Source organism: Cupressus sempervirens, chromosome 1 (assembly GCF_028749045.1).
Source record: "Cupressus sempervirens isolate cs-2001-9-10 chromosome 1, ASM2874904v1, whole genome shotgun sequence".
Lineage (NCBI taxonomy): Eukaryota > Viridiplantae > Streptophyta > Pinopsida > Cupressales > Cupressaceae > Cupressus > Cupressus sempervirens.
This window is the reverse complement of record NC_143118.1, coordinates 495,004,241-495,076,329: the sequence shown is the minus strand read 5'-3', so window position 1 is coordinate 495,076,329 and position 72,089 is coordinate 495,004,241.

The window sequence follows — 72,089 nt, the reverse complement described above, 5'->3', positions numbered from 1 at the left end:
GACACAATATAGATAGATTAGACCAATGTTAGCATTAACATTGATGATAAAAACCCATTTGAATGTTCTAAATAGAATGAACCTCATACCAGTGATATTGAAGAACAATTGAGACAAATTAAAGAGGAGAAAAGGCTACTAGAAGAAGAGAAGAGGAAAATAGAAGAGACCAAGTAGAAATTGCTTGAAGATGAGATGGAAAGAAAAGTAGAGGAAGAAAAAAAAATTATTTGAAGATCAAATGAAAAAGAAAATAAAGGAAGATAAGAAGAAACTATTAGAAGAGGAGGAAAAGAGAGAAAAAGAAAGAAATGAAAGAGAAGAGAAAGAGGAAGAAGAAAGAAGAGTCAAAGAGGTAGCTAAAAAGAAGCAAAGAGAAGATGACACTAAACCTTATAGCTCATCTTTCTCAAAACTTATTGAGAAGAACAAGATAGTGAAGAGCCTGCAGAGAACCTTGATGGAGGTTATTGATAGATTACACAGTATTCTGGCAATGCAGCACACAAAGGCAGATCCTGAATAGAGGGCACATGTAGTGCTAAAATATTTTAATGATGAATTCACAAATTTTCTGAATGTTGCAAGATCTAAAGCATAGATCTCACATGATGCTAACTTGTTTAGCACTATTTGTCTGAATATTAAGAACAATTTGATAAGTCTCGATACTTGTATCAAGTAACTTTGGAAGTATCAATAGGATGGTAAGATACTATACATCAAGTGTAATTTATGTCACAAGTTGACTAAGGAAATTGACGGTAAAATTGGAGGAAAGATAAGTGAGCTAGATGCTCTATCTAGCTAGTTACAACATCCTTCTAGTAAAATTGATGATTTTGAAGAACAAGTGGCTAGTATTCACAATGATATCAAAAACCTAGAACTTTGGAAGCAACTAATTTTGAAGAGAGTATAGGATTCTAGAGAGTCTATTGCTCTGCAAATATCTATTGTTGAGAAATAGTTGGAGGAATCTATCAAGGCCAAGGACACTTATTCTACCTTTTCATACTCTGACCTCAATGAAGTTGAGATTGTATCATATGCCCTATGTGTAATTCTCACCCCTTCTGAGTTGGCCAAAGATATATGGAAAAAATATATGAACAATCTTAAGGCAATTTTTGATGATTGTATGAAGATACAATTAGCTTAAAGGAAAAAGAACAACATTTTTGACATCTTAACCTTTGTCATTGATGTCAAAAGTGGAGAAGATACAATAGAAAATTGTAAATTAGGTAAAGAGGAGAAGATAAATTTTAAAAATTATGAATTCATATTGTAAGGGGGAGCATATGTAAGATGGACAGGTTGCAATAGATGTAATGTCAATGTGTTATTTATTTTGAGTTTTTGATACTAAGCCAATTTTCCCTATTTTGTTGCCATCAATGCTGAAGGGGGAGATTATTGACAATTGACTAATGAGGATATGTAATTGTCTTCATTTATGGCAATAGTTGATGTACATTCTTACAGGTAACCTCAAAAATAAAGATAGTTAGCTTTTGGTACTCAAAAATTGTCTAAGTATGAATTTTGTATACAACAGTGTATTGTTTTGTTTGTAACTTGTTGCTAATGTCATATTATGACTTGCAAAGTTAGATGGAGATTGTATAAATGTTGATGATGATGTTTATAACCTCAAAAGTTAGTATGGACTATAAAAAAAAGATATATTCATGTTTTACTAGTAAAATAGGACAACAAAATTAAAGGTCTTAGTTGACCTAGTAGAAATTTATGTAAAGGCATGGTATTTATGTAAAGGACATCTTGTGATGAAAGGTGTAGTAGTTGTGTTGAGCAATTGTATGTGAACTTTTGTGAAAGCAACATATCTAAAGTTTTGTAAAGATATTTTTTGATTTGAGATCAAGCTAAAGACTAGAGATAAGACAAGAAAGAAGTTACAAAATCTATATTCTAGAAGTTTGATTACTTGTTTGGGTAGTGAGCTCTTCTTATAATTGGAAGTGCATGTTTGGGAAGTGGGCTCATCTTGCATCTATTGTGCAACTCCTAATAGGATTGGGACAACTCCTAAAATGGTTAGAATCTCAGAACAAGGATTCAAAGTCTCCTAATAGAGACTCTCTTTATTGAATTTTCTCATTGACTCCTAACAAGGTCCATACTCTAATAAGGAACTTATATATTAGTATATTATCTAGTGGGTATCATCCCCACCATGGTTTTCCCTTGGCTAAGTTTTCTCTAGTTAACAAATATGGTTTTATGAGTTATCTTTGTGCATGGTTACTATTACTATTAAATATTACTTTATTACTTTGGTATGTATGGTTTAAAGTAACTAATATATCTAGTTGGTGACTAAAGTTTGTAGATTACAGATTCACCCCCCTATTAATTTCTATTTCTAGCAATTCCTAATGTTGTTCAACCTAAAAAATATTTGTGTGTGTCCCTTATTGTTATAAATGTGACATGCTATTACATTATTACTATATCTAGGTTCCAAATTACTAATATGCATTCTAAAATCTCTAGCAACATGTCCAAAGTTGTTGCACTTATGACACATGGTTCCATTTCTATGACATTATGTACCAATAGATCTACTAGCTATAGGGTTAGTACCTTGGTACATATTATTATTAAATCTAGGTCTTCTACATTCACTAGCTCTATATCCATAAACATAACAATTATACCAATAACCAATAAAATGGTTAGCATACTTAATTGTACAATCCTTCTTCATGCGACCAATTTTATTGCATTCAAAACATTTTCTATTGAATTTTCTCTCCACTTCTTTAGGTTTTTCAGATTGTTTAGGGACTTCATTGTTTAGGTCTTATTGTTGTTGTTCATTATGTTAGATCACAAGATATAAATCTTCAACAACTTTAGAATTCTTAGATGATCCACCTTCATAATAACCAATACTAGTCTTATCATAAGTAGATCTTTGTACCATGATCTTCTCATCAAGTTTTTCAGTATTGGAATACAACTTCTCAAGATGTTCCTTTGTCTATGTAAGTTCTCCTTTCACAATAGTATTTTAATTCTTGAGTTTTGTTTATTCCAATTTTTTAGTCTCAAGTTCATATGTCACCTTGGTAGGTTTGGAATATAGATTTGAATTCTTAGATCTCAAGTATGATTAACTTCTCTTCTCATCTTCCATTAATTTCATCCTTAGATTGGTAATTTCAAGTTCATGCTTCGGGATCTCATTTTCCTTCTTTAGCTAAGAAATTGGATCATTATCTTGGATGTGATAATTTAACTCATTCTTTTGTGAGCTATTAGATTCAATCTCCTTTTTTCAAATTCTTAATGTATGCTTTTTCCTTTTTGTATCTATTCTTTAAACTATCTCTTTCTTTAGTGATCACATCAAGTTCCTCAAGAGCTTCTTCCAAATTCTTTTGCAACTAATCCATATTCATTGTAATCTTACTCAAGCTATTAAGCCTTCTCTTAGTAACTATTCTTTGATACTATTTGTTATAAATAGGAAATAAGTTGGGGGGGATTGGTATTTCACAATGTTTTTTCCAACTATGGATATCTTTTACAATCTTAAAACATACAAATGTGATTAAACTAAAAAGTAAACATAATAGTAACATTATGCAACTCATAATGTCATTATTTTTTAATGAGGAAAACCTAGCCAAGGGAAAACCTCAATGGGAAAGGTACCCAAAAAATGATCCACTAATCAAAAGTAGCTTGTGAGATATATTGACAATGTTAGGTTTCTATTACATCTATATAATGTCTGGGTCCTTGTTAGAGGACTAGGCCTTGTTAGAAGCCTCAACCCTATCAGGATACAATATTAAAATAATGAAATCTATGCAAGATAAGCCCACTACTAAATTATGTAGTCACAATGATCTATTCTATACAAAAAAGGAATAGACACACAAACCTTTTGACAATGCTAATATCTACAATATTTTCTTTGTCTTCTATATCTTTCTGTATATAAATTTGCATATAATGTCCTTCCTCTACTCTAACATAAAGTTTTCATCAAATAGAAAGTGCACTTAAATTTCAAAATACATCATAAAAATTTGCATATCAAAATCTTTCCTTTATACCAAGTTATTCTATCATGGAAGCCTTTATGTCTCCCTATGTGTCTGAAATCACAAAATTGGTGCAGGAGCACCTAGGCTATTCCTAAAGTCCCAATCAATTTTGGCTTGTAACCGACTCTAGCCAAGTCAGTATGCATTTTCTTAGACCTTAGAAGGGCTTAGTGTTGTGTGTGTCTAGATGAATTAGTGGTTAGTGCTAATCTCAATCTAGTTTAGTTAGTTTGCTTTTAAGTATTTAGTCCTTAGAATAAACCTAAATTTGGGAAATGTGGTCTAAATGTGTCCTAAAACTTAGCATACTTGAAAATATGCTTTAAAAGGCTTTAATGATCTTATTTCATCATTTTTTATGGGTTATAGGCCCTAAAAGTTAGGTTGCATCATAAATGCAAAAGATGCTAAAAAGTTGTCATGACAACATTTGCAATTTTTGAAAATTTTGCATGCGACTTGGAGAATTTGGACGAACTTCATTCTAGGGGTGGGAAATCAATTTAATTTTTCTAAAACCATTGAAGAAACATATTTATATACTCCAAGGATTATTTCTCAAGGTAGATTTGGTTGTATGTAAGTTTTTGAAATGAAAGAATAGCATAGTGTTTTGAATTTCCAATATAATCAACTTGCTTTAAGTTGTAATAGTGTTCTAATGGAATGAAAGGATTAAACCAGTATTGGATTCATTCTATGAGAAAGTTGATTAGAATAGATTAGATTCCATTTCTAAATTGTTTAAGTTTCAAGCTAGTTGTTAGTCCAGTTCAGAGTAGTTTTTAGTTTCAAGGCTCCCCCATGAAATCCAATTGTAGGAAATTTCAAAAGTTGGATTAATTTGTTAGGGGAGCTCCTATAGAGTGTGAATATTTAAGTAAGAGGTTAGAGGAGTCAATTCTATATTTTTCAGACCATGCCCTAGGCAATCTTAGACTATCTGAATAGGTGTATGGAAGTTGAAAATCTAAATGCAGAAGCAAGGGTGAATGTGAAAGAACTGAACCAAGAGTGGTTACATATTCATTAGGGTCCTACAGATCACTAGGTTCAATCTAAGAACTTGGAAAATCCATTTGAATATATTTCTAGGTAGAAATCATACCACTACTTCCTAGGAACCCAAATAGCCCTATTAGCCCTACATTTTAGGACATTGGTATACAGAAGACTTGAGCACCTTAGACCTCAAAAATGTTTTATGTTGTCGAAAAGGATATTAGGATCATGTTAGTGTAAATAATTATTATTCACACTTTACTTAAGTTTACTTAGGATAAATGCATTATTTTATTATTTATTAGTTAGACACCTAGGAGTATGCATACTCATATGAGATGTCTTGTTGACAACACACGAGTTAACAACTCTATTTTAGCACATGGTGTCTACAACATTGGAGTTTGCATAATCAATTGAGTTATCATGTAGAAAACATAGTTTTTCATGCAATCTCATTAAGCACATGGTGTCTAAAACATAATTTTACATGACACACCTATGTAAGCTTATCCTCTCATCATCGCACAAACTCATGTGCTAAATGGAGGACAATCCACTCTTAATGGGCATGTGCTTAGTTGTGAGACTTATCATTTTGCTAACTCCTAGTCATTATAGAGGCCTTTATATAGAGGCACTTCTAGTGTACTTGAACATTAATACAACATCAACATCAATTATTGAATGATCTAATAGCCAAAGATTCAAACATTATTCATTCTCATATTGCTATTATGATCATACATCATTTGGTCAATATTGTGCTTGTTCTTTAGCTTCTTAATCTCTGTGCCATTTTTCCCTAAGGAAAAATCTTACATGGTATTAGAGCTATACCAAATTATGACATTATATCAAAGCCATAGGAGCATCATTTCATAGCGTTTGGAGACCTTTTTTTGCTTCAACTCTTGGAGGACCTCGATTTAGATCTAGAGTATTGCAGTCATTGGGAGCATCCAGAGCCAAAGCGAACCTCACCATTGCAACCTGAGCATCAATTTGGTGAATTTTGACTATAAATTTTCCTAACCTAGGCCATAGTCAAATTTGAGTCAATTTTTTTTGCAAGCCAACACTCAAAGGCCCGATTTGCAGAATTGGTATGATCTCTTCAGATATGTGCAATTGATTTTTAGAATTGCAATCAAATATTGGCATCATATTCAGAAGGTCAAAAAGCCCCCAAATCAACTTTTGTTTCATCAAAATCAAACATCTAAGGTGAAATCTAAAGTTAATTGGTTTTTGGAGGTGTGATGGCGGTGATTCAAGAAAAATTATTATAGAGATGATTTTCAAACAACAATATCTCCCTTATACGTAGTCTTTTTTCTGAGCAATTGTTTTTGTTTTGGGGTAGAATTTCATGATCTACACATTCGTGTATGTTGTTTGAGATCTTTATTCTAGAATTTTTCTACAACTTGGAAATCCCAATTTTTGCAACTTCAAAGGCTTAGTTCGGGCTCATTTGGACACATATTTAGATGCTATTTTTTTGAGAGTGCATGATTTTTTGTCTACTTCTAGATCTAGTATCAGTTTGGAGTAATTTTGAGTAGACATAGTACTTTCAAAATTTGGTCTCATTTTGGCCTATTGGTACTTGTAATTAATTAGATCTTTGAGAGGTTTTGTGTCTTATCTTCTTGAATCTAATATAGCTTCATATTTGGTTTTGTAACTAGAAAAATTAGAAGTCCACTTAGGCCCTAAATTAGCAAGCAGACTATTGTAATTGCACTAAATATAAAGTTCCAAATCATATATTAGGGGGGTTTCATTGATTATTTTTGTATTTTGGGAGATGCATACATTTATTGATCTCATGGAGTCTTGTTTGACATGTTAATTTGGTATAAGAACGAGGTTGACAAAGAGGAACTATCACAAATGGAGTGCTTTAGTGAATGATCATATAAGAGAGCATAAGGAAGTATTTCCTTTTCTATGTTCCAAAGAACTACCCTCTTACATTGATCCAACACCTATTAGCATAATTGGGCTAGCCATTTTTTTTAGTATTAGTCATGATTGCTTTGATGTCATTGGAAAACTCACTACACCTTATGACATTTGGATGGCTCTTTAGAAATCATATGGAGATCTAACAGTTCCTCCATTTCTAGAAGACATTCTACCTTTAGTCACTCCAATTATGGTACCTTTAACTCCAAATGAGATCATAGCTCTTGATGCTCTTGTTACTTCTATTGATCTAGTTCCAACCACAGATGCTCTTGATTTATTATGGCAGGAAACACCATGTCTTCCTATTTCAACTTCATGGGATGACTTCCTTCGAAACATTGTAGGGCTATTTGTGGAGTCTTACATTGAAGATGTGGGAGACATCATTGATGACATCAATCTTATCTTTGTTGAGGAGACTTCTTCTTCACTTTTTGTGAGGGAACACTTTGAACCTCAACCACTTGAGCTTTCTTTTGAGAGTGACATGATTGTGGACACTTCTTTACAGTAGTTGGAGAGGAACTCTTTTACTTCAGAGGAGACATTTTAGTCTTTAGAGATTGTATTTCAATTTCCTCAAACATCATATCTTCTAAAAATTTCTTCCTACGAGTTGGAGAGAATTCTTTGCTACACCTATGGCACCACTTCTTCCTATAAGGAGGAATTTCATTCAACTTTCATGGTGCAGCTTCTTCATACATCAAGGAGCTTCTTTCATGGGTGTGCATTCATCATTGAGGGGAGGCTACATTGATTCTCTTCCCATATCTTCCTATCAGGATGCTTCATTATCTTTGGAGGTTGATTCACTTTCATACATGGACATGCTACCTTGTTTGCCACCTTCTTTTTGGCATCCACTAGATTGGTTCGTGACATCTACATTCATCAATGACTTGTCAACATATTAGTAGACTTCAGAGGTAGCATCCACAATATACTACATATGGATCCCTCTTCCATCTTCCTATCCACAATCGGAAGCATACTTGCACCTATATTTGGTGTATCTTCTTTCTAAAGGGAGAAATATTGTTTGTAGGCATTGAATTCTCTTTTTTTTTCAAGCACTCATCATTATGAGATCTTTCACTAAGGGGAGAAATTTCATGGAGGTTTTCTCTATTGTATATGCATGATGTATGTCATAATGGGGGGTCTTGATTACTCCATCCATACATGCATCTTTCTTTATTGTACTTATCTCTCTTTTTGGGGGAGAGTTTTTTGCATGTGGTTTTCCCTCTTTCTCTATTTTTTGAGAGATTGCATTTCATTTCATTGCATTGTATGTATAGCATTGCATTTGTACATGTGTACCTGACATGGCCTAGTAGTTGGGACCCATCATAGCTTTTGTGAGATTAAGTGCATTTGCCTAAGTTGCACTTAAGGGGGGGTCTTAGTGTGAATAATTATTATTTACACTATACTTAAGTTTACTTTGGATAAATGCATTATTTTATTATTTATTAGTTAGACATCTAGGAGTATGCATACTCATATGAGTTGTCTTGTTGACAACACAAGAGTTAGCAACTCTATTTTAGCACATGGTGTCTACAACATAATTTTACGTGACATACCTATGTAAGCATATCCTCTCATCATTGCACAAACTCCTATGCTCAATGGAGGATAAACCACTCTTGGTAAACATGTGCTTATTTGTGAGATTTATCATTTTGCTAACTCCTAGTCATTGTAGAGGCCTTTATATAGAGGCACTTCTAGTGTAGTTGAACATCAATACAACATCAACATAAATTATTGAATGATTTGATATCCAAAGATTCAGACATTATTCACTCTCATATTGTTATTATGACCATACATCATTTGGTCAATATTGTGCTTGTTCTTGAGCTTCTTGATCTTGGCGTCATTTTTCCCTAAGGAAAATTCTTACATGGTATTAGAGCTATACCAAATTCTTATAGATCCTAGGCTAGTGTTTGGGGTTGTTTGTAAGTTTTGGGAGAAAATCCAAAAAAATCCTCTGGATAGGGCTAATTGGTCAATTAGGCCTAATAGAGTCCTATAAACAATGAAATAGGAACTCAATTGAAATGGGATTGGAGACCTACTCAAATGGGAATAAATAGATGCAAAATGAGTGAAAAAATGGTGGATGAGGCTCTTGCATCATTTGTGGAGTTTGTATGAAGGATTTAAGCTTAGAATCCTTCAAGAAAAAGTGAAGCATTGAGACAAAAATAGCAATAGTTTTCCTTCAAGGTTAAACACAAGAAGACTAACTCTTGGAGTGGAGTTAGGGCGGTATTATGTTTAGATTATTGAGGCTATTAAGATCCTAGGAGAGTGATTAGGATCCAAAAAAGGTTGGACAAATAGAGACCTTTGGTAAGTTGTGTAAGCAACCCTTGGAGTGTAATCACCTAAAAATGGTCATCTAGACTATTAGCCCCCTTCTTAGCATTTTGGCTAATTTAATTAATAATTTACCTAGACCAGTTTGCTAATAGTCAATTATTTTGATTATAATCTATATTTGACTATACTATCCTAAGTTCATTATTTGATTAAAAGAACATGTCTCTTTTTAATTAAATAAAAGACCCCATTCTTCTAACCCACTTAAAGTGAACACATAAAGTCTTTTTTCTATTTTTCAAATTAAAAAAAAGGCTTTTTGACCTTTGTCTTATATGGGAAATAAAATTTTATTGTATTGGTTGACTTTCTTGTACACATGGATCACTCTTATTTTCAAACTCCACCGCTGATCTTCCATCATCTTGACCTTGATCTTTACTGTCAGTATGACTTTAAAAGAGAGAGAGCTTATTCTTTAAAGGATCCATCCACCTTTTGAATACGATTATGCTATAGGTTTTCTAACAGGTTTCTTTGGAGCTTTGTGGAGAACTTCCATTTTCTTGTCTTCATTCTCTCATTCCATCACATTCTAGCTTAATATCACATTGCATGTTGGTTTAGTTTCTCTTTTGCAATGGTTTATCTCACATAGTTTAACTAGGTTGGTGGTAACACTCTCATCTTGTTAACATAGCTGCACTTTGCATTTCATATTAGTTTACTTCACATTTTCATTTCATTATTGAGCCATCCTTTGTAGACACTTGCACTCTTGCATCTCATCTCTAAGAGAACCTCCCATTGTATGGTTTACTAGCAAGAAGAGCATTCCTAAGGCTCAGTTAAGAGCCCTCGTATTTGAATCATACTCTCTTGCACTCTGTGAATAGTGAGCTCTAAGTTGGCATCTAAGAATTCCAAACTCATGGAATCATTTGGATAGAATGGTTTAGAGTGTGACACTTTCTTAGTGTACATGGAGTACTCCTATCAGATTGGTATTAGAGAATGAAAGCTTAGACATGTGATTAATTTTCCAACATGAAGAGTTGGTTGGAGAGTCCATAATGGTTATCAATGTAGAGATTTATAAGGAGTTAGATGAGCAAGAAGAAGAGAATAGGTTTCTCAAAGTTAGGCTAGCTCAATTGGAACAAAAAGTGGATGAAGCAGATGGCAAGACTGAAGAAGTTAAGGACAAGATTGAGGAAGAATATAAAGAAGAAAAAGGTAAGGAGGTTGCAATTGAGGATGAGGTCGCTGAACCAAATCCTATACTCACTAAAGAACCATTCCTTAAATAATTGAGTGACTTAAGTGGTAAGGCTCTAGAAGGCATTCTAATATTTAGTGTAAAGATGGAAATTGAGGTAGTCCTAAATTGGATAGAAGGACTAGGAAATATCTTTGAATGTGATGGCATAACTAAAGCTAAGAAGGTTAGAGTTTAAAAGGCTAGGATAAGAGGGTTTGCACTCACTTGTTGAAAATTTATCTAAGATGAGAGAGAAGGAAGGAAATAATCCCATTGCCACATGGAAGGCTATGGTAGAAAGAATCAGTGATACTTATGTGCCTAAGGATTACAAAATCTAGTCACATAAATGAAGACAAAGTCTTAGATAGAAAGACCTAGATGTGAACTCTTGTACTAAAGAGTTTCAAAGATTGTGTATGAGGTCAATGTTGGAATCTACAAGTGGGAAGATTTACTTCTAAGGGGGGTGTGTGAATCAGAAGTAACAAAATTTAACCTTTTCAAAAACCTTTTAAATGCAAACATTCACATGCATCTAATTCATCTAATAAACATGAAAGTAAAGACATGCATGAAAATAGATAACACAAGATTTTGTAATCCAAAAACCCTCCAAAATGAGAAGGTAAAACTAGGGTGGAGATGACACCCACAAAGTATTACTACAACAATATGTAATTGTTTAAGGTTACAAAGTTTGACTACTTCCAATGGTCTGCCCTATGAGAGGCCTATCTTGTTAAACACTTTACACCCTGTTAAAAGTGACTTGGTTAAAGGATTTACAAACACTCACTTGGAATGTTACCCTATTAAAGGATTTAACACCTTGTCTAAAGGCTTACAACAGGGCTATTAAACCAACCTATCATCATAGGATTTTCATTCCTAATACAATTACTAGAGAGAATTAGAAAGTCTTGACCTTATGATTTTCTAACTCTTGGTATGAAAGCTTGTAAATAGGTGTAGTCAATATCTACAAGAAAGCATACATCATTCACATGCTTCTCTACCAATGAAATTGGTATTCTTAGCCTTTGCTACATGGTCTTCTTGAAGTCTTCAAAATAGCTAGTCATTAGGGTTTCAAAATTACCTCCCATTTGTTCTATGTATTCATTAACTTGAGCTATGATAGACCTATTTTCTTTCCACACTACTTTACCAAAAGAAGGAAACTCATTCTGTACATAGAAAAATATACAAATCAAAATAGCACCAAATTTGCATTGGGCTCCCTTGATTCTCCTTATTGCTACTAAATTCTCATTAATTTGTTGCAATTGCAGTTCTATAATATCATAAGTATGATCCTTTTTCACCAATTTGTAGCCCACATCTACTACAATGTAAGGTACATTTTTAAGTCTGTTGGATTGGTAGAACTTATGTGCAATGACTCTAATAGCAAAGTCAACAAGAGGGTCTTGAATGATGTCTATTTTCATTCCTCTCTTATTCCACTTGGCACCAATCTTCTTTTTAATTGCCTTCTTAGAATCACTCCTAAGGGTCTTTGGTTGATCTAGGGTTGGGTACCCTATCACTCTATGTACAATTCTCTTTGTGATTTTCACTGGACCATCCTCCAACCATAAATTCCCATCATGTATTATGCTAAGCACTAGCCTGATCCATTCAATTTTGAATACTATGGGGAATTCTAGGGCTTGCGTCAAACCCTTCTCTCTTTTCAAGTCATTTTGCAATTGTTCATTTTGCATCTTCATCATAGAGATCTCAATGTCCTTGAAATTTAGTTCATGATGTGTATTCATCATCTGGCTTAGGGTGTCTAGTTGCATGCTTGAAATTCTTACAAGTTCAATTGATTTTTCTTCCAGTTTGTTGGCTAGATTTCCCTTGTCTTCATCTAGCATAGCCTTATCTTCAATGGCTCTTTTCTTCTATTCAGTCACCTCATAGAGCATCATGGCTTGTGATTCTTGTTCAAGCTTGAGTATTTTGATTTCTTCTACTTGAGCTCTATTCTTCTTCATCAAGTCTACTATTGCTTCATCAAACTCTTTGGAATCTCCATTTGAAAATAGTTTTGAGGTGTCAATCTCCTTATATTGTGTATCATTCTTAGCTATGGTAATCTCTCTTCTTCTCTTTAAGGATTTTCTCAGTTCTTCTCTAGCTTCCTCCAAAATATATAAAGCAAGTTGTATATCAATTGCCTAATTCTCTATAATCTTCCCAAGTTTGCATACTTCCATTTCTAGATATTTTCTCCAAGATGTAAGGCTCCTCCTTGTGAGAACTTAGCTTTGATACCAATTTTTGGATTTTACAAGTCAAAATATTTACTTCTAAGAGGGGGGGGGTGTGAATCAAAAGTAACTAACTTTAACCTTTTCAAAAACCTTTTAACTACAAAAATTCACATGCATATAATTCATCTAATAAACATGAAAGTAAAGGCATGCATGAAAATAGATAACACAAGATTTGGTAACCTAGGAAACCCTCCAAAATGAGAAGGTAAAACTGGGGTGGGGATGACATCCACAAAGTATTATTGGAGCAATATGTAATTATTTAAGGTTACAAAGTTTGACCACTTCCAATGGTCTACCATGTGAAAGGCCTATCCTATTAAAGACTTTACAGCCTGTTAAAAGTGACCTAGTTAAAGGATTTACAAACACTCACTTGGAATGTTACCCTATTAAACGATTTAGCACCTTGTCTAAAGGCTTACAACATGGCTATTAAACCAAACTATCATCATAAGATTTTTATTCCTAATACAATTGCTAGAGAGTATTAGAAAGTCTTGACTTGGTGACTTGCAATCCTTAATTGTTGATTCCAGATCCTTGTTCTAGTCTATCTATTCTGATCCTTTCTTGATTTGATCTATCTCTCTTCTCGAAAATCTGATACTTTGTTCTCAATCAACTGAATTCTGCAATGCTATTCTATTATTTCTAAGTCTTTACACCCTTCTAAACTTTGCTATAATTCACCCATACAGTTCTCACATGTTCACACATTATGGGGTTTCATCCTCCTTTTAAAGGCTTCAAAGACTTAGGGTTAAGTATGAATATAAAATCAATAATCACTCTTCATTTCATGCTCAATTCTTGCATTTTTCATATTGGTTTTATGCCTTCTCCATTTTTCTTATTGGTTGCATGCTGATTACATAGGTAATGTAAAAGATTTGATCTTATCTTCAAGATCCTTCGAGATTCATCCTAAGTCAGCTCAAAAATGGTTTACATCTGAGTTTGTGAAGGCACAAAATCATATGCTGATTCTATGTTACTCGAAACCTACTAATTGCTGATACTCGACACATATAGGAATTATGTATCACTTGGCTCCTATAGAAATTTTGTTTCGCTTAGTATCTATACTCTGCTCAGCACCTATAGTGAGTTGGCATCACCTATCACTAGGCACTTGAACTTTGCTCAGCACCTAAAGTTCACTCGACACCTATTGAATTCTTTGGCTTAACACACACTATAGCTTGACATATGTACTATGCTCGACATCATCTTGAGAATTGGTTAAGTGTGTTGACACTCAATTGTCAAAACCAATCTTAGACCAATAGTCAAGGGTTACAAAAGATGAGAAGGTGAAGGTAGAAAGATACTTGAATGGACTTAAGTGGACCATACAAGATGAGAAGAGTATTTTGACTCCAAAAACTATTCAAAAGTGCCAGCAAATTGCTGTCAAAGTTGAAGAAAAGTTGAGAAAGAAACAAGATTCTAGTGCTCCTAGATGTAGAGGTAAAGGAAGAGACAACAAAGGATAGAGAGGTGGGTATGGTGGAAGGATTTCTAAACTAAAAACACAAGGAGAAGTCAAATATACTAAAAAAGAAGAAGAAGGCTCTAATACAGGTGGTAGAGGAAGGAACAATAGCCAAGGTAGAGGTAACTAATTTGAAAACATGAAGTGTTACCACAACAATCAAATTAGACATCTTGCATATAGGTGTCTAGAGAAAGGTTCTACTTCTCATGAAGGTGATAAGAGGGTAAAATATGTCCAAGAAGATACTAGTGATGGAGATAAACACCTTGAGGTACCCTTAGTGTCTAAAGAAGGAGAGAACTTGATGATGAGGAGGACACTAATCAAGGAGCTAGTAAAAGAGGAACCTAGCCAAAGATGGTCACTATTTAGAGTAAAATGTAGGATGATGGGTAAGGTTTTTAGAGTCATTATAGACTTAGGGTGTATTGACAACATAGTGTCAAAGGAAGTAGTCAGCAAGTTGAAAATGAAGAGGATAGCCCACACAAATCCCTATAAAGTTACTTGGTTGAACAAAGGGCAACATGTCGTTGTCAATGAACAAGCTTGGGTTGAATTCTCAATTGGGTAATATAAGGATAAAGTCTTATGTAATTTCTTACCTATGGATTCTTATCACTTTCTCATAGGTAGACCATGGAAATTTGATAGATGTGCAATGCATGATGGAGTGAAGAACTCATACTCTTCCAAGAAGGATAATATTCCATTTAAAATCTAGTCATTGTTAGAAGATGTAGAGTTAAAGTCATTTGGACCTAATTTACTCATGGTGATTGAAAATAAATTCTTAGAAACCCTAGAAGAAGGAGTAGGAGTTGGGCTTGCACTAATGTTGAAGCCAAAAGTAGAAGTTGTGGACAAGGTAGAAAAAAGGTCAAACTTGCCAATAGAAGTACATGAAATGTTGCAAAAGTATGAATGTATTATGAGTGATGGAAAACCATCAACCCTACCTTCTAAGAGAGTTGTAAGCCATCAAATAGACCTTATTCCATGAGCTACCCTTCCCAATAAGGTAGCCTATAAGATGGCCCCTCAACAAAATGAAGAAATCACCAACCAAATACAAGGAATCTTAATCCAAGTACTCATTAGGAAAATAATTAGCCCTTGTGTTGTGCCTACTATCTTAGCCCCTAAAAAGGGAGGAACTTGGAGACTATATATTGAATCTAGAGCAATAAATAGGATAACCATTAGGTTTAGATTCTCTATCCCTAGGATAGAATATCTAATGGACTATCTAGGAAAAACCAAACAATTTACTAAGATTGACTTGAAAAGTGGATACCACAAGATTAGGATCAATGAGGGAGATGAGTGGAAGGCAACCTTCAAAACCATAGAAGGACTATATGAATGACTTGTAATTCTATTTGGGCTATCCAATGCCCCATATACATTCATGAGGTTGATGAATGAAGTCCTTAAGGACTACACTGGAAAATTTGTGGTCATATACTTAGATGACATACTCATATATGGAAAGACAAGAGAAGAACACCTTTGACACTTAAGAATTGGTTTTCAAGAAGTTGAATGAGGTGAAGATGATAAACTTAGAAAAAATTGAGTTTATCAAGGCAGAGCTAGTGTACCTCAGATTTGTGTTAACCCAAGGCCACCTAAAGATGGATCCAAGAAAACTAGAATCCACTCTCAATTGGTCTACTTCAAGGACAAGAATAGAGGTAAGAAGTTTTCATCATTTGGCTCAGTATTATAGAAAGTATATCAAACAATTCAGTAAAATTTGTGCTCCTATGTTAGACAGTATTAAAGGAGATATGAATACTAAGTTTGTATGGAATGAGAAAGATGACCATGGTTTTGAGTTGTTGAAAAAGAATATTACTACCCAACCTATTTTGGTTTTGCCAAACTTTGAGAAGCTAATTACTATAGAGTGTGATGCTAGCAATGTAGCGATTGGTATTGTTTTGAGCCAAGAGGCGAGACTAGTGGCTCTCCATTCTAAGAAACTAAGTGAAGCCAAGCAGACGTATTCTTCTTATGACTTAGAGATGAATGCTCTAGTTCAAGCATTAAGAAAGTGGAGGCACTACTTGCTTCCAAAGGAGTTTGTAGTCTTTTTAGAAAACCAAGTACCGAGTTTCTTGAATTCACAAGAGAAGCTTAGTCATAAACATATGAAATGGGTAGAGTATTTGTAGGTACACACCTTAAAAATCAAACACAAGAAGGGATTGCTAAAAAAAGGTTGTTGGTGCCTTAAGTAGAAGAGCCCTGACCATCCAAGAGATACAACTATAGATCATGGGGATAAACAACTTCAAAGACCTCTATAAGGCATGCCAAGAATACAGGAATGACTTTCATAGTCAATACTCTGAGTATACTTTGCAGAGTAATCTATTATTTAATAGAAGTAAATTATGTGTCCTTAGAGGGTCCATAAGGGGGGAATTTGATTTAGGAAAAGTATAATGGGGCACTTAGTGGTTATTTTGGGGTCAATAATACATAAGTATTAATTCATATATTTTACTTGTAGCCCAAGATGAATTTGGATATTAGGAAGTATGTAGAAATTTGTGTTGTGTGTCAAAAGGCCAAGGGAACATCTTCTAATATAGGCCTATACAAACCTCTTCCCATTCCTAATAGACCATGAGAGTGTTTAAGAATGGATCTTGTAGTAGGTTTACCTAAGACCAAGCAATGGATGGATAGAACTTATGTTATAGTGGATAGATTCAGTAAGATGTAACTTTGTACCCTACAAGACAACTCATGATGGAATTTAGCTTCCTTATTCTTCAAAGAGGTACTTAGAATACATGGTTTTCCATTTAGCATAGTGTCAAATAGAGACACCATGTTTATGAGTCATTTTTGAAAGACTCTATGGAAAAATATAGGAGCCAATTATCATTTGGATCTACATACCATCCTCAAACTGATAGTCAAACTAAGGTAGTGAATAGGAGTCTTGGAAATCTCCTAAGGTGTTTAACAAAAGAGTAGGGTCAAGCTTGGGACCAACTCATTAGATAAGTTGAATATGCCTACAATGGCATTGTGAACTAGACTACTAGTAAAAGTATCTTTGAAATAATTTATGTTCTACACCTTAGAGGAATATATGAGCTCAAATATATGAAGGATAGAGCTAAAGGGAGTGGCTATGTAGAGGAATTTGCATATGCTATGCAAGAAGCCCATGACACCATAAGGAAGACACTGATTGAAAACATAGAGAAGATAAAGAATAACATGGATAAGAAGAAACAAGATGTCCATTTCAAAGTTGGGGATCTAGTGATGGTACATCTCAATAAAGAAACACTACAGAAGGAGTCCCACATAAGCTACAAATGCAAAAAAATTGGTCCATGTACCATACTAGCCAAATATAGAACAAATGCTTACAAGGTGGAGTTACTAGAGAACAATGGCTTATCATCTATTTTTAATGTATCAGACTTGGTCTTATACAAAGTGAAAATATCTAATCTAGATTAGATTTTGATAGAAGTCATTCAAGAGGTTGAAGAACTCAATTTTCCATCTACACTAGTCAAGAAGGCATAATATATCCTTGATTCTAGAGTATACAAGAAGACAAGGAAGAAGGAATACAAAGAACACTTGGTGAAGTGGCACGGACAACTAGATTCAGATGCAACTTGGATAAAAGAGTCAGAGCTCAAAAATTTAGGCATTGATCTCAACTTACTCAATCCAAGGATAGATTAAAGTCTTTTCATTTGGGGAGGATGGTGTAGGAGAACCTATGCTATTCCTAAAGTTCCAATTAGTTTTGGCTTGTAACTGATTCTAGCCAAATCAGTATGTATTTTCTTAGACCTTATAGGGTTTTGTTGTTGTGTATAACAAGATTAATTAGTGGTTAGTGCTAATCTCAATCTAGTTTAGTTAATTTTCTTTTTAGTGTTTAGTCCTTACAATAGGCCTAAATTTGGGAAATGTGGTCTAAATGTTTCCTAGACCTTAGCATAGTGAGAAAGATGCTTTAAAAAGGATTTAATGATGTTAGTTCATAGATTTTTATGGGTTAGAGGCCTTGTAAGTTCATTTTCATCATAAATGCAAAAGATGCTAAAACATTGTCATGTTGCATGCGATTGAGAAACTTTGGATTCCCTTCATTCTAGGAGTGGGAAATCAATGTTGAAGGCTTGAAAACATTGGAGAGGAGCCTTAAGATACCTTTTGGCTCATTTCCTAAGGTAGAGAGTATTGTATCTAAGTTATTAAACTAAAAGAATAACACAATGTTTTGTTTTTCCAATATAGTCAACTTTTTTTGAGTGCTAATAGTGTTCTAATAGATTGAAAGGCTTTAACTAGTGTTGGATTTGTAGAAAAGAGATAGGAATAATACTTTTTATTTTAGTGAAAAGGTTTATTAGAATAGATTAGAATGCATATGTAAATTGTTTAATTCTTAGGTTGTTTGTTGGTCCAGTTCAAAGCAGTAGGAAACTCCAAAAGTTGGATGAATGTGTTAGGGAAGGCCCTGTACAATATAAATATTCAAGTAGGAGGTCATAGGAGTCTATTTTCAATTTTTAAGACCATACCCTAGGAAATCTTAGACTGTTTAGCTAGGTGTATGGAAGATGAAAATCTAAATGCAGAAGCAAGGTTGAGTGTGGAAGAACTAAACCTATTGATCTATCAATCAAGTTTGTTATTAGTGACAACACTTATTTAGATTTTGTATGGATATGAAGCTCATTGAAAAATATATAATGTTTTCCATGTAATTTTGTAGCCACCAAATTCTACAGTTTCTATGAGTCTTTTGGACTAATTCTAGTGGCCACCGAGCATTCCAATGGTTATGAAAGGAATTTAGTTAGTGTAAAGTGCAACAATTCAAATTGAGTAGAATTAGGCAGTGTGAAGTCTAGCAGTTAAACCTGAGCACTCTAGTGGTTACCAAGCTTTGCAGTTTCTACCAAGCTAGTAGTTCATGTGATGCAAAGCTAGTGTTAATCAAGCCATCTGCGAAGTTAGTGTTTACCAAGTGAAGTCATGGTAAACTAGTAATTTAGTTTATGCCAAGTGACATAGTATCTACCAAGTCACCAGTGCAAACCAAGTTCAAGACTAATTTGAGGTGATTAGTATGGACCAAGATTCTACTTCTACTGAGTGCATGATGATGTCAAGTAATGATAGTGGGTGTCGAGTATTAGAACTTCACCAAGTCAGTCTTCAGAACCCAAGTGTCTTCATTTGGGCTGATTTTGTGATTATAGTGTTATCCTATATGATGGTTGACTTTTTTATTATGTAAATTGGATTGGTATATGTGTAACATATTGTATCATAGCCAATGTGTGTGAATATGTAATTCATGAACATAATAAGTGTGTAAGAATAAAAATGTGATCAAGAAGCAGATAAAGTATATATTGAAGGCCATATTAGAAAAGGAGCAGCAGAGACATATCCATCACAAAAGGTGACTAGCACTTCAAGGAATCTCTATCAGCAATTTGGTTATAAGTCAGAGATCTATTGTTTCATTCTAATAGGTGGATCAGCCTAAATCTTTTAACAAGGTAGACTTAACAGTCTTTCTCAAAATCTCTTTACCAAGTGCATACTTTATTGTGTGTTTGTAAATCCTTTAAAAAGGTGGACCTAGCAGTCCTAATTGCTCCTAATAGGGCATATCATTAGAAGCGATCAATGTAAGCCTTAATAGGCCAAATTTATGCTGTAGTATTGAAGTTTTGTGGGTATCATCCCCATCCCAGTTTTACTTTCTATATGGAAGGTTTCTAGGTCACCAAATTATTTTGTTCAAGTGTTATGAATGTTTTATGTTTTCAATTTATCATGCATACAATTCGATCAATAAATGGTAATTGGTATATTGCTATAAAGTGCTAAAATTGATAAAGTTTTAGAGGTTACATTTACCCCTACCCTCTCTATAACCTAACATAGTCTTGAATATTTCAAACAATTGGTATCAGAGTTTGGTGATTCTTAGGAGAAAGTTTAATAGCTTGAGCAAAGATCAAGGATATGGAGATTTTTAGACTTGATAAGGCAATTGACAATAAAAAGTTGGATCTAGAAATGACCATTGCACAACTCAAGAAGGCTAAGGAGCAACTTTCCCAATCTTTGAAAAGAAGAGAGGAACTTGCAAATCAAATGAATGACCATCTCTACATTAAAGAAAGAATTGAAGACTTTTTCCCTTCAAGTAGTTCAGATGAAGCAAATGATGCAATCAAAGAACTCTTAGAGAAAAATGGTTCCCTACAAGAAGAAGTAAGAAAGCTCAAATGAGAACAAGAAATTCATTTAGTAAGGCGATGTGAAATCTTGGAATAGAGGAACAAGATGAAAGAAGAAATAGATGGAAGAACAATGAAATCCAGAACCAATCCCTTTAGCATGCAGATCTTATGGATCAAATCTCCAATGCAAATGAGGAAATCATAAGCCAAAGATAGATCAATGAAAGATTAAGAAATGATCTAAATTTGGAAAGACAAATCAATGAAAGAATAAGAAATGAGTTGAGATTTGAAAAAAAAATTAGTGAAAGATTGAAAAATGACCTAAACACTAAAAAGAAAATCAATGAAAGAATGATGAAATCTCAAGCAGACATGGTTCAACTGAAGAAGAAAAATCTCTATAGACAAAAGGGTAAAGCAGGAATTGGATACAAATAAAAAGGTGAATCCTTTGAACAAGGTGCTCAAAGGGATCAAAGACCTACTTGCAATCACTGTGGTAAGTTAGGCTATACATCAAACAAATATTGGAGTAATGATAAAGAAAAATTTAATGGAAAATGCTACAATTGTAATCAACATGGTCACAGGGCTAATGAATGCAAAGAGAAACCAAAATTTGAAGGAAAGTGTCACAAAATCAAGAAACAAGGTCAGAAGGCATTAGATTACAGAACTAAGTCATTCAATCCAACATAGCAAATTGTGAAAGCAATATTTGGTTCAAACTACAAAACTTGGCGTAGATGTCATTACTGTGGAGAATTTGGATACATTGGAATGAATTGTGTTAAACATCACACAAGGAAAAGAGATACCACCATAAGATGTTTCACTTGTACTAAACTCGATCATCTAGCCAAAAATTGCATGAACATAGGTAAAATTTTAAGATGAAAAGAAGGAAAAAGTAGATAACATTCAAAAGTAGATGAGATAGCAATGGATCCTTAAATCTATCGAGGATGCTAGTTCAAGTAATGATGGCCATGTTACTCAAGAAGTGGGGTCACTCCACCATTTTCAACTAGGTTTCCAAAAGAGAACTAAAATTGCATTATCAAGATCACATTCAAACAGTTCCAAATTGGAAGGTGACAAAGATCCAAATTAGTATTCAAGATACAAAAGGATCACTAAAGAAGATTGGTATCAGTTATCACCAAGTTACCTTCTCTACCCAGTAAGGTCGGGTCATAGACTCTATCAAGCAAGTTCGGGAGTAGCTTGACACACATGATTACCGAGTCATGAAGCCTTCACTGAGTAATCAATAGAATAGTGGATGATAGGTTGTCAAGCATAATGTCAAGCATGATGTTAAGCATGATATCAACTTAGCTACCTTCGTACTGAGCATTAGCAACAAAGCTTTAACAAAAAACATGAAATCTAATTCATTTTTTTATCATGAAGTGCTATTGTGAATAAATCTAATTTTATTGTGATCAAGCAACTTTAATAAAATTTGTAGTAGATTATCAAGGTTTTCATAGTTTACCAAGTAAAATGACATCAAGTAGTAGCAAAGCAAGGAAAGGGTCTGAGATGTTGGTCTAAGGAGTTGAGTGGAAAGTGCTAGACTTCAAAATTGTGTCTGCAATCGTAGAAACCCTTGACCCAAGTAGAGCTCAATCACAAATCACACCTAAGGTACTCCTTATTAATGATATTCAAACTCATTTCAAGTTTTCTATTTAAGAAATTAGAACCCTAGAAAAGGATGATGCCCTAGGTGAATTGTGTGTTAATGGAGTTCTCAAACCTGAGCATAAACATTTGGAAGACAAAGGTTTGACCCACATTCCTCACATGCCTCGAGGTTTTCAAATGAAGTGGATTAGATATATTCTAAGCTGGGTGCATAATGATTAGATATGGCTTGAGAAACTAGTTGTAATCACAAAGAAAATGATTCATCGCATTACTAGCCTCCCCATACTCACTAAAGCCAAAACCACCAAAACCCTAGGTCGGGCCGAGTTGGAAAAGAAACCACTACAAATGTGGCTCTCTATTGACTTGTTTATTTTTCTATGTTTAGAAATTCTTCCCTTCCAAAGGCATGGTAGTATGGAGAAAAGATGTGACTGTACTATACTAGATTAATGAATACATTGTAGAAATGGGAGAGAACTTTGTTAGCATTGTGGACAACTACTTCGAAGTATTCAAAAAGAAAATGAATAAAAGACTCAGAATACCTAAGAAGTTGGTAGAATATTACAAAGATGATGTTTGTTTCATGGTAGATAGTGACAGAGTCTACATTTAAGTAGTAAAACCTAGAATTGTATGGGTAAAATCTCTTCCCTATGAGGTGAACATTGATGAAACAAAGGACATTATTGAAGCTCTAGTTAATGAACCCATTTATCCAAAGGCACCATACTTTAGAACATATGATGAGGAAAAGGTGAGGATAGAGCTAGAGATAAAGCACCCACAAGCACTTAACAAGGTAAGAGTAGGATAGAAAAATTAAAATCAAGAAAACCTCTTATGTTAACTGGGGGAAAAGGAGAAGATATAGATGAAGTAGAGGATGAGGATGAGGATGAGTCTAAAGAGGAAGAAGAACCTGTAAAGAAGAAAGGCAAGGTGATCATCACCAACCCACTTAAACCATCCACTACAGTCTTCAAAAGGAGGTATAGAAAGAAAGGAAGTGATATTGTCCTTAGCAAACCTCCTCGCACCTCCTAGGAAAAGTTGAAACAAATGGAAGAAGGTGTAGGTATAACAAACTTCAAATCTTTCAAGTATGAAACAAGGTTAGAGGTAGAGAAGAAATAGGTTGAAGAACTACTAATAACCAAAATGGAAAAATGGAAGTATTCACTAGATCAAATTGCCTCTCAAATCTCTAATGAATTATTAGAGAAAATAAAGCCAAGATGGGACTTTGCAATGCAAACAACAAAATACATTTATGCACAAACCTTGAGGCAGTTGCTATCGAGCATGATAGATGCTTAGGTTAAAGAGTCCTTGAAGAAAAATAAAGATAAAATGACTCTTAGATTTAATACATGTTTAATTTTGATCAAGGATATAGAGCATGTGGTTAAGAATACCAGAAGCATGTTGAGGAATGCTTATCATTTAGATAAGCCAAGTGACTTCCCAGTAGATATTAAGGATTATGATGATGACAGTGATGATGAGGAAGAAGAAAATTACATTGAGCCCACACATTTTGACAATGAGGATAAATCTACCGAGGAAGATAAAGAAGATGATGAGGAGACTAACCCTATAAAGATAGAAGGTATAGTCATTGCCTCACTTCCTCACTCTCCAAACAAACCAGTAGCTATATCAAGCTCAAAGACAGCTTCAACAAGTTTGATTGTGACAATTATAGGTACTTCAAACATCCAGTCACTCTTCACCCTTACAAATTAGGACATCATTGATAGAAGTGACTACCACTTCATCTACAGAGCTACAACCTCCCTCTTCTTTAGCTCCTAAGTTGGAGTCATCAACAATAGATGCACTGTCTTCTACAATTTTGAGTTGTTCAACAACAAGTACTTCAATTTTGGATACTACAGTTTTGTCTACTATAGTTTTAGATACTTTAAGCATTCCTATTAGTATTCTACTAGTTAATACCCTATCAATTTTCACTGCAAGTCTTAGTATATCTACAATTGCTTCTATCCCGAATACAAAGGCATTAAGTACAAGGGCAGTTGAATCTAAGGCTCAACCGAGTATAAGATTTTGGGTAGAGGAAAGGAGATAGAGGAGGACATAGACCTAGATGAGAAAATAGAAATTTGCAAATGGAACATTGATAATCTTACTGTAGACCAAATGCACATGGTGAACTCCTCCAAAAGAAGGCAAAGCAGCAAAAATTGAGAGAAGAAAGAGATAGAGGATATAAGATTATAGATGATGCCAAGAATATATTGTCTTAGGCTATAGGTATTGAGGTTGATACTCCTCAACCTATTTTATTGTAATTAGTTGAGGCAATCCAAAAGTTTAATGAGGATACTAGTGAATAAGATAAGTTAATTGAGAAAGAAGAAAATAAATTTGACAATAACGTGCTTGAGCACTTTGCTCAACAAATTGCTATCCATCAAGTTGAGCTTTCCTCAATCTTGACCAATCTTGAAACCTCTTGCACTAACTGTGACATCACTTTTTGGAAAGTTGTGTGATGTTACCAAGTTCACAAACGAGATAAAGAGAAAACTAACAAAGATTGATGAGGATCTGAAAGCCAGTACACAAAAATTGCAACCTGACTCTAGTTCAAGCTTTACACATCATATGAAGATTAGATTTTTGTCATACATGTAGGTAGAGTTGTTGAGAGAAGAAGCAAGGATCTAGTCTACATTGATAAATATTCAAAATATGATCCTACCTATCATGGATACAATGTAGAAACATATTGTTTACTCAAAACCTTGAATCATAACAACAACTTCTCTATTGTAGATCACATGATAGAACTCTTTGCAGAAGTAAAAATTGCTCTACATACATGCAAGAAAATTGGTATAAAACCTTGGCACTTAATCTTAAGGTACATTCTAATTTTCTATCTCATTTTGGTGTCTCCATGTAAATAAGTTTCGAATACATCTTTGCAATTATTGTCAAAAAGGGGGAGAGACTAAGTATAGTAAGACACTATGTATATTGTATGGGGAATAATCATGCAAAGGGAGAAAATGTATATAGTAGAAGAGAATTTTGCAGATATGTTGTATAGTATATTGTATATACCTACAAAGAATTTTTTTGAAAAATCTCAGAATAGTATACCCTACTGAGATAGTATCACATGGTGATGTATATAAGTTTTGGCTAATAAGTGTTTTTGTCACCAATGCCAAAGGGGGAGATTGTTCACATATCAATCAAGTTTTTTATTAGTGACAAAAATTATTTAGATTTTGTATGGCTTTTGAGCTCATTGAACAATCTACAATGTTCGCCATGTAACTCCATAGCCACCAAATTCTACAATTGCTATCGATTCTTCTGGACTAATTCCAATGGCCACAAAGAATTCCAATGGTTACCAAGGGAATTCAATTAGTGTGAAGTGTAATAGTTCAAACTGAGTAGAATCAAGTAGTGTGAAGTCTACCAGTTCAACCCAAGCACTCTAGTGGTCACTGAGCTTTGTAGTTTCTGCCAAGCTAGCAGTTCATGTGATGTGAAGCTAGTGTTAACCAAGCCATATGCAAAGTTAGTGTTTACCAAGTGAAGTCATGGTAAAATAGTAATTCAATTAATACCAAGTGACACAATATCTACCAAGTCACCAATGCAGACCAAGTTTGAGACTACTTTGAGGTGATTAGTATGGATCGAGCTTCTACTTCTACTGAGTGCATGATAATGCTGAGTAATGACAATGGGCACTGAGTATCAAAACTTCACCAAGTCAGTCTTCAGAAACCAAGTATCTTTATTTGGGTTGACTTTGTGATATTGGTGTTATCCTATATGATGGCCAAATTTGTTATTATGTAAATTAGATTGGTATATATGTAATATATTGTATCATATCCAATGTGTGTGAATATGTGATTCATGAACATAAGTGTGTAAGAATGCAAATGTGATCAAGTAGTAGACAAAGTATATAATTAAGGTCATATCAAAAAAGGAGCAGTAGAGACATAGCCATCACAAAAGGTGATCAGTACTTCAAGGAATCTCTATTAGCAGTTCAATTATAAGTTAGAGATCTATTGTTTCATTCTAATAGGTGAATCAATCTAAATCCTTTAACAAGGTAGACTTAATAGTCTTTCTCAAAATCTCTTTACTAAATGCATACTTTATTGTGTGTTTGTAAATCCTTTAACAAGGTGGACCTAGCAATCCTAATTGATCCTAATAGGGTAGATCATCAAAAGTGATCAATGTAAGCCTTAACAGGCCAACTTTATGCTACATTATTGAAGTTTTGTAGGTATCATCCCCACCCCAGTTTTACTTTCTATTTGGAAGGTTTCTAGGTCACCAAATTATTGTCTCAAAGTGTTATGAATTTTTTATGTTTTTACTTTCTCATGCATGAAATTAGATCAATAAGCGATAATTGGTATATTGCTATAAAGTGCTGAAATTGATAAAGTTTTAGAGGTTACTGACTCACCCCTCCCCTCTTTGTAACCTAGGATAGTCTTGAATATTTCCAATATAACCAAGAGTGGTTATAGAGTCATGAGGGTTCTATAGAGCCCTAGGTGTGAGATAAGAACTTGTCCAATCTAATTGAATAGATTTATAGGTAGAAATTAGCCCACTACTTTCTAGGAAGCCAAATAGCCCTATTAGCCCTACATTTCAAGACTCTAGTGTAGAAAAGACTTGAGGACCTTAGACCTAGAAAATCTTTTAGGTTTTCAAAAATGGTATCAAGAACCTATGTTAGTTTTTGGGGTTGTTTATAAGTTTTGGGAGAAAATCTAGAAAAACTCTCTAGATAGGGCTAATTGATCAATTAGGCCTAATCAAGGTCCTATAACCAATGAATTTAGAACTTGACTTGTGTAGTGGTACCTAAGTAGGGATTATGGAAAACTTAGGTCTCCTAAGTTACTTTGGCTTATAGTGGTGCTAGCCATACCATTGGGATAATAAAAGGAATAGCTTAGTCGTACGTTGAGGCGTGTTAAGTGTAGGAAGTCTTATTAGGCCTTAGTTACAAGAATTATCCATTTTAGGTCACATAGGGTATTTATGTGATTTTGAGGTAAGAATGGAAAAAAAAGTGTTTTAAGGTCCTTTTAAAATTCTTTATGACCTTATGAGACTTTTGGTAAAGTTTGGTTGCCTTTGGGACAAGTTTGAGTGTAAAATTCAAAAAGATGTAAAAGGTGCTCAAAAGTTGTCGATGTTGTCATTGACAACATTGACAAATTTTTGTTGCACAAGTGAAAATTTATGTATGGGCTTGATAACTATCTAAAAAATTTAGTTTTGGACTTGGGATAATTATTTAAGTTCATAGTTGACCTGATTAAGGGGTTGGAAGAAGTTTTGGTTTTGTGTGTATGGACTATACAACAACAATAACAATTATAGTTCTTGGCTTTTTGATATTTGAGAGTTTTATTGGATTGAATGAAGTGTGATGACTAATAGAAATGTTAGTGTAATTCCTTTCTATATTTCATATAGTGTTAGATTGCAATTTTTTGGATTTCTAGTTGGTTGGATAAATTATTTTGTTTCTTGCTAGTCTGTTGTCCTGAGCTAGGCAATTGGCCAAGATGGGGTAGTAGAGCTTCTTCCCACCATAGGATCTATACAAGATTTTGGGAATAGGAAAATGACTCCATCTAAATATTGTACAATGAAGGAGGGGCCCTAAAATATAAGTATGGTATTTTTATGGTGATGCCCTAGGCGAGCTAGAGATGCATGGCTTGGGATCTATTGTCACGAAAGTTTGCACCCATGTCCAAAGTTTTTACCTAAGGAAAACCTTGTGAAACATGAAAACAACCTCCAAGCTATGGAACTTGAACTATGAGGTTGAGTCTCTGGAGAAGGCCAACTTCCTTTACTATTAGGGTGCACCTAACTACTCGAAAAGGGAGAGGGAATGCATAGAAGCAAATCTACCTATTCTAACCTAAGGGGGTGATGCACCAAAATAGTGTTCAAACCAATCTCTGCCCATACATTTACTATTGAACCATCATGACACCAAAATATATACACATTCATACTAGTTTTAATCTAACAATCACATGCAGATCAGAAAACCCAAATGAATGACATAAGGAAAGAGAGGATTCACTTATATACCATTCATTAGGCCAAAAGAGATACAGTCATGCAAGATTGCCGATATCCACAATACACCAATGATAGGAAAATAGTTCTTGCACTTTACATCAATGGCTAGAGGAGATAAGGTAGGATGTCATATAGTTCAGAGGCAAAGGGGATTTACATCAAAGTAGCAGGGCAATATCAGAGAAGTCAGAGAAGAGTCAACCTTAACAAAATCTACAAAAATTGCCTTTATAGTTCAGGCATAACTGAGATGTCCTCTAGCTGAAGTTACTCCATAACCACTACCGTTAAGTCTTACAAAGAATAATCATGTAGATCTAGGGTGAATCCAACCTTGGCACATACTTGGATACCATGAAATCAGGTATTTTTTTGAAATAGGGCCTCAAAAAGATATCAAACGATGCCATTAATCCATTCTGACCAAGTAGATGGGTAGGATTAGAGGTGGTGGAGTGCAACATTCACTCACGAGTGGTTGGAATCGATCATGAATATCAGATTATGCAAGAAAACCTAATTTCCTTCTTTTCGAGCTCATAAATTAACAAGGTCAAATAGTCAACCAAAATTTGCCACCAAGATAAACCATGTGGACCAATGATTTCATTTCATTTTGCCACCTTGCAAAGTCTCCACGTGGTTGATCACATCTTTTCAACTAACAGTGCCATCTTTTTAAAACCCTAACCATGGCGATCTCTTAACCATCAACCTTAACTATTAATACCTTAGCTAGGCCCACTAGGACACGTGTCCTTTAGGTGCTTCCCCACATTACTTAATTTCTTCACACCTTTATAATGTGGGAAAGCACTGATCATTGATCTCTGTAAGATCAATGATCGTTAAAGATGTTATTATACTATGCTTGCCCCTCAAAATTTTTGGGCCCATAAACACTCAGCATCTAACTTGACTTGACATGGCACCACCTTGGCATCCAACTACGGCATAAGGAATAGACCTGACCCCACAAGGACATGCGACAACGAGGTGCATGCCTGCATTCCTTAAAACTCATACAACTTCTTATTGCAGGTATGTGCCAGCCATTGATCTATTTGAATCTGATGGTGGAAGGTACAACTAAGAAGATGTGACATCACTACAATTTTAGCTTTTATTCCTTTGTGCCCACGAGGACATGTGGTGAAAATGCACTTTCTCACATTGTCAAGAAGTCTGACAAAACTCAAAATGTAGGAAAGCGGGTGCTAACCAAAATGCCAATTGGATTGAGACTTCTTCCCTTTACGACCCACAAAAGAAGATGGACCCACCTACCACGCATCACAAAGGGGTTTCTCTGCAATGTTTAATTGTCATTTATTTTGAAAACATGGGAAAGTGCCCACTGTAGATCGCTAAAGATCTGACAGTGCAAAAAGTTGCAGGAAAATAGAAAGTTTAATCATTTTTTTTTTATATATTTCTTGGTAATTAAAATAATAAAAATGTGGGAGAGAATGTTGGGTGGGCTTGCATTTGAAATTCAAATTTTGGCAGGAGGCAAAAATAGGTAACATTTTTCACAACTCAGAGGGGACGCAAGCCACCTATGCGTATGACCAGTGACCTTATGCATCCATTGGGCTATAGAGTCAAAAAATGTGGATCAATGTATTGCAAAACCCTAACCCTACCTCTGTGAGAATGAAACATTGAAAACTCTATCTTTGCAACTCTGCAACCTCAACAAAACACATGTGCTCATGCACTTCTTGGAAAGTTGGAAAATAATAGGAAGAAAACTAAGCTACCTATGTACATGAAACCTCAACCCCTATTAGAAACATGTCTGAGATAGATCCTATTGAATGGGATAGGCAAAATTTCACCACCAAGCTTGCTTAATTGAAAAGCATTAGCTTTCTTGCAACTGATAATCAGATAGGGACCACTCCATAATGCATCAAATTTTGAGTGCCTCCCAAGCTTTGCTCTATTTGTATCCCATTTCAAAACCAAATCACCTTCTCTGAAGATTTTGATCTTAGCCTTCTTGTCAAAGCTCTATTTCACCTACTGTTGATGTGTTTCTAAGCTCTGCATGCCCTGACTTTTTTTCTCTTCCAGCTCCATCAGCTCTGCCATTTTCATTGCCATGGCATCATCTTAAATTAGCTCCAACTAATGAGCTAATTCTAGGGATGGGAATTCTAATGAAATTGAAAGCCTTGCTTCTCTATCATATACCAACATTAATGGTGAATTTCCCATTGACCTCTTAGGTGTTATTCTGTTAGCCCATAATGCAATCCTCAAATTTTGATGCCAACACCTCTGGTTATCCTCCATAGTTCTTTTCATAATCTTAATCAAGTTTTTGTTGGATGACTCAGCCAAACCATTTCCTTAAGGATAGTAGTTTGAGGATGTGCTCAAGTAGATATTATGGTCAACTACCCATGCACAAATCTAAGCTCCTACAAAAGATTTTGCATTATCTGAAATAATGGTTGAAGTGGCACCAAACCTGGTCACAATTATGTCAAGGAACTCAACAACTGAAGATTTTGTGGCATCCTTCAATGAAACTACCTCTGTCCATCTAGTAAAGTAATCTGTAGTAGCTAAAATCCATTTATGACTAGAATTGGAAGAAGGAATAGGGCCTATGAAATCCAATCCCCATTGAGAAAAAGGCTAGTCCACTTGAATGGGATGAAGAGGAAGAGCTACAAGATTTTTCTTACCAGAGAAGAAGGCACATTTTTCACACTTAGTCACATACTTATGACAATCATAGAATAGGGATGGTTAGTAGTAACTAGCCCTCATCATCTTCATTGCAGTTGTCCTTGCTGAGAAGTGACCACCATCAGGACCATCATGAAGCTTTTTGATCATTCTTTTAGCTTGGTTTATGTCAATGCATCTTAATAGGGCTCCATTAAAATCTTTCCTAAAAAAGATACCATCAACTATGACATAAGGAATTGACTGTAATCTATACTATCTCATTTTAGTTCCATCTAATCCTTAAGGATATCCATTGCCTAATAAGAACCTCTTCATATCATCCATCCAATTCCTTGGGTCATCATTTCTCGTCTCTTGTTGTTATGTTAGTATCATAGTGACTTCCTTGTCCAATTCTAGATATGATATCATCTGTTTACACAACCCCCTCCCTCTTACCAGCTTGGTGATCTGGATGTCAACATCATATTCCATTACTTTAGTAATCCAACCAGCTCTCTTCTCACTAATATCTTTGCTCAAAAGAAAATGATTCACACTTGCATGGGGTACTAATAGATGAATTTTATTATGAGACAAGAGGTGTCTAAGTTTCTTTAAAGCTTTGATGACTACAAGGGCCTACTTTTCTACATCGTTGTATTTTTCTTCATACTCTTTAAGACCTTCACTAAAGAAGGCTATGGTTTGCTCTTCATCTTTGTCATTTGTTTGAGTGAAGACAATGGAAATGCTTGACTCACCACCTAGGGTATAAAGGATGAAATCCTTTTCAAAATTCAGATTAATGAGAGTAGGGGTTGAGGCTATTGCTACCTTGATCTCTTTAAAGCTTTCCTTCCCTTCCTTGGTCCATGCTAAGACCATATTTTTTTTTAGCATAGCCATAAGGGGTTTTACCATGGCAGCAAGATTAGGGATAAATCTTCTCACAAAATTTATCCTGCCAAGGAAACTTTGCAACCCTTTCCTATGTTTAGGAAGATGGAGAGAAAGTATTTCTTTCAATTTTTCTAGATCAATGGTTAAACCATCCTTAGATACAATGTGTCCTAATAATTTTCCTTGATTGGTAGCAAAGACACACTTACTTGGGTTAAGGGATAACCCAAACTCTCTACACCTTAAGAAAACCTATCTTAAATGATCAAAATGATCTTCTATACTCTTTGAATACACTGTGATATCATCAAAGTAAACTAATAAAAACTTCCCAATTATGTTTTTGAAGGCCATCTCCATTGCCTTCTAAAATGTAGCACCTGCATTGGTTAGCCCAAATGGAATCTTGCAATAAGCATAGGTACCCCATTTGGTGGGAAATGTAGTCTTGTACCTATTAGACTCTTTGACCAGCACTTGATTGTAGCCAGAAAATCCATCAAGAAATGAAAACCTCTTTGAACCACTGATCTTGGACAAAATCTTCTCCATGGAAGGGAGAGGATGGTGATCTTTAAAGGAAGCTTGGTTAAGGTCCCTAAAGTCCACACACAATCTAATTTCCCCATTCTTCTTCCTAATAGGGACAAGGTTTGCTACCCATGACAAGTGCTTGATGGGGAAAATTATGTTGGCCTCAATCAATTTGGATAGCTCTTTTTTCATTCAGGGTTCAATTTTGGGATTTACTAGCCTCTGTTTTTGTCTTACTGGTTTGACATTATCAATTAAATATATGGTATGCTAAAACAACCTTTGGTCAAAACCCTTTAAATCATCATACGTCCAAGCAAATATGTCATTAAATTCTGGACATAGATGAATAAAACTTTCTTGCTGAATCTCAAAACATACCTTTCCCATGTTTAAGGATTTTCCATTAGCAATCGTGACTAGGATGTGATCGTCTTCGTCAACAGCTAGGTTCATGACTCTGCCTCTTGCTTGGTCATCAGGATTGAAAACAATCTCTAAAGTAATGAGACCCTTAGGCAATTTTTTGGAACTGAGGTTAATGATTTGATCACCATACTGATCCTGTAGTCTCGATTGGTTTCTATCTAAAAATTCTGCTTCATTCTGCAAGAAGCTTACAATTTGTTCATCGAATTCAAACACTTGCCAATGGATGTTGTTGTTAGGGATGGCAGGCCTTACCACCATTTTTATTTGTTGTTTCTTCTTCTCCTCAAGATTCCCTGACACATCATGAGATGCACCTATTGTTGCATGTCTATTTTCTTTTCTAGGGATGCTTTGAATATTAAATGCATCAAAACCCTCAAGAAAATCCCATACCCTATGTTTATAAGACTTGAGAAAATTGTTCTTGGTGATATTCTAATTTCTCACTTGATTAACAACCAACTCACTATCTCCATATACACTTAATGCTTGATTTCCTCTTTTTTGAGCAAGTAGGAGACCCTAAATCAAGGATTCATATTCGGCCACATTATTAGTGCAACTAAACTGGAACCTAAAGTAGAAGTGGTACCTTACTTGTGCAGGAGAAATCAACATCACACCAACCCTTGATCCATTCTTATTCCTTGATCCATCAAAGTACATACTCCATATTCCACTCACATCTTCTTCAATCTCCACAAGATTGGGAACTAGAGCATCCTTCTCTAATATACAATATGTACTAAGGCTTATCTCAAGGGTTTCTGACATAGGATCAAATTGATATGCATTAGCCCATTCATCTAAGAGAAAATCAAGTATCTCTGCTAAGGAAATAGTAGGCTCATTCACTATGTCATTCTCATCCATTTCTAGGATGGTGCAATTCATGTTGATGAGATTAGGGGTGTAAGGTTCAGTATGATGGAGGGCTTGAGGCTCTACTTTGATTGAAGATTTGGTCCCATATCTTGTTCTAAAAGACATATATGACCAATCAGAAGATATGTAACCACCTATTTGGGTAGTGAAGTCTCTTGATAGACAGATGGAAAAATGTGGCTTGACTTCAGCAATGGATATATCTTGAGTTACAGTACAACCAAGGCATGCATGTAGGGCCATTTCCACATTCCTAAGGATCCCTACAGTCTTGACAGTACTACCATCCAACTATAATACATCCTTAACAATGGGCTCATATTTCATTTACAAAGCATCAACAACACACCTAGGCATCACTGAACTACTAGCCCCTGAATCAATCATGCAATTGTGGACTAGTTTACCCCCTATAATTAGAGAAACATAAAATGGGGTAGGGTATAACCTTTTTACTTATTTCTTCGTCCCTTAATGGTTGTACTAGGCTTGTGGCACTTTCCATGCTGGGTGGCTGATCCTTTGGTTCAATACTATCCAATTCTTGCTGCAACAACCTCTTTTGCATAGGTATAGTAGCAACAACATTCCACATGGAAATATTCACATTTTTCTTCTTCATTTGTTCTACCACACTAAATGGCTAAGTAGGTACCTTGGTAGAAGCCTTGAGAGATGCATTTGTAGGAGGTTGAGATGGAACAACCTAAGGATCACTTACATGCCTTCTGCCATTATTTTTCCTTTGCTGTTGAAAGGTATTTGATTGATCATTTACTGCTTGTTCATGAGGTATTGCATTTGAAGTTGAGGCCTGATTGGGAGGAGGAGGGGTAGCATCTTCAATAGCTCTTCTTTTTCTCCTATTTTTGTGAGCAATGGAATCCTATTTTACATTACAATGTTCCTCCATTTGATGATTCATAAAGGAGCAATCACCTTGTCCTTGCATATACGAGGCATCTTTAAATTGGTCCTCCTTATATGATTGTCTTGTTGTAGGCTCTTGGATGGTCAAAGCCAAATAAGATTCAACCTTTTGACACATGCAACGAGCATAGGAGTAGTTACAGGAGGGACAAAAATCCTAATCTTGGGCCATGTTGTTTTGAGGAACTATGGCCCTACTTTGGTTTACATTTGAGGTTGAAGAATGGCTCTTCTGTCTATTATGATCAAAAAAATTGTTCCCATGATTATGATTTGGAGGCATACCACTATTTAGAGTTTGATATTGCAATTGATGAGCCTAACTACCTTGAGCTTGCTATCTCTCTAAAGTCACCACCTTGTTACTCACCTTCTGCATCATAGAGAAGCTTTCCTCTAGCTTCTTGTCTTGGCCCTACAATCTCTTATCTATGTTCAGCATCATAGATTGCATCATCTCCTTAATCTCATCTATTCCATTTGAAGATGTGGAAGCTTGAGGGACTAGGGCAAGGGATTGTGATGTGGAAGTTGTGGGAAGAGGAGCCATTGCTAGTTGGTGATTTGAAACATCAGGGAAGAAGGGCATAGGAGGCCTTGGAGATAGCTTACCTCCCTGTATTAGGATGTTTTTAGACTTTATTACTATGTCATATGCATTAGGCAAGGTAGATCCTCCCATAGTTTGGATTGTAATGGCAATGTTACTGTTAAAAGCTTTGAGGTAATGCAAGAAGGCATTACCAGGGGTAGGCTTCACTGAAGTAGGTATTCTATCCCATGTCTTTTGAAATCTATAGTTGAAATTAGTCATATATTCATGGGGGGCTCTTTTTATAGTAGTCAACTGTTCTAAAAGTGACAAATGGTCACTTTTATCCTCAAAGTGTTTGCACAGTCCTGCTCCTAATCCATCCCAATCTGTTATAGAACCATGAGCCAAACCTCTATACCATTGTAGTGATTTTCCTTTCAAGGACGAGGCTAGAAGCCTAACTGAAACATCATCCTCTGTAATACCATGAATATTACAGACATTTACAACTTCTTGAATGTGTTCTAAGGGAGAGATAGAAGTTTCACCAGTAAATTGTGGTACACTTTTGAGTGCAGCTGTTAGTATGTCTTGTCTTTGGGCCAATAAAAGAGGACTTCCACCATTAAAGGTGGCAAAAGCATGAGCCCTAGGCTATTCCATATAGACAAGTGATCTATGACTGAGATTTAACAATAGGAGGAGTAGAGATGGATCTTGCAAGTGTATTTGTTACTATTGCACTCCTAACTAGTGACAAAGATACTCTAGTCTCCCTTCTTCTAGGATTTTAAAAGGAAAGCTCTTGGTACTAAAATTTACCTCTAGAAGATGCCCTTCTTTTGGCTTTGGGCATGAATTATTGCAACTTTGGTCTGGAACTAGATGTATTTGAAGCTCAGAGTCACCAAGTACTTGAAGAATGAGCCTCTTGAAGGCTTGAACACCGAAGCTAGTACTGTCTCCTTGATATTAATCTTGAAATCTTCCTTTTGACACCAGTAGACTTGAGATTTTTTGAATAGTGTCCCACCAGGCATGCCAAAAACTATTGTCATGAAAGTTTGCATGCATGTCCAAAGTTTTTACCTAAGGACAACCTTGTGAAACATGGAAACAACCTCCAAGCTGTGGGACTTGAACTATGAGGTTGAGTCTCTGGAGAAGGCCATCTTCCTTTACTATCACGGTGCACCTAACTACTCTTGGAGAGGAAAAGGGAGAAGGAATTCATAGAAGTAAATCTACCTATTCTAACCTAAGGGGGTGATGCACCGAAATAGAGTGTTCAAACCAATCTCTACCCATACATGCACTATTGAACAATCATGACACCAAAAGATATACACATCTAGACTTTGTTTTAATCTAACAATCACATGTAGATCATAAAACACAAATGAATGACACAAGGAAAGAGAGGATTCACTTATTTACCATTCATAGGCCAAAAGAGATACAGTCATGCAAGATTGCAAATATCCACAATACACCAATGATAGGAAAATAGTTCTTGCACTTTACATCAATGGCTAGGGGAGATAAGGCAGAATGTCATATAGTTCAAAGGTAAAGGGGATGTACACTGAAGTTGTAGGGCAATATCAGAGAAGTCAAAGAAGAGTCATCCTTAACAAAATCTACAAAAATTGCCTTTATAGTTCATGCATAACTGAGATGTCCTCTAGTTGAAGTTACTCCACAACCATTGCTATTAAGTCTTATAGAGAATAATCATGTAGATCTAGGGCGAATCCAACCTTGGCACAGACTCAGATACCATGAAATCTCATATTTTTCCAAAACAGGGCCTTGAGAAGACAAAAAATGGTGCCATTAAACCATTCTAACCAAGTAGATGGGTAGGATCAGAGGTGGTGAAGTGCAACATTCACTTGAGAGTGGTTGGAATCGATCATGAAGATCAGATTATGCAAGAAAACTTGATTTCCTTCTTTTCTAGCTCATGAATCAGCAAGGTCAAATGGTCAAGTGAAATTTGCCACCAGGATGAGCCACATGGACAATGATTTCAATTCATTTTGCCACCCCGCAAAGTCTCTACACGGTTGACCACATCTTTTCAACTAACAATGCCATCTTTTTAAAACCCTAACTGTGGCGATCTCCTAACTGTCAACCTTAACTATTAATGCCTTAGCCAGGCCTGTTGGGACATGTGTCCTTTAGGCACTTCCCTGCATTACTTAATTCCCTCACACCTTCATAATGTGGGAAAGCACTGATCGTTGATCTTTGTAAGATCAATGATCGTGAAAGATCTTATTATACTGCGCCTGCCCCTAAAAATTTTTGGGCCCATAAACATTCGACATCTAACTCAACCTGACATGGCACCACCTTGGCATCCAACTGTAGTGTAAGGAACAGACTTGACCCCACAAGGACATGTGACAGTGAGGTGCATGCTCGCATTCCTTAAAATCATGCAACTTCTTATTACGGGTAGTGCCAACCATTGATTTGTTTGAATCTAACGGTGGAAGGTACAACTAAGAAGATGTGATGTCACTACAATTTTAGCTTTTATTCCTTTGGGCCTATGAGAACACATGGCAAAAATGCCCTTGCCTGTATTGTTAGGAAGTCTAACAAAACTCAAAATGTAGGAAAGCAGGTGCCAACCAAAATGCCAACTGGACTGAGATTTCTTCCCTTTTTGGCCCACAAAAGAAGATGGACCCACCTACCATGCATCATGAAGGGGCTTCCCCACAATGTTTAATGGTCATTTGTTTTGAAAATGCGGGAAAGCACCCAGCGTAGATCGCTAAAGATCTGACGATGCATAAAGTTGTAGGAAAACAAAAATTTTAATCATTTTTTTTTGTATTTCCCAGGCATTAAAATAATAAAAAAAGTGGGAGAGACCATTGGGTGGGCTTTCATTTGAAATTCAAATTTTTGCGGGAGGCAAAAATAGGTAACAGGATCATAGTATGTTGCAGAGGTGTTAGGAAGGATTGAATGCATAGATAGCTTCAATCAAGATTGGAGGAAGATAGAGGCATAAGTGATGAAGTTGCAAATTTAGTGGGAGGTAATGGTGAAATTTTACATCTTGTTAGACAAGTTTAATGCCTTGTGAATCCTATTTTTTAGGCATAATTGTAGGTTGTACTATATGTATTGCTTGGGAGCTTGAGATCTCAAGATTCCTTTAGTTCTCTAAAAAGAGTATTCAGATCAAGGATTAGTTTACCTCCTTATTAATTACTTTTTCAAGTTATTCAAGATTTTCATGAAAAGTAGGGCTAATTGCTTGTAGCCCTATCTACTAACATTTTGGTATTGTTTTGGAACTCGATTAGGAATTTACAACAAAATTTGGTTGTAGGTCCTAAAAATGTTCCTAATGCATTCCTAAATGATTATATCTCCATTCTGGGTGGTGTTTGAACATGTTGGAACATGTTGTGGAGTTGGTGAAATGGGAGCAATGGGAGCTAAAACAAGCCTAGGAAGTGTTGAGAGTTGTTTTTCTAGCTAATTGATGTTTAGTAGTTGAATGGATTAGAATCTCATAGATAAGGTCCTAAGGAGAGTGGGGTAGTAAGAAAACCTATTAGGTCAAGAGAAGGACCTAAGGAGACCCTAGAGGAAGCTCGAGTAGGACCAAGACTAGTGTTACATCATCAAATAAATTAGGGTTGGAGACCTATTCAAGTTGGAAGTAATGGATGTAGAATGGGTGAAAAAATGATGGAACAGACCCTTGTATCATTGGTGGAGTTGATATGAAGGGTTTATGCATAGAATCCTGCAAAGACAAGTGAAGTATTGAGACAAAACTAGTGATAGTTTTCCTTCAAGGTTAAGCACAAGAGGACTAACTCTTAGAGTAGAGTTAGGGTAGTCTTAGTCTTGGAGTCTTGAGGTTATTGATATCCTAGAAGAATTAGGATCCAAAGAAGATTGGACAAGTGTAAATAAATGATTTATTCTTAGAGGAATGTAAGGAATATTGATTTGTTGTATTGTGAATGTGAAGTATTTGGAAAGAGGGATATTGATAAAAAATCCTAATAATAGTGTATGTAATAAAATTTCAAGGCAAGCTTTATACATTCAACTAAGTAACTAAGATCATTTCTATTGAGTTTTAATTTTTATTTATTATAGAGCCAAGAATTAAATAACCTTGGTTACAGGTAGGTTTTAATGAATTTATATGGGTAAGTGCACAAAGATGGTGTGCAAAAAGGGGATACTTTAAAAAAAAAATCTGGTACACCTGAACTTCAAAGAAAAGTTTGAGGATCTTGGACTCAAAATTACAAGATGTATAAATGATAAGAATTTTTGTACTTTAAACTTAGTTTCTAAACTACTAGTTTTTTTTCAAAAATAGATAAGATTAAGAGGGTCAAATCTATTACACATGAAAAAATGTTCCTAATATTTTTTAGAAAAACATAACATAGTTGTTTACATGCACTCAATAAAAGATATCATATTTAAAAAAATTATTTGGTAGAATAGTAGGTGAAAATGAGATCTAGAGGTTCTATATTTTTTCATAATTTTTTGCTATGTACTTGTATTTTTTCTTTTTTGAAGTGATTGCATCCTAAAAATCTAGTACATGTTTGTGAATTCGACATAACTTGTATCAATATAATAAAAAATGCAATCTTTATTTTTTTAAAGTGTATAGATTTAAGTGTCGAATAGTAACATGCAATTTTTTCTAATTTGTTAAGTAGATCAAAATTTTATTAAAAAATTGGTAGACATATGTCTGTGAGGCATGTCAAGATACCAGTAGGAACTATTAGATTTCACTATGTTAATATTTTCCAAAAATTTGAAAACTTATATGGTTAGAAAGATGAGAAGACATGTGAGATTAGGGTGGTAATTTTAGAGATACCCACTTGATCATTTATAAACTTGTGAAGGTAAATTCAAAAATTCTTGTTGGAAGCTAAAAAAATGTGTAAAGAGACTACAATCGAGGGAAAATGGGATTTCAAGCCTTAGGATCATTTGCCAACCCTTATTACAAGTCTAAAACATGTACAAAATTTGGTGTCCATCATAACCTATTTAAGTTTTAAAAAGAAAAAGCTACTTTTCTAGATTTCCATAGCTTGTACACATTTTGGAGATGTAAAGGCATATCAATTTGGTTTTACAAAATCCACATGGGTTATGAATAAGAAAAAACACTTGGTTCTAAATTAATAATAAATTACATTTATTAATAAATTTATGTGTGTAATATATATATATATATATATATATATATATATATATATATATATATATATATATATATATATATATATATATATCTATATATATATATATATATATATATATATATATATATATATATATATATATATATATAGTTTTATATACATATATTTATATAGATATATGTGTATGTGTATGTGTATATATAAATGCATGCCTCTTCTCATTTCCTCTCTCTCTTATCTATATATTATGAGCCTCTTCTCATTTCCTCTTTATACCGTTCCTTCATTCCCTCATTCCCTTCCTCACCTTCTCTCCCTCTCTCTCCCCTCCCTTCTCAAGTTACAATTTTTACAAAACTCATACATGTTATGGGAAGAGTTGAACCTCTAATTATCTATAACATGTATGGGTCATGAGGAAAATTCTAAGATTACTTTTAAGTTTGCATAACCTATATGAGTTATGAGAAAATATATATATTGTATTCCCAATAGACTAGAACTAGCATTGTAAGTTGTTTGAAGTTCCCACTATTGTTTGGCATCAATTAATGGATAGTAATAGTAGGGTTTGCTAATTTTTTGTCAATTTTACTTTGAAATGATTCATTTGTCTAATTTTTTGGTATTTTAATTTATATTATAATAAAATGATGCTCGTTTTCTATTTTATTTCTATTGATTGTGTATTTTCATCATGATGACATGTATAAGACAATCAATATTAGCAATTGGAAAGAATAAGAGGATAAATAAAAATAATTAAAGGCAAAAAAGAGAGTGTATGAGGAGTTTACATGGAGGTACATCATCAAATACACCTACCAAAATGGATGAACATGCAACAATCAAAATTAGCATGATAAATGTATCTAATACACCAAATCAAAATAATCAACATACACCAATTCAAATGGATGTGATGAGTGCACCTAATGAATGCAACAAATATACTCCATTCAAATCAATATGATCAATTTTTTTAATGAATTTGAAGAAAATACATCACTTTAGTTTGATGAGATTAATGCATATAATGAACCTAACGAAAACTGTAGGGGAAAACTGTGGTTTGAATATAAATAATAACTAATAAATTTTATGAGCTAGTTTATTTTACATTCAATATCAATCTAGGGTCATAAACTAATGAAATGTATTATGGTTATGTGTGTAAGGGATGAACATAACATGTCGACTAGGGATAAGTGTAGCAAGAACACACATAAGGAAACCTACAATGAACCAAAGCAAAAATAGTAATAAGAAGTGTTACTTCCTAGCAATAGGAGCTAAACTAAAACTATTAAAGAAAAACCATTCTAAGAATCTAAAACTCTTAATGAATATAAAGCATGAAATTTTAATCTAGAGCACAATATTATAGGAATTAAATAACAAACCATTGAAACGTGAATTTACATTTAAATCTCAAACATACATGAATTAAAGACAAGAATTTATAATTATATAAATTAAAATATATAAACTAATATAATAATTCTATTTCTGAAATTAAAATAATAACACAAAAAAAAAAAAATACAAACCTAACTAAAAAAATACCAATTACATAAATTGAAGTATATAAACTATACACTAATTCTATGAATGAAATCAAATGAAAATAATTATACACAAAATAAAAACACAAAAATAATCTAAACTAAATCACCAGTTATCCCAAGCAGTGGATCCTAACTCCTTAATATGCGTAGTGATGAAGCACAGACAATTTTCTACTCTTTTTTTATCAGAACAGTGATATTTTATTCATCCATTGATATTATAGAATTCATACAGAATTCTTCTATAGGAATATTGACATATAGAAGCATCTTTTTCTGATATAAAAATACCTCCTTTGTTTATAGAAGATGTATGTGTGTGTATGTGTATGTGTATGTGTATGTGTATGTGTATGTGTATGTGTATGTGTATGTGTATGTGTATGTGTATGTGTATGTGTATGTGTATGTGTATGTGTATGTTTATGCGTATGTGTATGTATATGTATATACATATGTATATATAATATATATATGTATATATATCTATGTATGCATATACATAAATACATATACATATACATATACATACATACATATAAATGCATCTTCTATAAATAATATATACATGTATATAGATATATGTATTTGTATATACATATATAAATATTGTATATGGATTGTTTGCTTTGTCCTTTCCTTTCCTAAGGACTCACTAGGATCTCTTCTTAACCTTTTAGGGTTCCCCTTTGTCACCTTGACCACAAGAGGATATTTATCCTACCCTCCACACTTCACTATCTGATTACACCAAGGTTTTCACACTTCCTTCCTTCCTAGGGACTTCTTCCTTAATCCTTCCAACTCACCATTTCATCAAACTTGCACATCTTGCCTTCAGCATGGAGTGAGGGATGCATCTTAATTGTTTTTAGGCTACCATAACCTCCTAGAATCATTTTCCATAGGTTTCTTTATCAATTTCCTTAATCTTGACAAAACTATACTAAACATTCCTAAGAGAATTAGGCCTCCAAAATTAGTTTTTGGGCTAAAATTCCAAATTTTTCTTAACAAGGTGGAAAACCAATCTTAGGTATGGATACCCTTTTGGAAATACTATGAAACTTTGTGGGTCTCAAGTTCTCAACTTGTTTGTACACTCCCATGCTATTTTTATGCCTAAAATAGGGTCTCTAACATTCCTAAACAATATTCATTAGGGTTTGATAAAACATATCAAAAAACTAGTCTTGGAACCTTATCCTTTTTCACAAGGTTTCCTTGCACATCCCTCCTCCTTCTCCAACACTTAGACTGAACTTGTCACGCCCAAAACTAGAGCAAAAATGTAATGGTAATAAAAACTATGTTAAACACATACTAACATAAAATATGTTGGGGAAGGATGTGTAAAATACAAGGTTAGATTAGAGTCACAAGGTATAGGAAAAATTGAGTTTGGTTTAAATTTTATGAAGATGCAAAGTCGATATCTAACAAACTGCACAGGTTCAAAAAATAAATCATAGTGCTACAGGAGCTCTTAGTTCAAATTTATTAAGTTGATAGATTAAACCATAGTTTCATGTTTAATAAGGTATTACATCATTTTTCGGATATATGTAATAGGTAACATAAGTTATGTTAGTTTTGATTTGATACCACTTACACTTATCCCATAATACTAGTTCCATCCCCTAAGTGTACTAATATGCCATGTAGTTTAACTTATCAATACATTAATGCTTTATCATGATTATTAACATGTCCTATTAGGAATAATTAAAAAATTAAATATTTACCATTAAATAAAATATGACATAAAGATCATCTTTGAACCTAATCCTAAACAACTATCAAGTTGTCTTGTCAATTTTAACCTATAACACCTTCAATCATTACAAGAGCACTCACTAACCCAAAACCTACATAATCATTAAAATTTTAATTTGATAGTTCTTTAATAAGAATAATAGAATGTAAAAAATAATAAATTTACTACTATACATATATACATGTATTCATACATAAGTTACTTACATTCTCCCCTCACAATTTAACTCTATCACTTCACCCAATAACTAGTAACCAATAACTATTTATTAATAAACTTCATTAAATTAAAGAAACATTCTAATTACAAAAAATATTTTATTTATATCCCTATAAAAATAAATCATATTATTAAACACTAATAATTTTACTCTTAACTTAAAACTATCCCTAACCATGCACCTCATAAATATGATCTCCTTTACTTAATAGAACCAATTTATAACTAAACTAAAACAAGCCTCAACCAAGAAATTTATTAAAATATGATATAAAAATTATACATAAATAAATAAATAAATATATATATATATATTTAACCACAACCTATACTAATCTAACATAACCTAATCTAATCCTAACTACCCCTAACCTTACCCACTTGCCAAGTGGGCAAGAGGCCTATCCTACCTACCCACACACTATCCCAAGCTTACCCATGCATTACCCCAAGGAATCCTCACATTCATTCATGAGGATTGCACACTTCCCCAACAAAGGACATGCCCTTTCTAATGTCATCTTGTCCAAAAGCACATGGGAGTATGCTTAGCAAGGTGGAGGATGGTGTTAAGTTTTGAACATACCTTTTGTTGACTTTGGTGTTTGAAATTTAAACCAAAATTACTCCCATCAAACCAAAAACTCACATTTTGAAAAAGGTAAGGATATATAAGGTGAGAGGTGGGGTAGTGGCCATGTGGTGTCCCATTTTCCTCCCAAGTTGTTAATTCTTAAAACATTTTTTTTAAAGACTTCTCTACCACTTTATAAAGAGATGATGGGGTGTTGGTATATATTTGTATTAGTCTTTTTTTTGTTGAATGTGTTTAATACAACCCATAGACCAGTGTGGATCCTCTGGAAGTTGAGGGTGATGGGTGGTGTGGGACCCACACATCCCCTCCAACATTTCATTTTTAATATATGTTGGGTTTAAGTGCCATAAAGGCATTTGTTTGAATATTTGAATTTAAAAGGGATGTATGTACAAGTAGACATTATAAACACATATAATATTGATTGTTGAAAAGTGGAATATTATATGGGGAGTTAAATCTCCTCCCATACAATTTCCAGCACCCTGTAGATGCACATTTTTTTATTTTTTATTTTAATTTCTCCAACAAAATTGGTGAAACTTGAAAATGCTTACATGGGTTTGTTTCCAACTTTCATAGAATGTATTTAGGTGTATTTCTATAACTTTAGGAGGTGGTTCAAGTGATATGCAAGTATTCTAGATTGGATTTCAACACACACACACACACACACACACACACACACACACACACACACATGTCTTAACATTAAATATATTAGGTTAAATTTAGGTGTAACTAATGAATAATGTGTCCATTAAAATATTGGTTTTGAATCATGAACTTAGGAAGAACTGATACAAACTTAAATTTAAATACCTCATTCAAAACCAAGATCTTATTAATATCAACCTCTTTCAAAAATTATTGAACTCCAAGATTTCAATGAGTAGTTTATGGAATAATCAACTCTAAATTATATTAAAATATGTATCAAGAGCATGAATTAATTGAAGCATTGTCACATAACATACACCTTTACATATAATAACTTCATTCCTATTAAAAATTATGATATTTGATCAATTTTATAGATCTTCATCAAGATACAACTCTATCTTCATTACATGAATGCAAGATACAATAAGGAAGTATCACAATGGAGAAGTCTCCAACACAATTAACTCAAGAATACTATCAAGGCTCCAAATAAATGTTTACTCCATCATAAGAACCTATCCAAATCTAAAAATACACATAAAACTAACCATGAAGAGCTCACCTCCAAACTTAGGTCTCAAAGAGACCACCCATTGAGCTAGGAGAACCAATAACCAATGGGTGACAATCAAGTCTAGATACAAAAACATAAACACAACAAAAACATCCATCTGAGGATTGCACAATGGGATTCACCTTGAACCCATAACAAAGGGGTGAAGTTGGACTACCATGTAGGATATTTGTCAATGTAAGACACAAAATAAACATGCCTTTTCCAAGGCTAGAAATTCACATAAACTTTCCATACTTTCTCCTCCTTATCTCCTCCAAAGAAAGATCAATAGCATTGGCCTGCAAGGGCCCATCCAACTTTTATTTCTTCCCTCTTCTCACCATGAGAAGAGACTACACACTATCATGGTGTCCAACTAACACCTTCCCCCACGTTGGCCACTTCTTCCCTTATCCAAAAGGGTGAGTATTGCCATACACCCTTCATAAAACATTCTCATTCAAAACAAGATGAACACAATAAACATGAAATCATAGCCGAATCCCATCCCCTTACATAAAAACAACACAAAATACATTGATCATTTATTCAAGAGAATGAAACTAAATACTAATCTATTTGAAACAAGAACAAAAACTTCCAATCCCAATTCTTCTTTTTCTTCCTTCCATCCAGAATCCTAGTGTCTCTAAAAGAGCCTCTAAATAAGATTCTAAAACCCAACTACCTAAAATGGCAAAAAATTCAGAATTGACCCTAAGCCTCTTAGTTCCGAACATGTTTATACCATAAATGCAAGTCTTTTGGCAAGAGTATGGACTTGGGAAAGATCATAAAGTTGATCAATTTTCACAACCAAAGGAAAATAGAATATTTTGAGTGTATAAAAGTCAATAGGAGGTTCTAGAAGTGTTGAATATGTGCCCAACCTATAGCCCTACCACTTGGGTACTTGATTTTCATTAAAATTGGCTCCTAGGACCTCTTTTTGGCCTCTACAAGTGACTAGGAGAAATTTGAATTAAAAAACCCTAATTGGTGGGATTATTAAATTACCTTTAATCAAGGGGGTTTAATTAAGTTCCTAATAATTTAGTTAGGTTTAGGTTTACTTTTCCAACCTTAGTAGACATGTCATTACATATACACATTACAAGTGTCAAGTGGCACTGTAAAATAACATTACACAACATTGACATGTCACTAATTAAACTATGAAATTGCTTAGTACATACATACAATTTCTGATTACAAAATAAGTCACTTAACAATGAGGTTTGAATCTCTCCATTAGATTCAACCTTGGTTTCATAGTCTACACAAATGGTCGGTTACTAATTCTCCAATAATTTCCATGGTAATTTTCCTATACACTAAATTTGAACATTAGTAGTTTGATAAAATCACATGTGTATATAAATAAAATTGCAAAAACAATTGAATGAACATTATACATTCTTATTTTAATAAAATTTTCTAGTTCTACACCTAATAGTAGATAATTGATTGCATAATTGAAATACCATATCATATTCATCGATTAAAATTAAAATACTAGAATAATCATCATAATGCATGAATATACCTAACCATAATAAAAGTCATCAATAGAGCATACTGAACTATTTGAATTCATATAACCTAATCATCAAGGTACCATAAATAAAATCATCATCATAAGATGAAACACCTCATAGCATCATTAGTACAAATCAATGTTTAAATAGTCAAATAGTGTAGTAAGTTTCAAATCATTGGTATCAAAACATGAATGTATCAACTAATCTCAATTTTCATTAGGACACCTAAACCATAAAATGTTAATACATATCCATCATCATAATCATCTAAGTCCATAACCTTCTATCACCTAGTTATGTATCCTAGAGACCACACACAATGTTTACTATTTAAACCATAATTTTGAGCACTTGAATAACTCATCCTATACAAAAATATAACCTCTTGTACACGATACCCTAACAACCTTAAAAAATCACAATATACTTATAATATTTAAAATTAAGCTACTTAAGGGCACTTCTAGTGAGTTGATAATTTTTTTTTTTTAGATTTCCAATTGTTCATAAGAGGGTAAATATTAAGTTATATTATTGAAACAATCATCAAATTATTATACAAAAGATAGCCAGAATTATCATAATATCCTCTACAAGATTTCAAGTAGTACCCATAACAATTTCTCATAACATCACATTGTCATGCTCATATATCCATTAAAATCTCCTATAAAGGATTTAACAATAAATTCATATTTAAATAAGTATATATAAGGAGGGGTCTTGTAGAACTACCCAATGCATTCGATCCACTCAAATCAACATGCTAGCTCTATAATCACCTATCCATGCACCAAAGGCTCACCTAGGGCATCACTTCAAAAATAGTTACCATGTTTTTCCAAGCTTCTCCTTTGCTATGTACACTATATAAGGGCTCCTCTTTCATATCCTCAAAAACCATGATTATTCCATAGTGAGAATTCATGGAGGAGCCATTTTCCAAAAAATTGTCAAAGCAAGATCACAAAATAGTCTATGCACAAATGATTTTCTAACTATGCAAAAATGAACTCTAAAATGAAAAGCACTATATCATGAACAATAATAATCAAACACAAAAATAAGACTTTCAATCCATTTGTCCATACATATAATCAAGAAACTCAAAAAATGTCAAATTTTGAACTATATCTCATGGATCCACTTGAAAAACTTTTCTTATTACAACTTATAACCCTTGGGATGGGTTCATTTCATGATTTTGTAAATTTCCCAAGAGGTAGTAGATAGTTATAATAACCATCAACCTCTTTCTTGCACTATGTAACTTTTGTGTTAGAAAGTTGTCAAGCAACTTTTCAAAGTTGCTGACAACTTTCTTAGTGAATTTGACTTCAATTGGGAAATTCCAAATTCATTCACTATGATCCATTTATGATTTAGAGGCATGATTCAGCTTTCAAAGCATCAATTTACATGATTTTAGCCAGTATTTGAAAACCTTTGCACAATTGACATCTTTTTGAAATCTTTCCCCAACTTTTGCCAAATGAATTATGTATAGCCTCCAACCTATGCACAAGGATATAAAAAAATCATAGAGGACAAGATAGCTCAAAACCACACCTTTCTCAAGTTTCTAGGGTATAAGACCCATAACCCTAGTTTAGCTTCCTAACACCCAAAACACAAGCAAACTAAAACAAGAAAGCCAAACCACCTAGAGTGGAATGAACCTAGTCAAATCCACACAAACCCAACAATGACCTTATAAGGTCCAAATACACCTAGCTAACTTGGCTAGGGTTAGTACAAGCCAAAAACCCAAAGTGTAAAGTCTAGACTAGGAGTTAGCCTAGGTGCTCCGACACCATGCTACGAGTTTCTCCATTTGAGGAATCAATAGTTCTTCTCCTACATAGGATTTTATTCCCACCATAGATAGGAATGAAAGAATCCATGTGAGTAGAACCACTCATTATTGCATAAAACTATGGGGTTTTTGTTGGCCATAACAATAAATTTGGAATTATTATGATTATAAAATCATCAATAACTTATAAACTTTATGGACATTCTACATGCCAAGAAAATACTAGGACCTATTATGAACATAAATCATGTCTCATATTTTGTTGATTCACCCTTATTTTCTTCATAATGATGATGCAAAATAGACCATTCATTTTTTTGTCTAGTAATTTTTGACTAGAAACATTTGACCATAAACTAAAAATGATAATCAAATACATAACAATGTTGATTAGTGAAAATAATCAATAATAAATTCTAATAATCTGTCCAAAAACTATATTAAATATTACTTATTTATATTTAACCATATGCAACATAAGGTGGTAAAATATGATGAAATAGAATGAAAATGAAGTACAAAAATTGAGTATAAAGGTATATAAAGTGGATTAAAAGATAACACAAAAATTATTCTTAAATAGATCTCAACATTCCACCCAACTTAACATATTGCAAGTCCTCGTGCAATTATTTTAACTAAGAGGTCTTTGAGTTGAACTAGTAGCATTTTGGATTTATGGACTGGGCCCTCCTTATAACCCTTAACTTTTATATTTTGTATCATATTTTTCTTCAAATATTTTATCAATAACTCCTATAAAATATTTAATGGCTCGATCTTTCATTATGTTTCATCATCTTAGCATAAAAAGCCCTAATTCCATTATAATCCTATATATTAGAGGTATCATGAACTCTTACCTTTACTTTCAGATCATGTAAAATGCATGAAATGATATGGCTCATGGAGGACTGAATGAAATAATGAACTTAGAGATGGAATGATAAAGGATAGAGTGAAATAATGGATGAAAATATATGTAAAAAGCATGGTACACCTCCCCCAAACTTAAAGTGTTGCCTTTCCTTGGGAAGCCAAGAGAGAAAAGGTAGTGATGTAGGAGCATCCTAGGTGCAAGGGCAATATTGCATCACCCAAAACTATTTTATTTTTAGTCTTTTCTATTTTAATAAGGACTAGTAGACAAGGTGGTTACTATTTATTGGAACTTACTATTTTAAGTAAGTTTTCCATACGAGCTTAGAATGTTCTTATTTTCTATAAGAAAGTTCATTTTAGAGTTGTAAGCCTACCATAAAAATTTCAATGCTCAAGCATTAGTATTAGAGAAGTTATTGTAAATTTTTGGTGGAAAAATTTGTAGAAAAATCTTCAAGCTCACCATTGGAGGCGTTAGAGTGCCTGAATGAGGTCTGAAAACTCGACGAAAGGGTGCTAGCACAATTCCAAGCCTATAGATTAGGAGCTGGCATTTCCAAAAAGTGGTTATAATAGCCAATCAAAGAAATTGTTCATGAATTATGGCCTTCAGAAGTTGGGCTACTAAATTTTTTAAAATAATTTGGCAAAGATGTATTTGGATGACTTAATGTGTATTGTTAGGGTCTATCAGCCCTAGGTATTAATTTTGAGCATCTATAACCTTCCTAAGTAGCACAAAATTTTCTATTTAAGAAAGGCCCGAACATTATCTAGGATAGCTCTAGGTGATAGTTTGCAACTTGTCTTGCAAATTATTGTACTGAAGGCACCCATGTGGGTTAGCATATTGTACTTATAAATTCTGCAATTCTGCATTTGTGGTGCAAATAAGAAGTCCATAATTTAATCTCGCATTTTCTATTATTTCTATGTTTCTATTATGAGTTTGTGGTATTAAGAGGAGCTCCCTCAATCAAGTGGGGTATCAAAGCTAGAGTTATTGAGTGTATGGACTAATCATCAACTGTGAGGTTGTTTGCACCAACACTATGGTTTGGGCTAAACGTGTAGACATATCACTAATTGTGAGGCATTTTGCACTAGGGTTTTAGTGGAAGCACAGAAATGCCTCCACGAAGAGAGCGTGGCAGAAGAGATGTAGGTGTTACACCTGAGTGTTTCTGAGCCCTCCAAAGATAAATGTAAGCATTAGAAGAAAAAATGCATAGAGGAATGAATCTTCCCATAAGAGATAAAAGCAAGGATGAGGATGAAGTAGAAGAGAAGTAGAGGCAATTCTAAATCTAGAGGAAGAGAGGCTTTTTAGTGCCATCTCCAAGATAGGAAAAGGACCTAAGTTTGAGGTTCCCACATTTTCAAGAAATCTTAACCTAGAGGAGCTAATCGATTAGGTCAATAAACTAGAGGAGTACTTTGAGTATGAAGATATTGATGATCTTGATAGGGTCAAGTTTGTGAAGGCAAAACTAAAGGGACATGTGAATATCTGATGGCAGGAGGTTTAGTTCGAGTGAAATAGAAAGGGAAATGACAAAATCACCAAATGAGATTGAATGAAAGATAAAATGAAGTGACAATTCATTCCCATGGATTATGAGCTTGATCTATTGAAGAAGATACAAGGGTTGAAGTAAGTATGAAAATCTGTTCAATAGTATATTGAAGAGTTCTACCGAGTTCTTATTAAAATAGGCCATGTAGAAGCTGATAAGGAGAAAGTTGCCTATTATTTTAATGAGTTAAGGCCTAGCATTTAGGATGAGCTAAGTCTAGTTTGAATGAGTAGTATTGAGGAGGCATACCAATTTTCCCTAAGATTTGAGGAGAAACTGAGCAAGAAGTTTGACAATAAGAATAGTGGAAGAGGTCGTGGTGGAAGATCTAGTAGATGATCTTATGGTGGTCATAATGATGATCAAAAGAACAAGGATGAGGCTAGAAGTAGTAGTTAAAACTAGAGGGGAAACAATTTCAATCATTTCCATGATTAGAACAATAAAGATTAGAGAGGAAGAGGTAGAGGACAAGGATTTGGAAGAGGAGGCTTCCATGGAAAATATTTTCACTGCAGAGAAGAAGGGCATAGAGAATTTGAACATGCCCAACATCAAAGGACATATCAAAGAGTAGAAGGTTAGGAGAGATTTTCACATGTTGATGAAGATTCTAGGTCCTCACAGTTTGAAGATGCTAAAAGAGGAGAAGTCCTAGTTAACCGAAGACTCCTGCTGAGTGGTAAGAATGAATTTTAGCAAAGAAGGAGCTTGTTTCGCACAAGGCATAGATGCAATGATAAGTTTTGTGATGAAATCATTGATGGTGAAAGTAATGAAAATCTAGTGTTAATAATGATGGCCACCAAGTTGAAGCTAAAGAGGTAGAAACACCCATGTCCATATTGTGTTACTTGGGTGTAAGATGACCATAAGGTTATGGTCAATGAGTAGTGCTCAATGAACTTCAAGATTGAAAGCTACCAAGATGAGGTACTATGTGATATCATACCTATGGACATATGTCATATGTTGTTGGGTAGGTTGTGGTAGTTTGATAGGCATGGTGTACATGGTGGGCGAGCAAATACCTACACTCTAACTAAGGATGGAATGAAAAATAAGTTGAAGTCATTGAAGGATAAAGAAGAAAAGGTATGTAGTGCTACCAGAATATCTTTTGTTAATGGAAAATAGTTTCTTAAAGGTATGAAACATGAGAATATGTGTTTTTCTATAATTTCTAAAGATAGTAAAGAAGAAGTAGAGGAGGTACCTGTAGAAGTTGCAGATATGTTGGAAGAGCTTTCTAATATTTTATCAGATAATGTACCTGATGGATTACTCCCAATGAGGAAGATCAATCACTAGTTGGATTTGGTTCTAGGATCAATTTTTCCAAACAAGTCAAAACAAAAAATGACACTAGTAGAAAGTGAAAAGTTGAATAGGCAAGTTCATGAATATTTGCAAAAGGGGTTAATTTGAGAGAGTTTGAGTCCATGCACCATACTAGCAATATTAGCACCAAAGAAGAATGGAGAATGGAGGATGTGTACAAATTCTCATGCTATCAACAAGATCACAATAAAGTAGAGCTTTCTATTTCCAAGGATGGATGTTATTATGGACTTTTTGAGTGGAGGACTGCTTTCAAGACAAGGGAAGGACTATATGACTGGTTACTCATGCCTTTTGAGCTAACCAATGCACAAGCACTTTCATGAGGCTCATGAATGAGGTATTGATGGAGTTTCTAGGTAGGTATTTTTTGTTTACCTAGATGATATATTGAAGGAGCATTTGATTCTTATTTGCAAGGTGTTTGATAAGTTGAGGGAAGAAAAGTTGTTGATAAACCTGAAGAAGTTTAGTTTTGTAAAGAAAGAGTTAGTGTACCTATGATTTGTAGCTTTAGGAGGTCTAAAAATGGACCCAAAGAAAGTGAAGTCTATCCTTAAATTTCCTACTCCAAGGAGTGCAATAGAGGTAAGATCTTCTCATGGACTAGCTACATTTTATAGAAAGTTTGTAAGAAGTTTTAGTAGTATTTGTAGACCCTTGACTGAAACAATGAGAGGGGATAGGAAAGAGTTTAGTTGGACTATAGGAGCAGATAAGAGTTTTAATCTATTGAAAAAGAAAGTTACTGATCAGCTTTTTTTAGCACTTCCTAATTTTAACAAGGTGTTTCAAGTAGCTTGTGATGCTAGTGGTACTACAATAGGTATTATTTTAAGCCAAGAAGATAGAGTTGTTGCTTATTTTATTGAGAAGTTGAATGATTCAAAAATAAAATATCCTATTTATGATTATGAATTTTATGCTATAGTTCAACCATTGAAGAAGTGGAGACACTATCTTCTTCCTAAGGAGTTTATTTTGTATACTAATCATCAAGCTTTGCAATATTTGAATAGTTAAGAAAAATTGAACTAAAAGAATTTAAAGTGGGTTGAGTTTTTGTAGAGTTATACATTTTTTTTGAAACACAAGAGTGGGAAGTCTAACAAAGTCGCAAATGCTCTTAGTAGAAGACAAATTTTTCTAAGAGCAATGCAGATAGAGGTGGTTGGGTTCAAGGAACTTAGTACATTGTATCTAGATGATCATAATTTTGGTGAAGCATGGAAGGCTTTTACAGAACCGATTACATTTGATAGGAAAAAGTAGTTGGATTTCATGATCTAGGATAACATGTTATTTAATGGAAGCCAATTGTGTATTCTTAGAAGTTCAATGAAGGAGAATCTCATCAAGGAGAATCATAGTGGAGGATTGGCTGGATATTTTGGCAAAAATAAAACCATAGGTTTGGCTGCTAAAAACTACTAGTAGCCATAGTTGCAGCAAGATGTGATGAAGTTTGTGCAAAGTTGCAGAGTATGTCAGATGGTGAAAGGAGTGAAACAAAATATAGGGTTGTATAAGCCATTACCTATACCCGAGAAGCTGTGGGAGGATATCAACATGGATTTTTTTCTTGGATTACCGAGGACACAATGTGGGCATGATTCTATTTTTGTGGTGGTCAACAAGTTTTCAAAAATGGCACATTTTATTCCTTACAAGAAGACTAGTGATGTTGTTCATGTAGAAAAGTTTTTTTTCATAGAAGTGGTGAGATTACATGGTCTACCAAAGAGTCTACTTTTAGATTGAGATACCAAATTTGTTGGTTATTTCTAGCATACATTATCAAAGAAGTTGAAGAATGATTTGGAGTTCAATTCATCACATCATCCGTAGACTAATGGATAGACAAAAGTTGTGAATCATAGTTTGAAAAATTTGCTGAGATGCTTGGTTGGAGATAAACCAAAAGGATGGGATATGATTTTACCAGAAGTTGAATTTGTATATAATAATTCTATCAATAAGAGTAGTAAATCACCATTCTAGATTGTATATGGGAGTAGTCCCAAACATGCTTCTAAAATGAGGCAGTTGGATAAAGGAGAGACAAGTAGTGTTGAAGTAGAAGATTATTTTGAACATTTGAAGAACATCCATGAGGATGTGAGGAAGCACATCATAAAGATGAATACATAGTATAAGGTTAAGGTAGATGTCAAAAGGAGATATAAGGAATTTTAGATTGGAGATGAAGTCGTGGTTCATTTGAGAAAGGAGCATTTTCTAGTGAGTACACATAATAAGTTGAAAATGAAAAGTTTGGACCATGCAAGATAGTGAAAAGGCATGATTTTTGCAATGCGTATGAAATGGAGTTGCCTACTAAATTGAATATTTCAGCAGTATTTCATATTTAATATTTGACAGAGTACTATGAAGGAGGTGATGGAGATGAAGTTTTTGAGGCACAATGGAGCATTCCAGTAGCTAGTTTGGCTACAAAGGAGATTGAGAAGATACTAGATAGTCATGTTGGAAAAAGTACCAAAAATAGAACTTATGAGGAATATCTGGTCAAATGGAAAGGGAGACCGATGAGGATTCATCATGGCTAGCAAAGGAGGAAGTTAACCATCTTGGTTTTCCTCTAAACACCTAAGAAGTGACAAGGTCACTTCTGAAATTACCTAAGTGTCTAATGTAGGACCATCCTCGGTGCAAGGGCAATCTTGCATCACCCAAAAATATTTTATTTTTAGTCTTTTCTATTTTAATAAGGACTAGTAGATAGGGTGGTTACTATTTATGAGAACTTATTATTTTTAGTAAGTTTTTCATATGAGCTTGGAATGTTCTCATTTTCTACAGGAAGGTTCATTTTAGAGTTGTAAGCCTACCATAAAAATCTCATTGCTCAAGCATTAGCATCAAAGAAGTTATTATGGAATTTTGATGGAAAAATTTGTAGAAAAATCTTCAAGCTCACCATTGGAGGCCTTATAGTGCTTTGGTGAGGTCTAAAAACTCAATGGAAAGGCACTAGTGCAGTTTCGAGCCTATAGATCATGAGCTAGAATTTCCAAAAAGGGATTATAATAGCCAATCAGAGTAATGGTTCATGTGTTATGGCCTTCGAAAGTTGGGCTACCAAAATTTCTAAAATAATGTCAAAGATCTATTTGGCCGACTCTATGTGTGTTGTTAGGGTCTGTCAGCCCTAGGTATTAAGTTTGGGCATCTAGAACCTTCTCGAGTGGTATAAATCTACCTATTTAAGAAAGGCCCAAACATTGTCTAAGATAGCTCTAGGTGATAATTCACAACTTTTCTTGCAAATTATTTTACTGAATACCCATGTGGGTCATCATATTGTACTTATGAATTCTATAATTTGACATTTGTGGTGCAAATAAGAAGTCCATAATTTGTTGAGTTTATGGTATTAAGGGGGGCTCCCTGCATAAGGTAGGGAAGTTGCATAAATGATAAACATAATAAGAGATATTAATAAAGTTAAGAGATAAAATAATGAAAAATAAAATTGATTGTGTTATTGTCATGCATGTATATTTATGCCAAGGTCTAAAGGCCAAAAGAATGCCACAATTGTGAAGCACAAATAAAGAAGGAATAAAAAATGTGGACTAGAACGAACACTACATAAAAGAGCACCATCTCAAAGAAGAAATGCAAAGCACAGTAAATGAAGCTGGATCCATTTTCCATAGCACCTTGACTAAATGTGTAGTAGATATTATAGGTTACTAAAGTATCGGTGATCACCAAAAATTAAAGCACAACCACACAACAAACCAACAGGAGATGTGAGAAATACTGATAAATGGTTAGCTAAACCCAATTGTTGAATTGTTTACTATTTTTTTTTCCCTTTTTCTTTTTTTTTTCCTTTGTCAAATATTTTATTTATTTCATTCCATTTTTTATTTTAATAATGACAAGTGACCATTGGCAAGCTAATTTTCAATCACTCATCGCTTAATGGGGCTATGAAAATAATTTCCACCACTAAGAATATATTTTGCAGTTAATATTTGTCATAAACAAGTTTTCAGAGACTAATTGGCCAACAATGCCTTAAGGTTTTCATTGTTGGATCTTTTTCTTTTTTTCTTCTTTTTTTCCTTTTTTTCTTTTTTGAATAAATGCATAAATGACAAAAAAATAAAAATAAAATCCCTATATGGATGATGAAGAATGATACTATCTAAAACCTAAGTTCTTTGCATGTCCCCATAAAAGACACTATTGACACTAGATTTCATAATGGACTTGAAATGATGACCAAGAACAACCTTCACTACCAAAAAAAATGTGGTGGAGTGAAAGACCAATTGAGTGGCAAATATTTCTATAAAACTCTAGGTAGGTGGAGACACATAACCGAGAAGGAATGTGATGATATGCAATATGCTAAAGACATTTGTGCATGTCCTCATATTGTCTTTGGATGTGTAGCTCTAGAAAATAGTAGGAGAAGATACATGAATTTCATAGATCAATTTGTGTATTACCCTCCATGTTATCTAGAACCAAAGAAATCTTATCTCATGGTGATGAACAAATCATGCAAGAATCTTCCTGTGATCCCCAATAGTAAAGAATAATGGAAATTGGTTCCAAATGGAGGATACCTATGGAATAGTAGTGTCTAGTGTATTTCCATTATATATGGCCTAAAGGACTTCTAGAAAAGAGATAGGTGGGAGTGACATTGACTTTACTCTATCTGGTTATTTTTCTATCTCCTAAACAGTTGGATGGGCTTTGGGTTTCAATGATGCATAAATATTACCATGTCTTCCTAGGAATGATTGATCAATAGGCCAAGTGGTTGAATCTATATATCCATCTCCCTATTGATAGGTATAGGTGTTTATCCCCTAGATATCACTAAGTGATCTCCCCTAATCTACAATTCATGCTCCAAATAGCTAGTAAGGCCAACAAAATGTTCTCAAAGACAACATAGTGTGTTATTCAACCATCATCAACTCGTTGGTGCAAAGATATTTCTCACCACAACAAGAGACTTGTAATCATATTCTCAAGACCAAGAATATCAAGTATAGTAAATTAATGTCATCCTTTCAATACTCCATTATTAAGTATGTAATTTATTTTTAAAATGATATGTAGAGTTAAAAATATGAATAAATGCTTGTGTATACATAATATCAATTTTGATCAACACAAGAAAACATGTCTTGAATTGGTTGAGATCTCATGTGTGGAGATTTACTAGAAGGACCAATGAAACAATCAATTAAGCTTTATTGGGAATCAAGCAAGAACTAGAAAATTAGAGGGATTTCCTCCCAACTTAAATTCATGCTACAAGGTCATGAGAAAATTAAGATAATCCAAAGAATGAAATAAAGTGAGAATTTTTTTTAAGGATTTTGTGAACTTTAGTAATTCTATGGATGTCCCCCTAACTACACTACAAAAGTACAGAGTATTTAGGTCATCTAAGAAATCAAGAAAATGATTTAGCTCATATTACCAATAAATGATAATCTTAAGATATAATAACCAAGAATGGTAAATATAGAGATATGAATGCCTTTATCCTTTTTAAATAATGAATCATCCATAGTGTATGTGGTTATCTTAGGACAACACAAAGAATCAACAATGAGGAAGAATGATCATCCATTTGTAACACATTTTATTTGGTCATTAATGCATCCAAATCCTCCAATTTCCTTTTAATCGATTGGACCTAGATAAAAAAGTGTGTAAGGAATACACATTTTTTTATAGGTCTCCTAAGATCTAGATATTCAAATATTAAAATAATTTTATACGATAGATCTTGTAAAATATCATTTTATATCACACATAATGCTTGAATGATTAAGGTGTACAATAGATTGCCTTTTAATGCATGAGTAATTTTGACACACACACATATATCTTTTTGACGATGAAATCTTGATGGTTTGTTTCCTTATGTGTGTGAAATATCTCAAGATATTATTGTTCTAAAAGAAGATGAGAACTAAACATGTTGATTATGAATTGACCAATATGTTCTTCTAGTTCTTTTAAACAAACATCACATCTTTTAGTCATATCACCATTTTGAAGTACATTGCTAGAATGAAAAAGGATCATTGAAATCTCATCATTATATGTAGTGTGAAACAACTTATTATGTGACATTTCATTAGGAATTGTGATTTCCCTTGGTGAATATGTTGGAGTGGATGGTAGGTAAAATGAATGGAATAATGATAATGAAAAGGTTGCATTAGATATAGAGTGGGTGGATTTTAGTAGCATGGGAATAGTGAAGATAGTAAAATATGAGATGGATATGTTGGTCATTGTGAGCTTGCATGATTACATTCTTTGTGAATACTATGTAAAGAAGTATGTTTTGATGAAACATGTTGTATTTTTCATGCAATAGAGTGATGATACATGTTGCCATCATAATTCATACCTTGATCTTCTTGATTTAGTGTTTGAAATTGTTTTCCAATTAAAAGGAATACTTATTCAATTACACCCTTATCATGATGAGGCTCACAAACATCTTGTACTTTATTCACCATGTGCTCTAGGTTATTTTGTCATATGCATCATCTTTCTTATAAAAATAGAACAACAAAAGATTAAATTTTCATTCTCAAAATCACACTGTTCTACAAAAAATTCAATTATATGCTCTTGTTCATACATAGAAATAATAGTGACAATGGAAGATCAAGATCATTTAAGTTGCATTCATTAGGTAGATAGTATAAAAAAAAATCACCATTGGTCATCTCAATTTCCTCATCAATTTCTTCTTTTCCTTTTTTTGAATTTGAAAGATGGGGTCTAAGGGTGGTAGCCCCAGAAAGGGTAAAGGGGAAACTCTCGTTGCTTCTTGTATTCCCTTTAAAACTTTACATTTTTGAAGCATTTTTCACCCAAATTGATGTGTTGGAACTACCTTGAAAATGCATCATTTTAAACATCTGTTCTCTTCAAATTTCACTTTGTTTACCAATCACTCAAAAAAATGATAAAATAAAAAAATTAATCTACCTACAAACTAAAATAAAAATAAAGAAAACAAGGAATCTAACTTCTAAGATTTACCTGTAAACTAAAACTAATGCAGGAGCATCCAGTGGTGTAAGGGCAATCCTGTATCACCCAAAAAATGCTTAGTGTTAGTTTTTGTTTAAATTTTTTTCATTTCTGGATACCTATTTGGGTCAAATAAAGATTCCAACTCTCATAGTTCCACTATTGGTTTTCTAGGTTAGAGTTTTTGAGCACCTTGGGATATGTGTCAGTGCAAAAAATTGATTATTTTGTAATTAAGCCATAATTATGATGAGTTAGAGGGTGTAAGTTGGAGGGATGATTATATTTGTAATTTAAATTACTCCAAAAATGAATCAGGTCAAAAGGCTTTACAATTTGAAAGTTATTGTAGTTTTAAGTTGCTTGGAGACCTCCTAAGAGTGCTTCTGAGTCAGTTTGAGGCATTAAATGACCTCGTATGAGCCCAAAATTTGGGGGATGAGAAAAGATGGTCCATAGGGCTATAGAACACTTTGAGATCTTTTTGAAAATGTAAATGGTTTGTCAATCGAAATCCCAAATCAAAAGTTATGCCTCTCAGAAGTTGGACTACCATTTTTAGATTCTTCTAATTTTACACTGGCTTCTAACATGATTTCTAGAACCTTTTGTTTTGGTGGTGGATGCCAACTAGCATATTCTAGAATGTATTCCTAACCCTAAACCTAATTGGGGTTTATTTAAGAACATTTCTGGCATTGTAAAGGCAGTTCTTGGTGGAGTTGATAGAAGGTACTATGAGGAGGATTTTTCCTCTAGGATCTAACCACTGTAAGCCCATAGGGCATGGCTTTGGGTTTTTTTTACATGTACTGAATGTAGTAGCATATTTTATTGATAATAATATTCCCCTTTTTTCCCCTATTGCATTCATTCTGGTTGTGGTTTGTGTCTTCATAAAAAACAATGCATCTAAATAATTTAAGCAACACAAATTAGGATTAGTTACTTAGGTAGAGCTTGTAATTGCAAAATTTTTCATCCTAACACATTGTTCTTATCTTATCTCACTATAACTTTATGCCTTTAATACCTTTCCCCAATAATGATGCCAAAAATGTAGGGACAAACTATGGTTTGAATATTTATAATAGTTGATAATATTTATGAGCTAATTCATCTTGCATTTAATATCAATTTGGAGTTGTAGAATGATGAAAGGTATCTTGGTTGTATGCATAAGGGATGAAGATAGAATGCCACTTAGGGATGAGTACAGCTAGAACAGGTGAAAGGAAACCTACAATGAACCAAAACAAAAGTGATGACATGAACTGTCACTTCCTAACAATAGAATCTGAACTGAAATTGTTTTAAAAACTATTCTAAGAATCTAAAACTCTAAAACTGAATAGGAAGCATGCAATTTTAATATAGAACACAACATTCCAAAATTAAAAAACAAATCTCAAACATACATGAATTAAAAATAATTATTTATAATTATATAAATTAAAATATATAAACTATAACAATAATTCTATATATGAAATTAAAATAACAACATGAAAATAAAAACACACATCTAACTCAAAAAGTTCACCAAGTACATAAATTAAAGTATATAAATTATATAGTATTTCTATGTATGAAATCAAATGAAAATAATACTACACAAACAATATAAACTAAATCACATGTCATCTTGAGAAGTGGATCATGCCTTCTTAGTACACCTAGTGATGAAACATGAACAAATTTCTACTCTTATGTGAATAGAATAATGATATTTTATTCATCCATAAATAATATAGAATTCACATAGAACTCTGCTATAGGAAGATCTATATATAGAAATATCTTTTCTGATAAAAAAATCTCATATAAATATGCCTCTATTTAGAGAAGACACACACACACACACACACACACATGCTTGATAATAATCAAGGAAATATTAAATAGTTTGTTGTAACAAACAAGTGAGACAGAGGCTCACATAAATTCTTTGGAAGGAAAACCAAATGAAGAACAATTATGTTGAAACAAGAAGCCTAAATAAACACTAAAATTATCTTATTTTTCTCCAAGTATGATGCCACCTAGACCAAAGTTTTCTCTCCATAATATAATCAGCTTCTAACCAAAAATCTGCAGCAACCAATAATGATGTGGTGGATGCAAATAACATAACCAAATGCAGCTACAAGTTTCTTCATGTGAAAAAACAATAGTTCTTCTCCAACATAGAATTTTAATTCCACCATATATAGGAATGGAAGAATCCACATGAGTAGAACCACTCATTATTGTAGAAAAATGTGGAGTTTTTTCTAGTTGTACCAAAAAAATAGGAATTATCATGTTTAGAAAATCATCAACAAATTCTAAATGATGCACTTTATGGAGATTCTATTGCATACAAACATAAAACAACCTATTATGAACATAACCAATGTCACAATTATTTTTTGGTTAACCCTCATTTGCTTGACAATGACAATACAAAACTTACTATTCATGTTTTTGACTAGAAACATTTGATCATAAACTAAAATAATAATCCAAGGCATAATAATATTGATTAGTGAAATAAATCAATAATGAATTCCATTAATTTATCCAAAAACTATGTTAAATATTGCTTATTTTTATTTAACCATATGCAACATAAGGTGGTAAAATACGATGAAATAGAATAAAAATGAAGTATGAAAAAATGAGTATAAAGGTATATGAAGTGGATTAAAATATGGCATGAAAATGAGTTATAAATAGATCTCACAAAAAATCAAGACCATGCACATATCTTAACACCTGCTAGAATTCATCATAGAAAACCAATGTTTCTAATTGACATTGATGAAAATATTATGAGGCCAATGCATGATAAAATTTATGAAAGAACTTGTAGAATAATGATTAAAATAATTTGGAACAGTTTTATTTTGAAAATTTAAATCAAAGTGGAAGATGCCAATTAGTTTTTGAAACGATTAAAAATCATAAATTGAGAGAGATCATGAGAATTTTGGGGTTAAGAACAACCAAAAAATAGTAGTGAGAGAGCCATTATGGGAAATTTATTTGATGCATACCAAGTCATTGGTACAAAATCATGTACACAAGATTCTAGTGTTAGTTGACATGTGCTCACATAAACCATAATGGGAAAGGAAATAAAAAATTCTTGTTCAATAAGTAAAACAAGCAAGCCATTAAGGACAATTAGTACAACATTACACAATACCATAGAGAGGCAAACAAAAATAAAGTATCCCAAATAATTGTCTTTGGGAATTCTTGGGTAGACTCCCACATAAGGACAAGGTTGTTGTTGATACACTAAGAATGTTAATTGACAAAATTTGGCATGAAAATGTAAGGGTTTCACTGAACCAAAATGTTGTTATTAGAAAGAGAATTGAAACTAGAAATCGTAAGCCATATCCAAAACAATATTTAGATATGATTCAAAAACAATTTTCTAAAAGGTTTCTTCAAAGATTTCCTCATATTAAAATTAGCCAAAGATGTTTTGAGATGATATTTACACCATTTTATGTTAGGATTAATCATGCACATACTATGTCTTGTTGTAGGGTCCATATTTAATTTTCCATGCATTATGATATTTGTTGGTATATATGTTGTACTTTTTACACTAATGATGTTTTGTAGGAATGTGATCTAACAACACCTACTAAGTGACCTATAGAATTTATTTCAAGCACACTGTGTAGATGAGAAAATGGGTACATTTATTATAAGATTATATGTTTGACAGGTCTTTGTCCTACATGTGGTGGTTTTTAATAGTTGCATAGATGCTTTCATCTAGATAGCCCACATGAGATTGGTAAGACACCAGTTCCTATTGGAAAATAAAACTTTGTCACATATGGTGTTAAAGATAGAAAATAATTAAAGAGAAGCAAGTTGTTGAAAAGGGATTTATGCATAGCTCACTTAATGAAAATGTATTAATTTTGCTGAGAATTATATAGTAAAACCTCAAAACAAAGTACAACCTATGTATTCCCACTCTACACAAGTTATAATTTTTTTACACATAGAATTCATGCATGCATACGATAGCACAAAGAAAGATTTTATTTTTAAAAATAGAGTATTACTTCTATATCAATGATGATCACAATCATTCCTTAGATTTTGTGCAAGGATACTTCCCAATATTCTATGATAGTTTAAGGGAAAGAGGTAACCAACACTTAATGTGATCAAATAAATGAAGCACACAATTCAAGAATACAAGGATGTTCTACCAGTTGACTAGGATGCATGTAACAAGTGGTGTATAATTTTTCTAGGATTTCATTGAGGTGGGGCATGGAAAGGGAGAGTATGATGGTGTGGGAACATGTGTGAAAAGAGCTCTTACCAAAGAGGAATTGTAGTACAAAGGTGACACATTGTTAATAGATGCAAAAACAATTGTACAATGGTGTAACTCTATGATGAGACTAGGTAATGTAGGTAAGTTTACGGTTTCTAGATATTTTTGGTAGATACACGAATCTAATATCGAAGAATATCTATATTTTTTTTTTAACTTACATGATCACATGACATACATCCATTTAAGTTAAATGCAACATCATTAGCTATATGTACTAGACCAATTGCATGTTTTTGCTCATGTATGCATTTTGAGTGGGATGGATGTGAATCAAGAGAATGAGCTGACCAGTAGTCTTGTAGACCATTACAAATGCTATAAATATCAACTTCCCAAAGAATTACAAATAAACCAAATTGAAGCATTTGTAAACTTTGACAATGTATCAAACCCAGTTAAACCAAGTCTTTTTTGTATTACATAGGTTAAATAAATTTTAATCTCAATTTATTAGTTCTTATATTTTGATTTTAGTATTAACGTATCCTTCTCTTAAATTTGGGTCATGTATATATTGTAATTGTAGATGAGAATAATAAAGAAGGTACAAATTACTTTTTGTGTCATTATATTGAGGCCAAAAAGAAATTAAATACTAGGATAATTGATGGAGAGGATATTTAGTACCCAATAGGATATGTCATAATCACAAGGACATGACTTAGAAGGTATCATCATTTCTGGAGTCATATGCATAACTTTTAAACTCTTTCTATTACACTTTTAATTTATTAGGTATTAAAATCATTTTATTATTCTATGAAATGCAAATATCCTATCAAGAATTGTAATGCCTAGTTGGTTGAGGACTTTGAGTCACATGAATATTCTTCATTACTCTGACCTTATTGTTGTAATAAATATTCAATTGATTAACTATCATGGTATACCTCTTAAAAATAAATGGTGTAAAGTTCGTGAATATCACCATGATTCAATACATGGAACAATAATGAGTAGAGTTGATCTAGAAGGTTCTCTTGATTAATTTTGGGCAATCTAGAAGAATGATTATACAATATGGTAGAATGATTTTTAAATCTTTGTGTATATCTTTGGGGTTCTCTGTGTGCATTTTTAGAGGCCAAATTTTTTATATATAAATGGTAATGAGCTACCATGTGCATATTAGATGCCAAATTTTGTACAACAAGGGAAATGAGCTACTGTGTGCATATTACATGCCAATTTCCATGTTAAAAAAGGCCAATGGACAATCATGTGCATGTAAGATGCCAAGTTTTTATATAAAAGGTGCAATGGGCCTGATTTACAAATATATTACTAAAATATGTGTATTCAATTCTCTTAATTAGTACCTCATAAGAATTTGGCATTTACTTTTGAACTTTACCTTTTATCTTGCATGATCAATAATAAAAAAGTGTCAAATCTTTAAAATTTCTTACTTAAATAACAATTACGATTAACAACTTTGTGCAGACATATCTTCATAAAATTTTATTCTTTAAATGCCATATCATGGATGTGACTACAAAACCTAAAAATGTTTGTACATATATTCTTAGGAAAGCTCATATCATATGAATTAATGGAACACGTTATCTTGATAAGACATTATAAATGATTTAATGGTGATATATTGTTATATAGACTATGAATTTCTCATTTACTACATTTTGTAGTTGTGAATATAGTGAAAATTATCAAAATTATGAGTATTACCAAAGAGTGCCCAAAGCCCATTATAGAAGCAATGTAGTGGAGAGACGATGCACAATGGGTTTGATACAATGATTCAAATGCTAGTTCTATCAAGGAAAGTTTATCTTCTAGAGCCAAGACTATGGATCTTGGGATTATTTAGTCTATTGTTCATCCAAATGGTGACCCTTACATGGAAGACTTAATTTCAATGCAACAATCAATGTACGGTCAAGATATAGGATAGATATTATCACAGTTCAACTAGAATATAAATCATCTTTAGAAGAAATGATAGAGACTACATATGAAATCTTTGAGGTGCAATTGATTTTAGTCAACATTCTCTTTGATTGTTATAATGTAGAAATATTTAGTGACGGATCTTTGTGTATATGTTGAGTAAGAGAAGAAGGGTCTAAAGTTGAGCCAAGGGTGCATTACTATGACAAACAAGAAAAATTGCATCAATATCCTTCTTGAATTGCTAGATAGATCAGTGGAGCTCTTTCTTAGATGAAAGGAAAATTGGTGGTCAACATTGATAGCTAATTTAGTGTAAATCTTTGAAAAATAAAACATGTTGATAAACAATTGAGGGAATGTATGGATATAATTGTGGAGGTGCAATGGACTTTATATATAAAATATTCAATTTTGTATATCTTTCTTTGTACCATTTTATTATGAATAAATATTAAATTTGATTACATTTGTCAATTGTGAATATTTGAAGTCGTATTTTGTATATCATGTTTCATGTTTCAAACCATTCATTGTGGGATGAAATTTTCAGCTCCATTAAATTTTGTTGGTTGGGTAAATGTTGGTGACAACCCTGTTTCACCCATAGAGTCCATCAAACATTCATGAGCACACTTGACCAAAGTGTCCCCAAGGGTTACTAATCAACATTAAGTTATGATCTTTTGTGGGACATATCTCAGAGCTTGTACAAGGTATCGTCAAATTATCAAGTAAAAAAAAATTTATCATAAAAAAGTATTCAACTTTTCTCCTTGCAAAAAACTCATTGTGTTTGTATGAATAGTCATAATCTCAAATATCTTGTCTCACAATTGTTTGGTAATCTTGAAATTAATTCCTCTAAGATTTTAAAGTTTGTATTTGAGTTTACAATCTGTACATTGTACACTAAGAAAGTGTACTCCTCTAAACCATTCTATCCAATGTATTCCATGAGATTTGAATGCTTGAATGTCAGCTTAGAGCTCCCTATCGATAGAGTGCAAGGTGCATAAAATAAACATGAAATGAGCTCTCAAATGAGCCTTAGAGATGTAGCCCTTGCTAGCAAACCATGAAATGGAAGATTCCTTAGACAAAAGAAAAAATACAAGTGTCCAAAAGGAATTCTCGAGTATGCAATTCAAGTATGATCTAAGCTTAGAATGAAATGCTCAATTATGCAACTATGATAACAATATGATCATGTTACCAAGCCATGCTGATTAAACGAGGTGAGCTATGTTAAAATAAAGGAAATAAATATATTCTAAATGAATCTAAGCTAAGATGTAAAATGAGAGAATGAGACAAGAAGCAAGTTCTTCACAAGTGTTCTCAAGAAAACCTATCAAGAAAACTACAACAGAACAATACTAAAAAAATGGATCCTTTGAGAAGGAGAGAACTCTCTCTTTTAAAGGTGTACGGATGGTGGAGATCAAAATCAAGGAATGGATGATCAAGGGTGGGGGTTGACTTTTGACATGATCAATGTGCAAGATAAATTCAACCAATGAAAAGGAGTTAATTTTTCATGTGAGACAAAAGCCTTTTCTTTTAATTTGAAACAGGGAAAGGACTTTATGTATGCACATTGAGTAGTTTAGAATAATGGGGTCTTTTATTTAATTAAAATGGGACATTTTATTTTAATAAAATATGAACATAGAATAATATAGTCAAACTATAAGTTAAAATAAAATAAATTTATTTTTAGCAATTTGGCCTAGAGAAGTGATTAATTAATTTAGCCAAAATGATGAGAAGGTGGCTAATAGTCTAGATGACCATTTTTAGGTGATTACATTTTCTCTTCTTTGACTAATGTACAATAAATTTGAGTGCATGTGACATCAAAGAATACAAAATCCAAGTAGGCAACGATAGATAGAGAGATATGATTCTAAAGAACAAAATGTAGAAAGAGATTGCAAGTCCTAAACGTAAAGCCTGATAGTGGTAGTATTGAATACTAGGAGAGAAAAAATATCATAACCCAAGAAGAGTACTAACACCAAGAAAAGTAAATAGACTGAGAGAAAATAAAAAGATCAAACATATACTCCTAAGAAATAGATAGATGTAGTAGGCGATGATAGAGTATTTCTGCCCCCTCAAGATTGAAATCAAAATGAGGTAAAAGGAATGTAGAGATGAGCTAGATATGAGAAAATTAAGATATAGAAAATTCCATGATGATAGATATGAGATTAGAACCAAAGAGTGACTATAAAGAAGTGCTAGAATGCCCCAATTTGAGTAGAGTTGACCAAGAAAGATAAGGCCTAAAAATTAGGTCAAATCAAGTAGAATGATGATTTAGAAGTGAAAGATGTGAAGTGAAGTAGGTATGAAGTGTAGAAATGGTGAAGACATGAAGAAATGAAGATGCTTCAGTAAAGATTAAAAGATTAGACCTCAAAAGGCCAGCTAACTGCATAGGAGAAGGTAGAATTTTGAAATATGATTTTGGATATCAAGATGAACATAGATTTCAATTTTGATCCCAAAAATGGATCTAGGACATCGAAATTAGTCAGGGGTACAATTTTCACAAAATTCTGAGTTTGAAAAATTAGTCAAAATGAGGTCGAAGGACTATATAAGGGGTCCAAGGGTCATTTTCAATTCATTTTTCTTTTGTGATTTTGGAGAGCTTTTGAGTTATTTTGAGAGAGATCATGGCACTTGTTGGCATTCTGATCGACTGACACTATTTCAAGGGTTGTTAGCTGCACAACTGACCACCTGAGTACAAGGCCTCGATAACTCTTCAAAAAATTTATGCTTTTGTGAGCATTTAACATGTTTTTAATGGATTTTTAGGGTTTTTGACAAAAATTTGCATGATACTTTAAAAGTATCACATGAATACTTTGAGAAGTATCAAGAGGATAATTTGAGAAGCATCGCATCATACTTCAATAAACAAAAATTGTATCACATACCTTGGAAAGTTATATCACATCATCCCTAGCCAAATATAGCATGGTATGGTGCGAACTATTGCACAAATGAAAAGTATCACTTGAGTAGTATAAAAAGTATCACGGGATACTTAATCAACAAAAAGCATTGCCTACCTATTATAAAAGAGTGGTGTATGATGTAATGCCTCTCCCATTTGATTTATGCAAGTCATCCTGATGGATGCAACCTTGTTGATCTTTCTTGTTCTAGTGATCATGATTGGGACCATTAGTAGTCTATGCCCTTGAGGTGATTTGATTTATGTTATTGTATCAATTTATTTGTTTATGCTTATGGCTTATTTATGAGATTATGATGTGTTCCATGGTTTCACTAAGGCTTATGCCAGTGCTTACTAGGATTGATGTGGTATCATGGTGTTGTTTCATGATTACCCTAAGATGTGTGCAGAGATTGCACTATGAATTATTATCCTACTACACTAGAGTAGGTTCCTATAGTAGTGGTTAGTCATGTATTTGACCATGTTCACTTATGTGTTTTAAGTTCCTTTTTATGTTGTTTAAAAAATCATTATTAAATGCTTAAATTATTAGAAATGAATTGTCCATGTTGGATTCATTAGTTATGTGCTACCTTGTTCATTTCGAAAAATTATGCAAAATGGGTTGTTTAAATAGACAATTTTAATGTGATTAAATAAATGGTTTTTTATTGTGATTTAATGCATTTATTGCTTCAGCTATATTATTATATGCAATTTCACTTGATCATGTTGTTTAGTGTGCAAGATTTATGTCCTTAGCAGTGGCACATGAAGTTAGTGATTCAACTGTTCATATTTAAAATGTTGTCCCTATATGGTTGACATATCCTATTTAATTGTTTAAATTAAACCCTTAGGTGATTTAATAAATCTAGATTCATTTGCATTATGTGATTAGACCAGTGAGCATGTCTATGCATTTAGAAATTTTCTTTTATCATGAAAGTAATTAAAGAATTCTATGATTTTGGTTTAAGGGAATTTTGGGTTTTATCTTATTTAATTTAATTCTGGTAGCTTTATCATAGTTGAATTTTGATTTCTTGGAATAGTTCATTTTTGTTTGATTTGTTTTAGGGTTTAACTAGGTGATCTGGTTAATTGCCCTAATCCTTTATTCACTTGAAAAGTGAATATATATCCGAAAAGGAATTTTAATCCTCACTTCTCACTTTTTGAAATAGAAATTTGAGAGCAAGTTCCAAATCCTCTTCATGAGGAAATCTTGTTTTCTTTTTTGTGGGAGCTACAAGGGTGGGATGGTCATGAGGTTGGTCTCATTGGATCCAGCTCAGGGAGACCTTGGATTGCCATGACTTTTGGTAGTTTTCACAAGTTTTTTTTAATTTGATTGATCATGTTTCAATTTTTTTCCTTTTAGCTGTGAGGTGGGGCTCTCCCATTTTATTGTTTTAGTTCTATTTCTACTTTCATTTTTTGTAGTCATTTATTAGGCGGCTAAGAACTAGTGGTCCCTACATTTGAGGTTTTTGCCTTGGTTTGTGTGCCACCCAATTTTCTTCGTATGGTGTTGGGCATAGATTTTGATTATCTATAGGATGTCAATCTAACCACTATTTTATATTTATGTTTTCAATGGGATGCATGCCACATCCATACTCTCGATCTTTTATTTGGTTGAGTGATTTTATACTTGGTGTTATTGTTTTTTATCAAATGCTTGTGGTTATTTCATGGACACTAGGATTCATGTAGAATCCATACTCTTAGATTTTGGCTAGTTGAGTGAGCTCATGATGTTTGGTTTTGTTGCATCATTGTATTTTGTGTAGAATCCATACTCCCAGATTTAGGCCAGTGGAGTGAGTCATGATGTTTGGTTTTATTGTTCTTTGGGATTCATGTAGAATCCATACTCTTGGATATAGATTGGTTAAGTGTTATATTTCTTGTGTTCTCATCCAACCCTTGTTTTATTATCTTCATGATGGTGGTGCACCCACATACAAGCACATGCACGTGCATTTTTTGGGTGACTTGTGAGGCACAAAATCCCAGTTGTATTTTAATGGAGTTATTTTCATTGGATTTGAGTTAGGAATATACATGCCTACTAGCACTCATCATGTGATGAGCATGGGTATATAGGGTAGCATGGAGGGGATTCTCTCACAACCTTGGTGACTATTTCCCAGAGGCTTACCATGAAGAATTTCTAATTAAGTGATAACTAAATAATTTATTGGTAATAAATTAAAGTTAATAAAATGTTATGTAAGCACATGGTTAAGTCTACAGACACAAGATTGTGCTCCTTTGTGGGGGATTTGGAGTTGCCAACACTAGCTTGGGCCACCTGATGTCAAGCTACTTACCCTCCAACAAGCCCTTACTTATGCTAGCTAGTCTAACCAACACTTGATCCACTTGCATTGTCTCATGATCTTAGTTTTAGTCACCTTTACTATCTAGCATGAGAGTTAGCCATAGATGTTTTCTTTTTGTGTGTTTGTGGTTGGATCATTATCTCCATTAGCATGGCAGAAGTGGACCTATGGGTTCCATGTGGTTAGGAGGTATAGCTACCTATACCACTAATGGTATTAGTGTACAAAGATGGTCTATTTCTAGTTGAGG